This window comes from Oncorhynchus clarkii, chromosome 14 (assembly GCF_045791955.1).
Source record: "Oncorhynchus clarkii lewisi isolate Uvic-CL-2024 chromosome 14, UVic_Ocla_1.0, whole genome shotgun sequence".
Taxonomy (NCBI): domain Eukaryota; kingdom Metazoa; phylum Chordata; class Actinopteri; order Salmoniformes; family Salmonidae; genus Oncorhynchus; species Oncorhynchus clarkii.
The window spans coordinates 40,102,475-40,169,328 of record NC_092160.1 but is presented as its reverse complement, the minus strand read 5'-3'; the positions used below and the strand labels follow the sequence as shown (position 1 = coordinate 40,169,328).

General features: G+C 45.7%; 2 protein-coding genes across 6 annotated transcripts in view; one reads left to right on the top strand and one right to left on the bottom strand.

The window, feature by feature from the left end:
- The first annotated feature begins 6,833 nt into the window (after window positions 1-6,833).
- LOC139366595 (endoplasmic reticulum-golgi intermediate compartment 1) lies at window positions 6,834-63,115 on the top strand. Of its 5 annotated transcripts, none has more exons than XM_071104273.1 (12): window positions 6,847-6,983; window positions 17,395-17,456; window positions 26,618-26,690; window positions 31,586-31,680; window positions 37,330-37,454; window positions 40,709-40,813; window positions 42,343-42,403; window positions 42,628-42,728; window positions 59,174-59,296; window positions 60,632-61,992; window positions 62,084-62,294; window positions 62,474-63,115. In XM_071104273.1, the coding sequence occupies exons 1-10, from the start codon at window positions 6,964-6,966 to the stop codon at window positions 60,737-60,739; spliced, it is 873 nt and encodes a 290-aa protein (XP_070960374.1). In that variant the 5' UTR covers window positions 6,847-6,963; the 3' UTR covers window positions 60,740-61,992; window positions 62,084-62,294; window positions 62,474-63,115. The 5 variants fall into 5 exon arrangements, with proteins under 5 accessions (XP_070960372.1, XP_070960374.1, XP_070960378.1 ...); XM_071104277.1 differs by having other exon boundaries at window positions 60,632-61,863; window positions 61,954-62,222; window positions 62,474-63,113; XM_071104271.1 differs by lacking the exon at window positions 62,084-62,294 and having other exon boundaries at window positions 6,834-6,983; window positions 60,632-62,024; window positions 62,330-63,115.
- Window positions 63,116-65,663: 2,548 nt separating this feature from the next.
- LOC139366104 (vascular endothelial growth factor receptor 3-like) overlaps window positions 65,664-66,854 on the bottom strand; it is a 196,729-nt gene continuing 195,538 nt past the window's right edge. Inside the window, exon 30 of the mRNA XM_071103203.1 lies at window positions 65,664-65,875. Coding sequence (XP_070959304.1) covers window positions 65,692-65,875 — 184 coding nt within the window. The 3' untranslated portion in view covers window positions 65,664-65,691. The remainder of the gene's footprint in view (window positions 65,876-66,854) is intronic.

Genomic DNA, 66,854 nt, shown 5'->3' with positions numbered 1-66,854 from the left:
AAGACACAGCAAAAGGCCAATCAGACCAATCTCTCCTGGACGAGGTTTTAGCCTTGACATTCTCCTACAACAGGTTTACATTTAGCCGGAACAGAAACGTTATATTTGACAGATTAGCCTCCTTGGCTAATCTGAAGAAACATAAGAGCAAACCAAAATTAATAGATCGTGAAAAATGGTTTGATAATGATTGGAGAAATCTAAGAAAGTCATTGAGAAATACATCTCATCAAAAACAGAGAACCAGACAACAAAAATATACGCCTTCAATATGGGGAAACACTGAAGCAATACAAACACACCTTAAGAACAAAAAAGGAACAGCACATTAGAAATCAGCTGGATGGAATTGAGGAATCCATAGAATCAAACCACTTCTGGGAGAATTGGAATAAATTAAACAAACCTCATCATAAGGAATTAGCTATCCAGGATGGGGATATGTGGAGAAATCACTTTGCAAACCTCTACAGCAATATAACAAAGAACCCAGAACAAAAAGATATACAAGAAAAATGACAAATCCTTGAATCAGCAGTCAGACTATCAGAATCCTGTGGATACCCCAATTACAGAAGAAGAATTATGGGGAAAACTATACACTCTCCAACCCCAAAAGGCCTGTGGTGCTGATGGTATTTTAAATTAAATGATCAAATATACAGACCACATTTGGAAACAGTGGAGGCTCCTCAGAGGAGGAAGGGGAGGACCATCCTCTTCAGTGAATTTCATAAAGTGTTTAGCTGTAAAACATTTAAAAAGTTATCCTTTTTTAGATAAAACTATACTAAATATATTCACGTCACCAAATTTTTTTTTTAAATAAACAATTTGCAATGAAGGTTGACAGTAGCCTCAACAGCATTCTGTAGGGTAGCACCATGGTGCAGCTGGAAGACAGCTAGCTTCCGTTCTCCTCTGGGTACATTGACTTCAATACAAAATCTAGGAGGCTCATGGTTCTCACCCCCATCCATAGACTTACACAGTAATTATGACAACGTCCAGAGGATGTCCTCCAGCCTATCAGAGCTCTTGCAGCATGAACTGACATGTTGTCCACCCAATCAAAGGATCAGAGAATTGATCTAGTATTGAAAACATAAGCTACAGTTAGCTAGCACTGCAGTGTATAAAATGTGGTGAGTAGTTGACTCAAAAAGAGAGAAAGAAAATAGTTTAACAGTTTAGAACAAATTAATTTCTTCCAAAATGAAGGACAAGTAAGAGAGAAATAGAGAGATTTTGTCTTTAATTTTTTTACTTTCAGTTTCACTTACTTAGCTAGCAAATGTAGCTAGCTAGTTTAGCCTACTGAAACACCCTGCTCAAACAGAGCCATGCTACGTTAGCTAGCTGGCTATGACAGAGGGATGCTACGTTAGCTAGCTGGCTATGACAGAGGGATGCTACGTTAGCTAGCTGGCTATAACAGAGGGATGCTACGTTAGCTAGCTGGCTATAACAGAGGGATGCTACGTTAGCTAGCTGGCTATAACAGAGGGATGCTACGTTAGCTAGCTGGCTATGACAGAGGGATGCTACGTTAGCTAGCTGGGTATGACTATCCAAAACAATGCTGGAACTCTTACAAGTCAAGGTAACCTTTTGGTATTACTAAATGTAGATATTTTAACTTGCCATGTCAAAAAAGTATACTGAATTGAATTGTTTTGAGAGAGAGAGAGAGAGAGAGAGAGAGAGAGAGAGAGAGAGAGAGAGAGAGAGAGAGATGTAATGTAAGTAATTTAACTTGTCATGTCAATAAAGTATACTGAATTGAATTGAGAGAGAGAGGGAGAGAGAGATTACTCCACATACTGGAAATTATGAAAGCATGAATTGACAAAATAAAACTCTGTAATTTTAGTGCTTTTGCTTCCCATCATTATCAGCTGTCAGGAGGACTGTCCTCTCATCCAGGGAGGGAAGTAAAACCGGGGACGACACTGAGGCATTTCCTGTGACTGTTCAGCTCGCGTCCCAAATGGAACCCTATTCTCTCCATGGTGCACTACTTTTGACCAGAGACCTGTGGGCCCTAGTGCACTCTATAGGGACTTGGGTGCCATTTGGGACACATTCTCTGTTCAGCTGTCAGTACTGTCGTCCCTGTTCATTTACTGTCACCATCGCCCCGGGCAACAGCCAAGTGAGTGGGCGGGAAAACACAGGGCTTCTCCTCACCACAGAATCACAACACCACGGCTCGCATCCTAAATGGAACCCTATTCCCTATATATAGTGCACTAGAGCCCATAGGCCTCTGGTCAAAAGTAGTGCACTACATAGGGAACAGTGTGCCATTTAGGACGTAAACGTATAACAGTAAGTGGTTGTGGTCAAAAGATGTCTCTTTCTCAGGGTTTCTCACAGTCAGCTTTGAGGTGATCCCCTGAAGTTTTCCGTTAGTTTTGTTTTATAGACGTGAAGAGGCTTTGTTGTTGAATTTAACTTGACGTTTTTTTTAGATCATGAACGGGACCATTTCAATTAGATGTAGACTTACACACTCAGCAGTTCCTCTTTGGGTTTCCAGCGCTAGATATATAGGTAGTAATAGAGATATTATTATACACACATATCAATACAATACATTTCCTAGACTCATTCATGTGCAGCTTAGCTTAGTCATTTGCTAGTTTTTTATTTCCCACACAAAAGAGGACATTTCATATTCCCGGAAGAGGCTGTGAGTGAAGGGAAAACACAAGGCCTACCCTGCCAGGCTTGTCCTCACCACAGAACAACTTCATGACAGTAACGGGTTTGATGTTGTTCCTTTTCTCCCCGGAAGTTGTACTTTATGTTTTGGTTTTGTGGACATGACGCTTTTCATAATTCAACGGACTATTTTCCGATAATGAACAACAACACAACGATGTCGTAACAGTAGCTGGTTGGTTCCTCGGTTTGTTTCAGGGCAAGTCCAAGCTAGCTGAATTGCACTGAGACTCAGATCATTCACTTGAACATTCATGCCAAACAAAAACCATTGATTTTAAAAGTTGAACAAACCATACTCTGTGCACAAAGACTGATTTTTTAACAATTTTACAAAAAAAACACAATTAATGGAAGAACGGTGCAGATGCAAAGATTGGTAACAGAATTTCTGATAAATCTCCCTCAGTGTTTTATGTGACCACGTGTCAATGAAGATGGAAAGATGCCTGTCTGCAGAAAGAATGACAGCTATGACATGACACATTGACTTTGAAAAAATATATTTTGGTTACTGAACTACATTAAGTGAAGTGGATTTACACCCGGTAACGGAATTGCGGTAACAGAATTTCATCATGGGTCCCTGACCAGTACTACATAGAAATGTATAATGATGGATATGAATGTATTTCTCTTCGTGATGTACAGTTCAGTAGAGTTCAGTAGAGTAGAGTTCAGTAGAGTAGAGTTCAGTAGAGTAGAGTTCAGTAGAGTAGAGTTCAGTACAGCACAGTAGAGCTCAGTACAGTACAGTAGACTATAGCACAGTAGAGCTCAGTAGAGTTCAGTACACTACAGTAGAGCAGAGTTCAGTACACTACAGTAGACTATAGCACAGTAGAGCTCAGTAGAGTAGAGTTCAGTAGAGTAGAGCTCAGTACAGTAGACTATAGCACAGTAGAGCTCAGTAGAGTTCAGTACACTACAGTAGAGCAGAGTTCAGTACACTACAGTAGACTATAGCACAGTAGAGCTCAGTAGAGTAGAGTTCAGTACAGTACAGTAGAGTTCAGTACAGTACAGTAGAGTTCAGTACACTACAGTAGACTATAGCACAGTAGAGCTCAGTAGAGTACAGCACAGTAGAGCTCAGTAGAGTAGAGTTCAGTACAGTACAGTAGAGTTCAGTACAGTACAGTAGAGTTCAGTACACTACAGTAGACTATAGCACAGTACAGTACAGTAGAGCAGAGTTCAGTACACTACAGTAGAGTATAGCACAGTAGAGCTCAGTAGAGTTCAGTACACTACAGTAGAGCAGAGTTCAGTACACTACAGTAGAGTATAGCACAGTAGAGCTCAGTAGAGTAGAGTTCAGTACAGTACAGTAGAGCTCAGCACCGTAGAGTTCAGTAGAGTAGAGTTCATTAAAGTAGACTATAGTTCAGTACAGTAGAGTTCAGTACAGTACAGTACAGTAGAGTTCAGTACAGTATAGTAGAGTACAGTACAGTACAGTAGAGTATAGTAGAGTACAGTTCAGTACAGTAGAGTTCAGTACAGTACAGTACAGTACAGTATAGTAGAGTAGGCATCCCTACTGCCTCTGATCTGGTGGACTCACTAAACAGAGAACATCCCTGGTCAACCCTACTGCCTCTGATCTGGTGGACTCACTAAAAAGAGAACATCCTTGGTCAACCCTACTGCCTCTGATCTGGTGGACTCACTAAACAGAGAACATCCCCGGTCATCCCTACTGCCTCTGATCTGGTGGACTCACTAAACAGAGAACATCCCTGGTCATCCCTACTGCCTCTGATCTGGAGGACTCACTAAACAGAGAACATCCCCGGTCATCCCTACTGCCTCTGATCTGGTGGACTCACTAAACAGAGAACATCCCCGGTCATCCCTACTGCCTCTGATCTGGAGGACTCACTAAACAGAGAACATCCCCGGTCATCCCTACTGCCTCTGATCTGGGGGACTCACTAAACAGAGAACATCCCTGGTCATCCCTACTGCCTCTGATCTGGTGGACTCACTAAACACAAATGCTTTGTTTGTAAATTATTTGTGTTGGAGTGTTCCCTGGCTATCTGTCAATAATAATAAAATAAAAATATGCCGTCTGCTTTGCTTAATATCAGGAATTTGAAATGGTTTATACTTTTACTTTTGATACTTAAATATATTTAAAACCAAATACTTTTAGGTGTTTACTCAAGTAATATTTTACTGGGTGACTTTCACTTTTACTTGAGTCATTTTCTATTAAGGTATCTTTACTTTTATTCAAGTATGACAATTGAGTACTTTTTCTCTGCTGCCGGACAGCAAGCAGTACCGCACCAAGTCTCGGTCCAACGGGCTCCTTAACAGCTTCTAGCCCCAAGCCATAAGACTGCTGAATAATTAATCAAATGGCCACTGGACTATTTGCATTGACCCCCCCCCCCCCCCCCCTTTGTTTTTACACTGCTGCTACTTGCTGTTTATTATCTATGCATAGTCACTTTACCCCCACCTACATGTACACATTACCTCGACTAACCTGTACCCCCGCACACTGACTCTGTACCGGTACCCCCTGTATATAGTCTCATTATTGTTATTTTATTGTGTTACCTTATTTAATTTTTTACTATAGTTTATCTAGTAAATATTTTCTTAACTCTATTTTCTTAAAACTTGTTGGTTTTAAGGGCATGTAAGCATTTCACGATAAGGCGCATGTTGTAATCGGCACATGTGACAAATAAAAGCTGATTTGATCATGAGATAAATAAGTTGTGATCTTGACATAATGAGGGGGAAAAAATATGTATTAATTTGTCCTCTCTGGACTTAGTACAGACCTTCAACAGGCAGGCAAACATTTCAGTCCTTTGCTAGCTGTGTTCGAATACCCATACTAACATACTGTATACTACATACTCAATGAGTACATACTGCATAGTATAAACTATTAGTTAATTTTAGTATACTGTAAACAAACAGTATTCTTTCAGTTGAGCATACTAGTGCTTCGCCTGTCTACCAGAAGTTGGTGCTGTTGCTATGCAACCTAGACATTTTACGGTTTCAGGTGTGTTCATAAATTCAATCTGGAGCGCCGTAGTGCGCTCTGGGCTTTCGTAAATCCAGAGCGAGTTGTCAACTTGTCTGTTAGTAAATGAGGTGGACACTGGACACTGGCAGGAGGAGTAGTGTCTCAATGACAGTCAAGCACCCAGGTTAACTGGATAACGTTTGCTAGCAATTATTTCCAGACACAAATGAGAGAACACCTCACTCCCGACTATTTTCCTCGCCCCTAGCAGAGCTGGTTAGGCTGTTTACATTTTATCCAGAGTGTTGGTGACTGTAACTGTGCTGCTGGCAACAATTCAATTACACGTTGTGCCGACTTTACTGACACCGACCATATTCAACCAGTGTTGAGCATTTGTAAATTCATCAGTTATTCTGCACTCAGAGGAGTTCTCTGAAATCGGGAGACAGAATTAACAAAGTCCATTGAGAAAGCACAAGGACTATACCGTTTAGTTAAGAATGATGTAAATAATCAAGTAAATAAACGTTGGATAGTTATATTATAGTTCATATACTACCTGGCAAATTCTATGTATTAGTAACCAACTACCGTTAGGTACCTAACAGTAGCTAACATACCAGTACATACTGCTGTATGGATAGCGTAACTAACAAATTGTCAGCCAACATAAAGTGTAAGTAACTTTAAAGTCATTACTTTATTACATTGCTCAACATGTTCTTAACATTTCATAATTAGTTAAAGTAATGGATTTGTATCCGCTCTCGTCGGACTTCGACTGCATATTTTCCGCCATTTCCTTCAAATTTGCAAACCATGTGAAGCCACGTCAATTTCCTGAAGAAGTGCATTATGGGTCCTAACGTATGGAAATAGTGTCCTCTGCGTGTCAACTTCATATTTTGGAGATTTTAGTAAGACATCGGGGAACTTTTGGCATACTAACTACATCCATACTATGACCAATAATCATACTATATACCCAATCACGTTACAAATAGTGTGGTTTAGTATGAGTATTTTAACACAGCTCTACGGTCTGGTTTAATTTAAAAGAACGGAAGGAGTATCTTTCAACCAGGAAGTGAATTCAACCAATAGGATTTTGGCAAAGCGTCCTAAACTGACGTCACCCGGTAACGATGAACAACCGGTAGGATTGTAGAGAAATCTGTGTTGATTTTCCGTTAACTGAATTGTTTTAATATACTCATCTAAAACGTGCAAACATCATGGTTTTCGATGTGAGGAGGTGAGTAAAAGGATTTTGGTTCACAATTCTCAGGCTTAAATTACACTCGTTATATTTTTTAAATTGTCTTCTGTGTATATAGAGAATCCCCTGCTATCCTCTTGTTCTAAGTTTACTAGCCCAACAAGTTAACGGTATGATAGTTGCTACAACAGGTATTATTATATTATATCTGCGGGCAGCTGCAGTTTTATTGGGTCAGTAGATTGTCCAAAAAGTATACCCGTTTTGCCTGAAGAGATGCCCATTCAGACGAACTATTTAGCATCTAGGCTAACAGGCTATCATTCTGAAAAACACTAATAAAAGACACCTAAACTTTTAATTGTGAAATAAAACCTAATAGGCTATTATATTACACATACGTTAAATGATATGCTATTGTTGTCTTACATTGTATTATTTATGCAGTATGTTATTTATTTTGTAAATATCCAAATACTTTCTTCTCTCCTTTTGTTGGTCCATTTAATATCAGCCATTGTTTCTGTCATGACCTATGCTTTCACCTATATTATGATTCTACTTCGGTGCACGAAGGAGGGACGATGAGGACTCATCTGTAGGATGTAGAGTACTGGTTCATACTCTGTTGGACCTACAGCGCCAAGAGACTGCGGCCAAGTGCACGCCAATATACACGTTATACCAGGCTGGTCTCATAGACTAGACGTAACATAGTAAAAGTAAATCCGGGAAACTCAAATTAGTAAACTACACTACATGACCAAAAGTATGTAGACACCTGCTCGTCAATCACCTCATTCCAAAAGCATTGGCATTAATATGGAGTTGGTCCCCCCTTTGCTGCTATAACAGCCTCCACTCTTCTGGGAAGGCTTTCCACTAGATGTTGGAACATTGCTGCTATAACAGCCTCCACTCTTCTGGGAAGGCTTTCCACTAGATGTTGGAACATTGCTGCTATAACAGCCTCCACTCTTCTGGGAAGGCTTTCCACTAGATGTTGGAACATTGCTGCAGGGACTTGCTTCCATTCAGCCACAAGCAGTAGTGAGGTTGTGCGATTAGGCCTGGCAGCGTTCCAATTTATCCCAAAGGTGTTTGAAGGGGTTTAGCTCAGGCCAGTCAAGTTCTTCCACACCGATCTCAACAAACCATTTCTGTATGGACCTCGCACAGGGGCATTGTCATGCTGAAACAGGAAAGGGCCTTCCCCAAAATGTTGCCACAAAGTTGGAATCACAGAATCGTCTAGAATGTTATTGTATGCTGTAGCATTAAGATTTCCCTTCACTGGAACTAAGGGGCCTGAACCATGAAAAACAGCCCCAGACCATTATTCCTCCTCCACCAAACTTTACAGTTGGCACTATGCATTGGGGCAGGTAGTGTTCTCCTGGCATCCGCCAAACCCAGATTTGTCCGTGGGACTGCCAGATGGTGACACGTGATTCACCACTCCAGAGAACGCGTTTCCACTGCTCCAGAGTCCATTGGCAGCAAGCTTTACACCCCTCCAGAGAACGCGTTTCCACTGCTCCAGAGTCCATTGGCAGCGAGCTTTACACCCCTCCAGAGAACGCGTATCCACTGCTCCAGAATCCATTGGCAGCGAGCTTTACACAACTTTAGCATTTGACCAACTTTTTAACTACTTACTACTTTTTAGCTACCCCTAGCCTAGCTAACGTTAGCCACCTAGCTAGAATTCGTGAAGAATATCATACATTTTCCAATTCGTAACATATCATACAAAGTGTAATTCTTAACATATTATACGAAATAGATGGACATCCATAAATTAATACATACCATAAGAAACATTACATATAGTAAAAGTAGTGGTTCAGATTTATGTACAGAATAATAAGAAATGTTCTGAGACCAGGCTGGGTATACGGTTCCAAATCTCACAGCCATTGTTTGCACACTGCTTGTCATCAGGGCTGGGACTTGCCTGGCTGCCTGAGCTGTAAGAGCGGCTTCAAGTTGTGTAATGTTGAATCAAGATAATCATTCTACCCGACACAAGACCCTGGTAAGAGCATGTGTACTTTAGAACCTGCTATGTTGCGTCAAGACAGTCGCACCTTAAATACTGACCCACCTGTGAGACACCTCGTTATGGGAATGTCGCTGATACTGGTTTTGTCCAAAATGACACTCTATTCCCTACATAGTGCACTACTTTTGACCAGGGCCCTGTAGGGCAGTGGTTCCCTACTCCAGTACTACCAGCAGTACAGTTTGTTGTAGCCCTTGACAAACACACCTGATTCTACTTGTTAACTAATCATTTAGACCTTCAATGAGTTGAATCAGGTGAGTTTATCCAGGGCTACAACACACAAAGTGTACTGTTGTGCGTACTGTAGGACTGGAGCTGGGAACCACTGCTGTAGGGAATAGGGGGGCCATTTTAACTCCCAAACACAGGGGAAGATCAGAGTTTACTATGAGTTGACAATGATCTGAAGTCGAAAGACCTTTTTTGGTTTGTGAACATTTAACAATCTCATTTAGAATGTGTGGCCCCACTCCACATCCGGCTAGCTAGCTTCCCCATTCTACATCCTACTAGCTAGCTGCCCCATTCTACATCCTACTATCTAGCTGCCCCATTCTACATCCAACTAGCTAGCTGCCCCATTCTACATCCGGCTAGCTAGCTGTCCCATTCTACATCCAACTAGCTAGCTGCCCCATTCTACATCCTACTAGCTAGCTGCCCCATTCTACATCCAACTAGCTAGCTGCCCCATTCTACATCCGGCTAGCTAGCTGTCCCATTCTACATCCAACTAGCTAGCTGCCCCATTCTACATCCTACTATCTAGCTGCCCCATTCTACATCCTACTAGCTAGCTGCCCCATTCTACATCCTACTATCTAGCTGTCCCATTCTACATCCAACTAGCTAGCTGCCCCATTCTACATCCTACTATCTAGCTGCCCCATTCTACATCCTACTATCTAGCTGCCCCATTCTACATCCTACTAGCTAGCTGCCCCATTCTACATCCTACTATCTAGCTGCCCCATTCTACATCCTACTAGCTAGCTGCCCCATTCTACATCCGGCTAGCTAGCTGTCCCACTCCACATCCAACTAGCTAGCTGCCCCATTCTACATCCGGCTAGCTAGCTGTCCCACTCCACATCCAACTAGCTAGCTGTCCCACTCCACATCCAACTAGCTAGCTGTCCCACTCCACATCCAACTAGCTAGCTGTCCCACTCCACATCCAACTAGCTAGCTGTCCCACTCCACATCCAACTAGCTAGCTGTCCCACTCCACATCCAACTAGCTAGCTGCCCCACTCCACATCCAACTAGCTAGCTGCCCCACTCCACATCCAACTAGCTAGCTGTCCCACTCCACATCCAACTAGCTAGCTGTCCCACTCCACATCCAACTAGCTAGCTGCCCCACTCCACATCCAACTAGCTAGCTGTCCCAGAGAACTCCACATCCAACTAGCTAGCTGCCCCACTCCACATCCAACTAGTTAGCTGTCACAGAGAACTCCACATCCAACTAGCTAGCTGTCCCAGAGAACCCAACCAGGCCCCACTCCACATCCAACTAGCTAGCTGCCCCACTCCACATCCAACTAGCTAGCTGCCCCACTCCACATCCAACTAGCTAGCTGCCCCACTCCACATCCAACTAGCTAGCTGCCCCACTCCACATCCAACTAGCTAGCTGCCCCCTCCACATCCAACTAGCTAGCTGCCCCACTCCACATCCAACTAGCTAGCTGCCCCACTCCACATTCACCTAGCTAGTTGCCCCAGAGAACTCAACATGTCAAGACCATGTTTTACTCTACATCCAACTAGCTAGCTGCCCTAGAGAACTCAACATGTCAAGACCATGTTTCCTGGGTCCTCTAGTAGTCTAGGGCAGTGTTTCCTGGGTGCTGTAGTAGTCCTAGAGCAGTGTTTCCTGGTCCTGTAGTAGTCCTAGAGCAGTGTTTCCTGGGTCCTCTAGTAGTCTAGAGCAGTGTTTCCTGGTCCTGTAGTTGTCTAGAGCAGTGTTTCCTGGGTCCTCTAGTAGTCTAGAGCAGTGTTTCCTGGGTCCTCTAGTAGTCTAGAGCAGTGTTTCCTGGGTCCTGTAGTAGTCTAGAGCAGTGTTTCCTGGGTCCTCTAGTAGTCTAGAGCAGTGTTTCCTGGGTCCTCTAGTAGTCTAGAGCAGTGTTTCCTGGGTCCTCTAGTAGTCTAGAGCAGTGTTTCCTGGGTCCTCTAGTAGTCTAGAGCAGTGTTTCCTGGTCCTCTAGTAGTCTAGAGCAGTGTTTCCTGGGTCCTCTAGTAGTCTAGAGCAGTGTTTCCTGGGTCCTCTAGTAGTCTAGAGCAGTGTTTCCTGGTCCTGTAGTAGTCCTAGAGCAGTGTTTCCTGGTCCTGTAGTAGTCCTAGAGCAGTGTTTCCTGGGTCCTCTAGTAGTCCTAGAGCAGTGTTGCCTGGTCCTGTAGTAGTCCTAGAGCAGTGTTTCCTGGTCCTGTAGTAGTCCTAGAGCAGTGTTACTTGGGTCCTGTAGTAGTCCTAGAGCAGTGTCTCCTGGTCATGTAGTAGTCTAGAGCAGTGTTTCCTGGTCCTCTAGTAGTCCTAGAGCAGTGTTTCCTGGTCCTGTAGTAGTCATAGAGCAGTGTTTCCTGGTCCTGTAGTAGTCATAGAGCAGTGTTTCCTGGTCCTGTAGTAGTCCTAGAGCAGTGTTTCCTGGTCCTGTAGTAGTCCTAGAGCAGTGTCTCCTGTTCCTGTAGTAGTCTAGAGCAGTGTTTCCTGGGTCCTGTAGTAGTCCTAGAGCAGTGTTTCCTGGTCCTGTAGTAGTCCTAGAGCAGTGTTTCCTGGTCCTGTAGTAGTCCTAGAGCAGTGTTTCCTGGTCCTGTAGTAGTCCTAGAGCAGTGTTTCCTGGTCCTGTAGTAGTCTAGAGCAGTGTTTCCTGGGTCTTCTAGTAGTCTAGAGCAGTGTGTCCTGGTCCTGTAGTAGTCTAGAGCAGTGTTTCCTCGTCCTCTAGTCCTAGAGCAGTGTTTCCTGGTCCTGTAGTAGTCCTAGAGCAGTGTTTCCTGGGTCCTGTAGTAGTCCTAGAGCAGTGTTTCCTGGGTACTGTAGTAGTCCTAGAGCAGTGTCTCCTGGGTGCTGTAGTAGTCCTAGTCCTAGAGCAGTGTTTCCTGGTCCTGTAGTAGTCTAGAGCAGTGTCTCCTGGTCCTGTAGTAGTCCTATAGCAGTGTCTCCTGGTCCTGTAGTAGTCTAGAGCAGTGCTTCCTGGGTCCTGTAGTAGTCCTAGAGCAGTGTTTCCTGGGTCCTGTAGTAGTCCTAGAGCAGTGTCTCCTGGGTCCTGTAGTAGTCCTAGAGCAGTGTTTCCTGGATCCTGTAGTAGTCCTAGAGCAGTGTTTCCTGGGTCCTGTAGTAGTCCTAGAGCAGTGTCTCCTGGGTCCTTTAGTAGTCCTAGAGCAGTGTTTCCTGGTCCTGTAGTAGTCCTAGAGCAGTGTTTCCTGGTCCTGTAGTAGTCCTAGAGCAGTGTTTCCTGGGTCCTGTAGTAGTCCTAGAGCAGTGTTTCCTGGGTCCTGTAATAGTCCTAGAGCAGTGTCTCCTGGGTCCTGTAGTAGTCGTAGAGCAGTGTCTCCTGGGTCCTGTAGTAGTCCTAGAGCAGTGTCTCCTGGGTCCTGTAGTAGTCCTAGAGCAGTGTCTCCTGGGTCCTGTAGTAGTCCTAGAGCAGTGTCTCCTGGGTCCTGTAGTAGTCCTAGAGCAGTGTTTCCTGGTCCTGTAGTAGTCTAGAGCAGTGTTTCCTGGGTCCTGTAGTAGTCCTAGAGCAGTGTTTCCTGGGTCCTGTAGTAGTCCTAGAGCAGTGTTTCCTGGTCCTGTAGTAGTCTAGAGCACTGTTGCCTGGTCCTGTAGTAGTCCTAGAGCAGTGTTTCCTGGTCCTGTAGTAGTCCTAGAGCAGTGTTTCCTGGGTCCTGTAGTAGTCTAGACCAGTGTTTCCTGGGTCCTGTAGTAGTCCTAGAGCAGTGTTTCCTGGGTCCTGTAGTAGTCCTAGAGCAGTGTTTCCTGGGTCCTGTAGTAGTCCTAGAGCAGTGTTTCCTGGGTCCTGTAGTAGTCCTAGAGCAGTGTTTCCTGGGTCCTGTAGTAGTCCTAGAGCAGTGTTTCCTGGGTCCTGTAGTAGTCCTAGAGCAGTGTTTCCTGGGTCCTGTAGTAGTCCTAGAGCAGTGTTTCCTGGGTCTTGTAGTAGTCCTAGAGCAGTGTTTCCTGGGTCCTGTAGTAGTCCTAGAGCAGTGTTTCCTGGGTCCTGTAGTAGTCCTAGAGCAGTGTTTCCTGGTCCTGTAGTAGTCCTAGAGCAGTGGTTCCTGGGTCCTCTAGTAGCATAGAACACACTGTCTTGATGTGTTATTGACTTTAGTAGCAAATTAGCAACTATCAGATCTTCCTGTACAATGAGGCCAATGCTGACCCGACTAGACACATCTTCCTGAACAATGAGGCCAATGCTGACCCGACTAGACACATCTTCCTGAACAATGAGGCCAATGCTGACCCGACTAGACACATCTTCCTGAACAATGAGGCCAATGCTGAATGGTGTGAGATGGTGTGGGTGTGTGTGTTCAGATGTTTGGTGTGTCTTGTGTACTTTTCCATGTGGCTGTCTGTGTGTTGGGGGTTAATAGGTCATTGCTGGGGTCAGATTTCAGGAATGTGTGAGGCTGTCTGGGCCTGTTTGTCATGGCTGTGTTTCAGAGCTAACATTCCACTGCTCTTCAGTAATGCTGCAAAGTATTCTGGAAATATAAAATGTGCTGAAAATACCCCCCCCCCCCCCCCCCCCCCCCCCCCCCCCCCCCTCTCTCACCACCTCTCTCCTCTCCTCTCTCTCTGTCTCTCTCTCTCTTTCAAATAACTGTCAAATATCTCAAGCATAGGTTGGTCACTTTTTGTCTAAATTTGGTACTCAGAAGCTTGGTTAAACAGAATGCCACCGGTTGGCCTATAGGTGGCGCTGTTAAAAGCAGTCTCACTTAAATCCTCATATCCAAATTTAGAACCAGAAGTGGTGTTTAAATGACCAAATTCGGTTCATGTCTTTTAACCTAGTTTGATAAAAACTAAGGGATTGCTCAAAACATGGCTGAGTTATTGACAAATCAAAAATCTGATTTTTTTACGGCAGGTGGTATTGATATCTCTAAAAACAAGGGAACTATTAACAACTTTCTTTACATATGTAACACTCAAGCTCAAAATCATCTGCACACTTCGTCTCCTTATGAACCAACACCTCAGATTCATCCAGATGTAGTATTTAGAGGTTTTAATGGTTTTGAGAAAGAAAAACAAATTGGGGGAAAATGGGATCCTTCAAAGTAGCCACCCTTTGCACTCTTGGCATTCTCTCAACCAGCTTCATGGGGTAGTCACCTGGAATGTATTTCAATGAACCTAGAGGCTAGCGTCCCACCTCTCAACAGCCAGTGAAACTGCAGGGCGCCAAATTCAAAACAACAGAAGTACCATAATTAAAATTCCTCAAACATAGACGTATTTTACACCATTTTAAAGATAAAACTCACGGTAATCCAACCACAGTGTCCGATTTCAAAAACGCTTTTCGGCGAAAGCAGTGCATATCATTATGTTAGATCAGCAACTAGTCACAGAAAGCATTCAGTCATTTTCCAACCAAAGAGAGTACATGTATGTTTTGTTTGGTAAAGTAAATAATTATATCCCAAAATCTGATTTTACATTGGCGCGTTACGTTCAGTAGTTCCAAAACGTCCAGTGATTTTAGCAGAGAGCCACATCAATTTACAGAAATGCTCATAAAATGTTGATGAAAGTACAAGTATTATGCACGGAATTATAGATACACTTCTCCTTAATTAATGCAACCGCTGTGTCAGATTAAAAAAAAACTTTACAGAAAAAGCAATAATCTGAGTACAGTGCCCAGAGCCCAAATCAAGCCAAACAGATATCCGCCATGTTGGAGTTAACAGAATAGAATTATACATATTCACTTACCTTTGATCTTAATCAGAATGCACTCCCAGGAATCCCAGTTCCACAATAAATGTTTGTTTTGTTCGATAATGTCCATAATTCATGTCCGAATAGCTCCTTTTGTTCGCGCGTTCAGTCCAGTAATCCACATTCATGGCGCGCTTTCACTAGGAGCAGACGAAGTCAAAGTTCCGTTACATTTCGTAGCAACATGTCAAACGATGTTTTAGAATCAATCTTTAACCTCTTGGGGATAGTGAGACGCTAGCGTCTCAAGTGGCCAATAGCCTCGGGAAATGCATAGCGCCAAATTCAAATAAAACGCGATATAACTCAAACTTTCATTAAATCACACATGCAGGGTACTCAATTAAAGCTACACTCGTTGTGAATCCAGCCAACATGTCAGATTTTAAAAATGCTTTTCGGCGAAAGCATGAGAAGCTATTATCTGATAGCATGCACCCATCTGAACCAGTTGTAAACAAAATAACTAGCGTAGCAGGCGCTACACAAAACGCTGAAATAAAATATAAAACATGCATTACCTTTGACGAGCTTCTTTGTTGGCACTCCAATATGTCCCATAAACATCACAATTGGTCCTTTTTTTCCGATTTAATTCCGTCCATATATACCCAAAATGTCCATTTATAAAGCAGGTTTGATCCGGGAAAAAAAACAGCTTTCCAAAACACAACGTCACTATAAAACATTTCAAAAGTTGCCCATAAACTTTGCCAAAATATTTCAAACTACTTTTGTAATACAACTTTAGGTATTTTTAAACGTTAATAATCGATCAAATTGTAGACGGGGGAATTTTCCCTTGTGCGTAACTATCAACAGTGTAACGTTGTTCCAGGATGTGCCTCTTCTTCGTTTCACCAATGATTAACTTCAACCCAATTCCAAAGACTGGTGACATCCTGTGGAAGTCATAGGAACTGTAAAATGGTCACTATCAAATATCCCTTGGCAAAGACAACTGAGGGAACGATCAGAGGCAAAAAAAAATTATAAATCTGAACAGTTTTTCCTCTGTAGTATTTTCACATCCGGATGAAATGCACAAATTCAACTGCCTGCTACTCATCCCCAGAACATAAGATATGCATAGTATTAGTAGTAGATTTGGATAGAAAACACTGAAGTTTCTAAAACTGTTTGAATCATGTCTGTGAGTTTAACAGAACTTATTCAGCAGGCGAAACCCCCGAGGACAAACCATTCAGATTTTTGGGGTGGGGTCACTCTTTTCAATGGGTTTTCATTGGTAATCCAGATTTCTAAGGGACCTTCTTGTAGTTCATATTGCTTCCACTGGATGTCAACACTCTTTAGAAATTGGTTGAGGTTATTCCTTTGTGTAATGAAGAAGTACGGCCATCTTGAACGAGGGTCACTTGAAGTGTACTGTTAGAGGCGCGTGACCAGAAAGCATGCTTCAGTTTGTTTTCCTCCTGTATTGAACACAGATCATCGTCTTTAATTTTATTGATTATTTACGTAAAAAAATACCTAAAGTTGTATTACAAAAGTAGTTTGAAATGTTTTGGCAAAGTTTACAGGTAGCTTTTGAGATATTTTGTAGTCACGTTGAACAAGTTGAAAACAGTCTGTTTTTCTGGATCATACGCGCCAAATAAATTGACATTTTGGGTATATATCGACGGAATTAATCGAACAAAAGGACAATTTGTGAAGTTTATGGGACATATTCCAACAAAAGAAGCTCGTCAAAAGTAAGGCATGAATTATATTTTTATTTCTGCGTTTTGTCGCTCCTGCAGGGTTGAAATATTGTTTCTCTCTTTGTTTACTATGATGTTATCCTCAGATAATAGCATTGTTTGCTTTCGCCCAAAAGCCTTTTTGAAATCTGACATGTTGGCTGGATTCACAACAAGTGTAGCTTTAATTTGGTATCTTAAATGTGTGATTTAATGGAAGTTTGATTTTTATAGTAATTTATTTGAATTTGGCGTCCTGTATTTTCCCTGGCAATTGGCCAGGTGGGACGCTAGCGTCCCACATATCCCAGCGAGGTTAACAGGCATGCCTTGTTAATTTGAACAATTTATTTCCTTTTTATTGCGTTTGAGCCAATCAGTCGTGTTGTGACAAGGGTGTTATACAGAAGATTGCCCTATTTGGTAGTATTTATATATAAACTAAATAAGTCATGCTTTTTAAGAATGATTCCCTGCTACATTCCAAGATAACCAACCGACAGCTCAAGACTAAACTTCACTCGCGTCATCCTTGTGGTATTGAGATAATCACTGTAATGCTCTCAGTGATTGCACCTAAAGGACGATAGGTCCTACATGATAGAGTGCCTAAAGTTGCACCTAAAGTTGCTGATCTTGTGTCCTTTCTGTCATCTTGTAAACCCCGTTCATTGCTGGTTTTTGTTTTTCTAACCCCTCCCTCTTTCTCTTCCATTAGGTTGGATATCTACAGGAAAGTACCCAAAGACCTGACCCAGCCCACGTACACAGGAGCTGTGGGTGAGTAGCCCTCCACACACACACACACACACACTTATCATGGTTCAGTTAGTCTACTCACCTGTCAGAGTTCAGGTATGTGCAGTGGAAGTTTACATACACCTTAGCCAAATAGTTAGAGAATTAACTAACTAATTGAAAAAAAATCTAAATTCTCTAACTTTTTAATCACCAGAAACAGCTTTTGCCTGCAATCTAGCATCATCGAATTGGGCATAATGATTATGTCAAAAATATATATATATTTTTCTGCGTAGGTTATCTAGGCACACTTCCTGCCCATCACTGACAGCTAAAATCAAATCATACGCTGTAGGGCCCTCAACAATCGAGCTCATCGTGAGGGGCCGACCCTGGTTCAGAGGTCTAAGGCACTGCATCTCAGTGCTAGAGGCGTCACTACAGACCCCCTGTTTCCAATCTAGTTTGTATCACCACCGGCCGTGATTGGGAGTCCCATAGGGCGGCTAACAATTGGCCCAGCGTCGTCTGGGTTTGGCTCGGGGTAGGCCGTCATTGTAAATAATAATTTGTTCTTAACTGACTTGCCTGGTTAAACAAATGTTAAATAAAAAAAAATTAAAAAAATTGCCACATCCAAAATCCCCCCCCCCCCCCACCTTGCAAGAAAACCATTCTAGCTGCCCCCCCCCCCACCCTCGTGACAGCGAAGAGAGAAATGTTTAGTTTCCTGCAATTCTGCACAATTTAGAAAAAAAAGTGGAGGCAAATGTTTGCTGTTTTTAATATAACCGAAGATCAATGTGCCCCACCCCTGTGGGTGATTCCCACCATGCTTACTTCACTGCCCATACTGCACACACTAGATGTATCCTGCCCAGGCATCTCTAGGAAGAATGGGGGGGGATCATTTATTTTCCTGAATCATTTTAATTAAACGTTGGGCTTAAAATATAAATGTTTGTAATTGAACATCTGAAAACGTTAGAACAGGACACATCTGAGTGGGCACGTGCCCCTGAACTTCCTTATTAAACACATGACACCACTGGCTAGGATACCTGTCATTACTCAGGGGAAACACAACCGTGTGTAAGAGAATGTTAATGATTTCCTGTGCCCTGCCCCCTCAGCCCTCAGGCATTCTAGAACTGTCAGTCAGTCCTCTGGTATCCAGTGGAATCTTTTGTTTCTTTGTTCTGTCATGTTGTTGTCCTGTTTTGTCACCAGGCTGTCACCGTGTCAGGCGCCTGACAGTGATTATACACAGGGATTACTAGGAGATCAGCTATGTGGTTGTTTTGTTTCAGTTTCCTAATCATTACCAGCGTTGATTCATCATTGGCCCATCCCTGATGACATCAAGGGAGAATGTAAACACGGTTGACATTCAAATGTATTTATACAGCCCTTCTTATATCAGCCGATGTCACAAAGTGCTGTACAGAAACCCAGCCTAAAACCTCAAACAGCAAGCAATGCAGGTGTAGAAGCACGGTGGCTAGGAAAAACTCCCTAGAAAGGCCAGAACCTAGGAAGAAACCTAGAGCGGAACCAGGCTATGAGGGGTGGAGATTATAAACCTAGAGAGGAACCAGGTTATGAGGGGTGGCCAGTTCTCTTCTGGCTGTGTCGGGTGGAGATTATAACAGAACATGGCCACGATGTTCAAAAGTTCATAGATGACCAGCAGAGTCAAATAATAGTAATCACAGTAGTTGTCGAGGGTGCAACAGGTCAGCACCTCAGGAGTAAATGTCAGTTGGCTTTTCATAGCCGATCATTAAGAGTATCTCTACCGCTCCTGCTGTCTCTAGAGAGTTGAAAACAGCAGGTCTGGGACATGTAGCACGTCTGGTGAACAGGTCAGGGTTCCATAGCCGCAGGCAGAACAGTTGAAACTGGAGCAGCAGCACAGCCAAGTGGACTGGGGACGGCAAGGAGTCATGCCAGATAGTCCTGAGGCATTGTCCTAGGGCTCAGGTCCTCCGGGAGGGGAGGGAGAGAGAGAGAATTAGACAGAGCATACTTAATTCACACAGGACACCGGATAAGACAGAAGTACTCCAGATATAACAAACTGACCCTAGCTCCTCGACACAAACTACTGCAGCATAAATACTGGAGGCTGAGACAGAAGGGGTCTGGAGACACTGTGGCCCCATCCGATGACACCCCCGGACAGGGCCAAACAGGCAGGATATAACCCCACCCACTTTGCCGAAGCACAGCCCCCACAACACTAGAGGAATATCTTCAACCACCAACTTACCAACCTGAGACGAGGCCGAGTATAGCCCACAAAGATCTCCTGCCCTCTGACATCACCGGAGGCAGGTCACATTCTTATGATGTCATTGAGGCTGAGTGAGTCTCTCTCTCTCTCTAGTCTTTTCCAACTCTATTTTGACCACTACAGAATGTACTCAGAGGTGCACCCCTTGTCTCGCTGTGAAGACTAAAAGCAATTTAATTAGTGTAAAGAAATATGGCACAGATTCCATGTATTATACCAGATGGTAGGATACCATATTGATACCATAGTATTTCTAGTACTTACAGTAAGTAGCCATTTCTTTCATATCGATAAGGAATGGCTATGCTACATTGTTTTCCTCTGGTAGAACACAGTGAACTCCCTATAGCCCCACCCTCCTCCCTATATCTACAGACCCTCCTCTCCCCCCTCTACAGACCCTGGTCCGCTGGGCTGGGCTACCTGCCGCTGGGCTGGTACTCGGCGCTCTATTGTCTCTCCTACCACTCTGACATTGCAAATACATTTAAAACAGTATCATTCTTTTAAAACTCACCTCACTGTGATGAACAATTTGAATAAAGAAGTTCAACAACAGGATGAAACTGAGTGGAAAACATGGTCACAGCGATTTCTAAGGTGATGATTCATTCAAAACACTCTTTACCATATTAGAGCTGATGGATAGGTTTATGAGCCCAAGTCCCCGCCTCTCCCAAAAAACGAAATTAAAATACTGATTGTGCCATTGTACAGTATGTAGCTGAATAGCTTACCGCATAGGCTTCTTACACATGACAGAGGAACACGTGAATGAGATTAACAAAGTTGTGATGCTCCCGAGTGGCGCAGCGGTCTAAGGCACTGCATCTCAGTGTTTGAGGCGTCACTACAGACACCCTGGTTCGAATCCAGGCTGTATCACAATCGGCCGTGATTGGGAGTCCTATAGGGCGGCGCGCAATTGGCACAGCGTTGGCCGGGGTAGGGTTTGGCCGGGGTAGGCCGTCATTGTAAATAAGAATTTGTTCTTAACTGACTTGCCTGGTTAAATAAAGGTTACATTTTAAGAAAAGAAAGTGTACACGGAGCAGAGGGGGGAAGAACGGAGGAGGAAGAGCAGCATGTGAAACAGCAGGACCGGGACAAGGTAGCAGGTTTGTTGAAACAGCAGGACCGGGACAAGGTAGGAATTCTGTTGAAAAAGCAGGACCGGGACAAGGTAGCAGGTCTGTTGAAACAGCAGGACCGGGACAAGGTAGCATGTGTACTCAGAGCAGAGGGGGGAAGAACGGAGGAGGAAGAGCAGCATGTGTACTCAGAGCAGAGGGGGGAAGAATGGAGGAGGAAGAGCAGCATGTGTACTCAGAGCAGAGGGGGGAAGAACGGAGGAGGAAGAGCAGCATGTGTACTCAGAGCAGAGGGGGGAAGAACGGAGGAGGAAGAGCAGCATGTGTACACAGAGCAGAGGGGGGAAGAACGGAGGAGGAAGAGCAGCATGTGTACACAGAGCAGAGGGGGGAAGAACGGAGGAGGAAGAGCAGCATGTGTACTCAGAGCAGAGGGGGGAAGAACGGAGGAGGAAGAGCAGCATGTGTACTCAGAGCAGAGGGGGGGGGGGGAAGAACGGAGGAGGAAGAGCAGCATGTGTACTCAGAGCAGAGGGGGGAAGAACGGAGGAGGAAGAGCAGCATGTGTACTCAGAGCAGAGGGGGGAAGAACGGAGGAGGAAGAGCAGCATGTGTACTCAGAGCAGAGGGGGGAAGAACGGAGGAGGAAGAGCAGCATGTGTACTCAGAGCAGAGGGGGGAAGAACGGAGGAGGAAGAGCAGCATGTGTACTCAGAGCAGAGGGGGGAAGAACGGAGGAGGAGCAGCAGCATGTGTACTCAGAGCAGAGGGGGGAAGAACGGAGGTGGAAGAGCAGCATGTGTACACAGAGCAGAGGGGGGGGGGGGGACGGAGGAGGAAGAGCAGCATGTGTACACAGAGCAGAGGGGGGGGGGGGAAGAACGGAGGAGGAAGAGCAGCATGTGTACTCAGAGCAGAGGGGGGAAGAACGGAGAAGGAAGAGCAGCATGTGTACTCAGAGCAGAGGGGGGAAGAACGGAGGAGGAGCAGCAGCATGTGTACTCAGAGCAGAGGGGGGAAGAACGGAGGAGGAAGAGCAGCATGTGTACTCAGAGCAGAGGGGGGAAGAACGGAAGCACAGGGACAAAATGGCAGCTACAGATATCTGATAGAAAACACTTAGTAGTGACATACATTTAGTAGTGAATTACATTCAGTAGTGAATTACATTCAGTAGTGAATTACATTTAGTAGTGAATTACATTTAGTAGTGAATTACATTCAGTAGTGAATTACATTCAGTAGTGAATTACATTTAGTAGTGAATTACATTTAGTAGTGAATTTAGTAGTGACTTCCGGCGCCGACAGAGATGGCCGCCTCGCTTTGCGTTCCTAGGAAACTATGCAGTTTTTTGTTTTTTTACGTGTTATTTCTTACATTAGTACCCCAGGTCATCTTAGGTTTCATTACATACAGTCGAGAAGAACTACTGAATATAAGATCAGCATCAACTCACCATCAGTACGACCAAGAATATGTTTTTCGCGACGCGGATCCTGTGTTCTGCCTTACAAACAGGACAACGGAGTGGATCCTATGCAGCGACCCAAAAAAACGACTCCGAAAGAGAGGGAAACGAGGCGGTCTTCTGGTCAGACTCCGGAGACGGGCACAGCGCACACCACTCCCTAGCATTCTTCTTGCCAATGTCCAGTCTCTTGACAACAAGGTTGATGAAATCCGAGCAAGGGTAGCATTCCAGAGGGACATCAGAGACTGTAACGTTCTTTGCTTCACGGAAACGTGGCTTACTGGAGAGACGCAATCCGAAGCGGTGCAGCCAACAGGTTTCTCCACGCATCGCGCAGACAGGAAAAAACATCTTTCTGGTAAAAAGAGGGGCGGGGGCGTATGCCTTATGACTAACGTGACATGGTGCGATGAAAGAAACATACAGGAACTCAAATCCTTCTGTTCACCTGATTTAGAATTCCTCACAATCAAATGTAGACCGCATTATCTACCAAGAGAATTCTCTTCGATTATAATCACAGCCGTATATATCCCCCCCCAAGCAGACACATCGATGGCTCTGAACGAACTTTATTTAACTCTCTGCAAACTGGAAACAATTTATCCGGAGGCTGCATTCATTGTAGCTGGGGATTTTAACAAGGCTAATCTGAAAACAAGACTCCCCAAATTTTATCAGCATATCGATTGCGCAACCAGGGGAGGAAAGACCTTGGACCATTGTTACTCTAACTTCCGCGACGCATATAAGGCCCTGCCCCGCCCCCCTTTCGGAAAAGCTGACCACGACTCCATTTTGTTGATCCCTGCCTACAGACAGAAACTAAAACAAGAGGCTCCCACGCTGAGGTCTGTCCAACGCTGGTCCGACCAAGCTGACTCCACACTCCAAGACTGCTTCCATCACGTGGACTGGGAGATGTTTCGTATTGCGTCAGATAACAACATTGACGAATACGCTGATTCGGTGTGCGAGTTCATTAGAACGTGCGTTGAAGATGTCGTTCCCATAGCAACGATTAAAACATTCCCTAACCAGAAACCGTGGATTGATGGCAGCATTCGTGTGAAACTGAAAGCGCAAACCACTGCTTTTAATCAGGGCAAGGTGTCTGGTAACATGACCGAATACAAACAGTGCAGCTATTCCCTCCGCAAGGCTATCAAACAAGCTAAGCGCCAGTACAGAGACAAAGTAGAATCTCAATTCAACGGCTCAGACACAAGAGGCATGTGGCAGGGTCTACAGTCAATCACGGACTACAGGAAGAAACCCAGCCCAGTCACGGACCAGGATGTCTTGCTCCCAGGCAGACTAAATAACTTTTTTGCCCGCTTTGAGGACAATACAGTGCCACTGACACGGCCTGCAACGAAAACATGCGGTCTCTCCTTCACTGCAGCCGAGGTGAGTAAGACATTTAAACGTGTTAACCCTCGCAAGGCTGCAGGCCCAGATGGCATCCCCAGCCGCGCCCTCAGAGCATGCGCAGACCAGCTGGCCGGTGTGTTTACGGACATATTCAATCAATCCCTATACCAGTCTGCTGTTCCCACATGCTTCAAGAGGGCCACCATTGTTCCTGTTCCCAAGAAAGCTAAGGTAACTGAGCTAAATGACTACCGCCCCGTAGCACTCACATCCGTCATCATGAAGTGCTTTGAGAGACTAGTCAAGGACCATATCACCTCCACCCTACCTGACACCCTAGACCCACTCCAATTTGCTTACCGCCCAAATAGGTCCACAGACGATGCAATCTCAACCACACTGCACACTGCCCTAACCCATCTGGACAAGAGGAATACCTATGTGAGAATGCTGTTCATCGACTACAGCTCGGCATTCAACACCATAGTACCCTCCAAGCTCGTCATCAAGCTCGAGACCCTGGGTCTCGACCCCGCCCTGTGCAACTGGGTACTGGACTTCCTGACGGGCCGCCCCCAGGTGGTGAGGGTAGGCAACAACATCTCCTCCCCGCTGATCCTCAACACTGGGGCCCCACAAGGTTGCGTTCTGAGCCCTCTCCTGTACTCCCTGTTCACCCACGACTGCGTGGCCACGCACGCCTCCAACTCAATCATCAAGTTTGCGGACGACACAACAGTGGTAGGCTTGATTACCAACAACGATGAGACGGCCTACAGGGAGGAGGTGAGGGCCCTCGGAGTGTGGTGTCAGGAAAACAACCTCACACTCAACGTCAACAAAACTAAGGAGATGATTGTGGACTTCAGGAAACAGCAGAGGGAACACCCCCCTATCCACATCGATGGAACAGTAGTGGAGAGGGTAGCAAGTTTTAAGTTCCTCGGCATACACATCACAGACAAACTGAATTGGTCCACTCACACAGACAGCATCGTGAAGAAGGCGCAGCAGCGCCTCTTCAACCTCAGGAGGCTGAAGAAATTCGGCTTGTCACCAAAAGCACTCACAAACTTCTACAGATGCACAATCGAGAGCATCCTGGCGGGCTGTATCACCGCCTGGTATGGCAACTGCACCGCCCTCAACCGTAAGGCTCTCCAGAGGGTAGTGAGGTCTGCACAACGCATCACCGGGGGCAAACTACCTGCCCTCCAGGACACCTACACCACCCGATGCCACAGGAAGGCCATAAAGATCATCAAGGACATCAACCACCCGAGCCACTGCCTGTTCACCCCGCTATCATCCAGAAGGCGAGGTCAGTACAGGTGCATCAAAGCTGGGACCGAGAGACTGAAAAACAGCTTCTATCTCAAGGCCATCAGACTGTTAAACAGCCACCACTAACACTGAGTGGCTGCTGCCAACACACTGACACTGACTCAACTCCAGCCACTTTAATAATGGGAATTGATGGGAAATGATGTAAATATATCACTAGCCACTTTAAACAATGCTACCTTATATAAATGTTACTTACCCTACATTATTCATCTCATACGCATACGTATATACTGTACTCTATATCATCGACGGTATCCTTATGTAATACATGTATCACTAGCCACTTTATACTATACTATGCCACTTTGTTTACATACTCATCTCATTTGTACATACTGTACCCGATACCATCTACTGTATCTTGCCTATGCTGCTCTGTACCATCACTCATTCATATATCCTTATGTACATATTCTTTATCCCCTTACACTGTGTACAAGACAGTAGTTTTGGAATTGTTAGTTAGATTACTTGTTATTACTGCATTGTCGGAACTAGAAGCACAAGCATTTCGCTACACTCGCATTAACATCTGCTAACCATGTGTATGTGACAAATAAAATTTGATTTGATTTGATTTGAATTACATTTAGTAGTGAATTACATTCAGTAGTGAATTACATTTAGTAGTGAATTACATTTAGTAGTGAATTACATTTAGTAGTGAATTACATTCAGTAGTGAATTACATTCAGTAGTGAATTACATTTAGTAGTGAATTACATTCAGTAGTGAATTACATTCAGTAGTGAATTACATTTAGTAGTGAATTACATTTAGTAGTGAATTACATTTAGTAGTGAATTACATTCAGTAGTGAATTACATTTAGTAGTGAATTACATTCAGTAGTGAATTACATTCAGTAGTGAATTACATTTAGTAGTGAATTACATTCAGTAGTGAATTACATTTAGTAGTGAATTACATTCAAGTGTAACGTCATCACCTCTTGTGTGCCGTACAACAGAGACTCACCAGTAGATACAGAACTCCTGACTGACTCAACTGTTCTGGGGAACTACGGTGAGCCTCATAGTGTCAGATAATGTGGCCGGTGAGAGAGAGAACGTGATCTCCTTTATCTCCTAACAGGTTGACTGCAGGTTTTTACCTAAAGTAGCTATAAATATTCAGATGGGTTAAAAAAAACAACAACCCATAAATCATTTGACTGTATTAACAAAACCATCCTGTGGCTTTATCCAAGTTCCCCAGTATACGGTATACCATCCAAGCGTAGTAATGGACTGGGCCAAGGCTAGAAACTACTGCTCATTAGTAATGGACTGGGCCAAGGCTAGAAACTACTGCTCATTAGTAATGGACTGGGCCAAGGCTAGAAACTACTGCTCATTAGTAATGGACTGGGCCAAGGCTAGAAACTACTGCTCATTAGTAATGGACTGGGCCAAGGCTAGAAACTACTGCTCATTGGAGGGTTATTCTCTAGTAGATTACAGAAGTTCTAGAAGTTTTAGGCTGATGGACTGCAGCCCATAGTGGGGTGGGTCTCAGCCCAAAATCCTTTATTTGGTTTAATAGCAGTGTGTATCGCTCAATAAACAAATCTAACTGTGGACCCCCCTCCCTCCCTCCCTCTCCTCTCTCCCCTCCAGTGTCCATTATCTGCTGTGTCTTCATGTTGTTCCTGTTCCTCTCTGAGCTGAAGGGATTCATAGCCACTGAAATGTAAGTACGTACACACATCTCCTCTACCTCCACTGACACATTAAATACTAAAAGTACCCGATGAGCACATGATTTCCTGGTTTAATACTCATAGACATTCAGTGGAAGTTAATTAAACTTTATATTGTTCTGGCTCTTGGTCTTCATCTGAGGTTTTCCCTAAAACACACAGAAATACCCCCCACATCCAGACGTATGAATAGGCGTCATTCATAGCCAATCAACTGTAAGTGCAGTACAGCACCATATCTCCTGTCTTATCCACAGGTCTAGGGTCAGGTTACCTTCACTCCGTGTCGTCTGAGATACCGGCCACACACTCGTCTCCACTCAACTCTTCATTAATTTTATTTTTTTTTAAAGTGTTTTATTTCACCTTTATTTAACCAGGTAGACCAGATCACCTTTATTTAAACAGGTAGACCAGATCACCTCTATTTAACCAGGTAGACCAGATCACCTTTATTTAACCAGGTAGACCAGATCACCTTTATTTAACCAGGTAGACCAGATCACCTTTATTTAACCAGGTAGACCAGATCACCTTTTATTTAACCAGGTAGACCAGATCACCTTTATTTAACCAGGTAGACCAGATCACCTTTATTTAACCAGGTAGACCAGATTACCTTTATTTAACCAGGTAGACCAGATCACCTTTATTTAACCAGGTAGACCAGATCACCTTTATTTAACCAGGTAGACCAGATCACCTTTATTTAACCAGGTAGACCAGATCACCTTTATTTAACCAGGTAGACCAGATCACCTTTATTTAACCGGGTAGACGCCAGATCACCTTTATTTAACCGGGTAGACCAGATCACCTTTATTTAACCGGGTAGACCAGATCACCTTTATTTAACCGGGTAGACCAGATCACCTTTATTTAACCGGGTAGACTAGATCACCTTTATTTAACCGGGTAGACCAGATCACCTTTATTTAACCGGGTAGACCAGATCACCTTTATTTAACCGGGTAGACCAGATCACCTTTATTTAACCGGGTAGACCAGATCACCTTTATTTAACCGGGTAGACGCCAGATCACCTTTATTTAACCGGGTAGACGCCAGATCACCTTTATTTAACCGGGTAGACGCCAGATCACCTTTATTTAACCGGGTAGACGCCAGATCACCTTTATTTAACCGGGTAGACCAGATCACCTTTATTTAACCGGGTAGACCAGATCACCTTTATTTAACCGGGTAGACCAGATCACCTTTATTTAACCGGGTAGACCAGATCACCTTTATTTAACCGGGTAGACCAGATCACCTTTATTTAACCGGGTAGACCAGATCACCTTTATTTAACCGGGTAGACCAGATCACCTTTATTTAACCGGGTAGACCAGATCACCTTTATTTAACCGGGTAGACCAGATCACCTTTATTTAACCGGGTAGACCAGATCACCTTTATTTAACCGGGTAGACCAGATCACCTTTATTTAACCGGGTAGACCAGATCACCTTTATTTAACCGGGTAGACCAGATCACCTTTATTTAACCGGGTGGACCAGATCACCTTTATTTAACCGGGTAGACGCCAGATCACCTTTATTTAACCGGGTAGACCAGATCACCTTTATTTAACCGGGTGGACCAGATCACCTTTATTTAACCAGGTAGACCAGATCACCTTTATTTAACCAGGTAGACCAGTAAATGAGAACTTGTTCTCAACAACTGCGACCTGGTCAAGATAAAGCAAAGCAGTGTGACATAGACAACACATGGAATAAACAAAGTAAGAAGGTAAAAAGGCAATAAATAGGCCGAAGTGGCGAAGTAATTACAATTTAGCATTTAAACGCTGGAGTGATAGATGTCCAGAAGATGAATGTGCAAGTAGAGATACTGGGGTGCAAAGGAGCAAACATTTTTTAGAACAATATGGGGATGAGGTAGAGAGATGGGCTGTTTACAGATGAGCTATGTACAGGTGCAGTGATCTGTGAGCTGCTCAGACAGCTGGTGCTTAAAGTTAGTGAGGGAGATGTGAAGTCCATGGTGAAGTTGTACTTGGTTTTCCTAACCCTTTTACTATTACGTTGACGCCAACATATCTGATCCAAATCAATTAGCTGGGGACTTCATCTCCCCTCCTATATCTGTATTTGGATCTCCGTCAGCTGGTGCCATGACGACATCTAGTTAACAGCTGATCTTCCTGGGGTCCATACACACAACAAAAATACATTATAGACATAAGAGTTTTACCCTTTACAATGTTGATTAGGGACATCATCTGTCCTTACAATGCTAGACTAATCTGTGTTGGTTCGGGACCATCTATCCTTACAATGCTAGACTAATCTGTGTTGGTTCGGGACCATCTATCCTTACAATGCTAGACTAATCTGTGTTGGTTCGGGACCATCTATCCTTACAATGCTAGGCTAATCTGTGTTGGTTCGGGACCATCTATCCTTACAATGCTAGACTAATCTGTGTTGGTTCGGGACCATCTATCCTTACAATGCTCGACTAATCTGTGTTGGTTCGGGACCATCTATCCACTCCCTCTGGGCTTCACGCGTGACATGTAAAAAATGCCCAAAATCTAATTATTTCCTTTTCTTTTAAAGACGTAACAAAGACAGAAACATAACGAGTGTTGATCAAGAATGAGGATGTCTTTCATTCTGATGCTTTGTGACGCGTCTGGTGCCGTAACTAACATGGAGACATCTCTCTGATGGGATATTATGCTGTGTGCATGAGGCAGCTTGAGATTGGGGGAGGAAGGGGTGTACAGCTTCTCCTGTGCTGGGCTGTGGGAGAGGTGGAGGGCAGGGGGAGGAGAGAAAGGAAATTAGATGACAAAGATGCACCAATGTACTTTTATCTTAATTAGCAGGAAGATGAACATTGTGGGTACATTGTGACAGCTGGGGGTGAATCAGGACATTGTGACAGCTGGGGGTGAATCAGGACATTGTGACAGCTGGGGGTGAATCAGGACATTGTGACAGCTGGGGGTGAATCAGGACATTGTGACAGCTGGGGGTGAATCAGGACATTGTGACAGCTGGGGGTGAATCAGGACATTGTGGCAGCTGGAGGTGAATCAGAACATTGTGACAGCTGGGGGTGAATCAGGACATTGTGACAGCTGGGGGTGAATCAGAACATTGTTTGTACATTGTGACATCTGGGGGTGAATCAGGACATTGTGAAAGCTGGGGGTGAATCAGAACATTGTGGGTACATTGTGACAGCTGGGGGTGAATCAGAACATTGTGGGTACATTGTGACAGCTGGAGGTGAATCAGAACATTGTGGGTACATTGTGGCAGCTGGAGGTGAATCAGGACATTGTGACAGCTGGGGGTGAATCAGAACATTGTGGGTACATTGTGACAGCTGGGGGTGAATCAGAACATTGTGGGTACATTGTGACAGCTGGAGGTGAATCAGAACATTGTGGGTACATTGTGGCAGCTGGAGGTGAATCAGGACATTGTGACAGCTGGGGGTGAATCAGGAAATTGTGACAGCTGGGGGTGAATCAGGACATTGTGACAGCTGGGGGTGAATCAGGACATTGTGACAGCTGGGGGTGAATCAGAACATTGTGGGTACATTGTGACAGCTGGGGGTGAATCAGAACATTGTGGGTACATTGTGACAGCTGGAGGTGAATCAGAACATTGTGGGTACATTGTGGCAGCTGGAGGTGAATCAGGACATTGTGACAGCTGGGGGTGAATCAGGAAATTGTGACAGCTGGGGGTGAATCAGAACATTGTGGGTACATTGTGGCAGCTGGGGGTGAAATCAGGACATTGTGACAGCTGGGGGTGAATCAGGACATTGTGACAGCTTGGGGTGAATCAGAACATTGTGACAGCTGGGGGTGAATCAGAACATTGTGTCAGCTGGGGGTGAATCAGGACATTGTGACAGCTGGGGGTGAATCAGGACATTGTGACAGCTGGGGGTGAATCAGAACATTGTGGGTACATTGTGGCAGCTGGGGGTGAATCAGAACATTGTGGGTACATTGTGGCAGCTGGGGGTGAATCAGAACATTGTGGGTACATTGTGGCAGCTGGAGGTGCATCAGGACATTGTGACAGCTGGGGGTGAATCAGAACATTGTGGGTACATTGTGACAGCTGGGGGTGAATCAGAACATTGTGGGTACATTGTGACAGCTGGGGGTGAATCAGGACATTGTGGGTACATTGTGGCAGCTGGGGGTGAATCAGGACATTGTGGGTACATTGTGGCAGCTGGGGGTGAATTAGGACATTGTGGCAGCTGGGGGTGAATTAGGACATTGTGGCAGCTGGGGGTGAATCAGGACATTGTGGGTACATTGTGGCAGCTGGGGGTGAATTAGGACATTGTGGCAGCTGGGGGTGAATCAGGACATTGTGGGTACATTGTGACAGCTGGGGGTGAATCAGAACATTGTGGGTACATTGTGGCAGCTGGGGGTGAATCAGAACATTGTGGGTACATTGTGACAGCTGGGGGTGAATCAGAACATTGTGTGTACATTGTGACAGCTGGGGGTGAATCAGAACATTGTGGGTACATTGTGACAGCTGGGGGTGAATCAGAACATTGTGGGTACATTGTGACAGCTGGGGGTGAATCAGAACATTGAAAGGGATCTCTATCTGTACTCTAATGAAGATGGTTCATATCTCCCACTTTGTGGGTTCTTTGAAAGATGCTCCTTGTTCTATAACTTGAATGCTTGTTTAAATTATCCACATGTGTATCTAACCTGTCTGTCTCTCTCTCTTTCTCTCTGTCTGTCCCTTTGTCTGTATCTCTCTCTCTCTTTCTCTCTGTCCCTTTGTCTCTCTCTCTCTCTCTCTTGCTCTCTCTCTCTCTCTCCATTTCTGCCTCTCTCTCTGTCTCCCCCCAGTGTTAACGAGCTGTATGTGGATGACCCTGATAAGAACAGTGGTGGGAAGATTGATGTGAGTTTGAACATCAGTTTGCCAAACTTACACTGTGATTGTGAGTATATTATGCATTCATTCATATCCACTGTTATGTACTGTATTACTGTCTGAATGTACTAACTGTATATAGGACCTGTCGTATGACCCTGGCGGGGCAGCAGGTAAATGGGGCGTGGGACCACCCATGTGTTTTCATCTAAATTCCTAGTCAAATTGCAACATTTTGTTCCAAATCAGGCCTCTAATTTCTGCCCATGTTGTGCAGCCTTACGTGGAGGTGTGGGAAGGATCTGAAATGAGATCAACGTCTGGTGGAAGTTTGATTTGAATAGTATAAAACCACCAGCATGGAGACATCCCCATGAATGTGTTGCCACCCTGAGGTCACGCACAACGAACAAAAAAATACTAACTTGGATGAAATGTTGGAATCTTGGAAATAGAATGATTCTATAGTTAGAATGTACTAGTGGGCACTTTTGAATACAGTGTTGTTTGACATGACAACGAATGAAAAAGCCAGGGAGGCGTTCATAAAATTAGGAGTTAGAATACCAATAGAATCTCTATGGAGGCCTTATTGTGACAGGGTAGGAACCAAAGTGTTGATCAGTGTTTTTCCAGGGGACACTATAATCTTTCGCTACATTAAATGTTTTCTCTTGCTTCAGGTAGCGATCATGCTTGGCCTATTTCTCTCGGATGTGGTAGATGGTGATTTAGGTCTACACCAGCGCTGGCATCAGGCTATATAAAGGTGTCCGCATATATACACTACCGTTCAAAAGTTTGTGGTCTATTAGAAACGTCCTCGTTTTTAAAAGAAAAGCACCCCCCCAATCTCAAAACAACAGAGAACATTGATATGGACCAAAGCTTTTGATGGGAAATCAGACATGACTAGGAGACCGTCTCTGGAGGGACAATGACCAGGAGACCGTCTCTGGAGGGACAATGACCAGGAGATCGTCTCTGGAGGGACAATGACCAGGAGATCGTCTCTGGAGGGACAATGACCAGGAGACTGTCTCTGGAGGGACAATGACCAGGAGACCGTCTCTGGAGGGACAATGACCAGGAGACCGTCTCTGGAGGGACAATGACCAGGAGACCAGGAGACTGTCTCTGGAGGGACAATGACCGGGAGAATGTCTCTGGAGGGACAATGACCGGGAGACTGTCTCTGGAGGGACAATGACCGGGAGACTGTCTCTGGAGGGACAATGACCGGGAGACTGTCTCTGGAGGGACAATGACCGGGAGACTGTCTCTGGAGGGACAATGACCGGGAGACCTTCTCTGGAGGGACAATGACCGGGAGACCGTCTCTGGAGGGACAATGACCGGGAGACCGTCTCTGGAGGGACAATGACCGGGAGACCGTCTCTGGAGGGACAATGACCGGGAGACCGTCTCTGGAGGGACAATGACCGGGAGACTGTCTCATCACGCAGCCAGTACGGAGACGCGGCCAGTACGGAGACGCGGCCAGTACGGAGACGCGGCCATCACGTGGCCAGTACGGAGACGTGGCCATCACGCGGCCAGTACGGAGACGCGGCCAGTACGGAGACGCGGCCAGTACGGAGACGTGGCCATCACGTGGCCAGTACGGAGACGTGGCCAGTACGGAGACGTGGCCAGTACGTGGCCAGTACGGAGACGCGGCCAGTACGGAGACGCGGCCAGTACGGAGACGTCAATACTACCTCACTGTATTAAATGAACAGTGTGTTTCCCCTCTCACATTTCTCCATGACGTAATATGTTCTTCATCTTGAGTCATGACTCACAGAGTAACATTTAGTTATTTTATCAATTTCAGTTCCACGATGAAATATGTCAGTTTCAACCCACTCGGAGAGAGAGAGAGATAATGTCTATATGTTTACTCACTATGACATATTTCTTCAGTTTCACGGCTCTTCCAGGGTCCCTCCTCCCTCCCTGGAATGACCCTTTACAGACACTTTAACAAGCAAAGCCTTGATCTTTGACTTGATGCAATAACACATGATGAATATAATTCCCCTCACCGTTTTCCTCTGAGGGGCCTTACGAAAGGAATTGTTTAGAGTCTAAAAAAAGAGAACCATGGCATGACACTGTCTTCCTTCTATAAATGTGTATTCAATATGTATCCCCTCCTCTCCGTTTTGTAACGTTGTGTAATATTAAGACTGAAGTAGAATTAAATGACTGTTCTCCTCCAGGCTTCTGGCCATGTGTCTCTCTCTAAATTACGTCATTCTCTACTTACTTAAATGTGTATTGAAAAGGCTGACTTGTCCTCCAGCCCTGACCAACATTTACATATAAAAGGAGATATGAAGGATTCAGATCATTCTCTCTAGCCTTCTTTTAAATGTGTATTTATATATCTGAAATGGAGAGGGTTATCTTTTCTCCAGGCTTCTAGCTTACCAACATCTATACCCACTATCTATATCTATCTATCTATACCCACTATCTATATATATCTATACCCACTATCTATACCCACTATCTATACCCACTATCTATATCTATCTATACCCACTATCTATACCCACTATCTATACCCACTATCTATATCTATCTATATCTATCTATATCTATACCCACCCTGCCTTTGACCATACGTTGTTGGAGCTGATGAGTCTAAACTTGTCGTCTCAATTACCAGAAGTGGAAGGTGGCTCTGCATGTGGATAGACATTTCTCTCTCTGTCTCTCGGTCTGTCTCCCTCTCTGTCTCTCGTTCTTTCTTCCTCTCTGTCTCTCGGTCTGTCTCCCTCAATTTTATTTAAGGGCTTTATTGACATGGGAAACATACATTAATATTGCCAAAGCAAGGAGATAATAAACAAAAGTGAAATAAACAATATAAATGAACAGTAAACATTACACTCACAAAAGCTTCAAAGGAATAGAGACATTTCTAATGTCATATTATGACTATATACATATAGTGTTGTAACGATGTGCAAATAGTTAAAGTACAAAAGGGATTTTTTTTTTTTGCCTAATAGATGTGGGAGTTTATCAAGATTGGATTTGTTTTAGAATTCTTTGTGGGTTTGCATAATCTCTCGGAAATAGACTACATAGACAAAAGTATGTGGACAACCCTTCAAATGAGTGGATTAAGATATTTCAGCCACACACCGGTGTATAAAAATCGAGCACACCGCCATGCAATCTCCATAGACAAACATTGACAGTAGAAAGGCCTTACTGAAGAAGTCCGTGACATTCAATGTGGCACCTGGTCATAGGATGCCACCTTTCCAACAAGTCAGTTTGTCAAATTTCAAATTTCTGACCTGCTAGAGCTGCCCCCAGTCAACTATAAGGGCTGTTATGGTGAAGTGGAAACATCTAGGAGCAACAACATCTCAGCCATAAAGTGGTAGGCCACACAAGCTCACAGAACGGGACCACCGAGTGCTGAAGCACATTGCACGTAAAAATCATCAGGACCCAGCAAACTGCCTCTGGAAGCATTGTCAGCACAATAACTGTTTGTCGGGAGCTTCATGAAATGTGTTTTCATCGCACAAGTCTAAGATCACCATGCGTCGGCTGGAGTGATGAATCACGCTTCACCATCTGGCAGTCGGATGGACGAATCTGGGTTTGGAGGATGCCAGGAGAACATTACCTGCCCCAATGCATAGTGCCAACTGTAAAGTTTGGTGGAGGAGGAAAAATGGTCTGGGGCTGTTTTTCATGGTTCAGGCCCCTTAGTTCCAGTGAAGGGAAATCTTAATGCTACAGCACACAATGACATTCTAGACGATTCTGTGCTTCCAACTTTGTGGCATCAGTTTGGGGAAGGCCCTTTCCTGTTTCAGCATGACAATGCCCCCGTGCACAAAGCGAGGTCCATACAAAGATGGTTTGTCGAGATTGGTGTGGAAGAACTTGACTGACCTGCAGAGCCTTGACCTCAACACCATCAAACACCTTTGGGATGAATTGGAACGCCGACTGCGAGCCAGGCCGAATCGTCCAACCTCCTTAATACTCGTGGCTGAATGGAAGCAAGTCCCCACAGCAATGTTCCAACATCTAGTGGAAAACCTTCCCAGAAGAGTGGAGGCTGTTATAGCAGCTATGTTCCAACATCTAGTGGAAAGCCTTCCCAGAAGAGTGGAGGCTGTTATAGCAGCAATGTTCCAACATCGTGACGGCTGCGTGGTCCCATGGTGTTTATACTTAGTACTATTGTTTGTACAGATGAACGTGGTACCTTCAGGGATTTGGAAATTCCTCCCAAGGATGAACCAGACTTGTGGAGGTCTACAATTTTTTTTCTGAGATCTTGGCTGATTTCTTTTAATTTTCCCATGATGTCAAGCAAAGAGGCACTGAGTTTAAAATACAGTTTGAAATACATCCACAGGTACACCTCCAATTGACTCAAATTATGTCAATTAACCTATCAGAAGCTTCAAAAGCCATGACATCATTTTGTGGAATTTTCCAAGCTGTTTAAAGGCACAGTCAACTTAGTGTATGTAAACTTTCTGACCCACTGGAATTGTGATACAGTGAATTATAAGTGGAATAATCTGTCTAAATTATATATTGTTGGAAAAATTACTTGTGTCATGCACAAAGTAGATGTCCTAACCGACTTGCCAAAACTAGTTTGTCAACAAGAAATGTGTGGAGTGGTTGAAAAACAAGTTTTAATGACTCCAACCTAAGTGGATGTAAACTTCTGACTTCAACTGAATGAAGCATTTTTCTGTTATTATTTTGTTATTAATTTCTAGACTGATATAAAATGTTCCTGTTTTGACTAATTTAATAGAGTGAGTTAGGTCTGCTCTACACCAAATTAGCATATCTCCTGAGTCTCTTCCCTGTTTCACACCTGGTAGTGTGGTGGATGGGACTACCAGCTCTCTGTAACCTAGAGGGCAACCAGTGGGTCCATCTCCTCTATACCACCCACCTGGTAGTGTAGTGGATGGGACTACCATCTCTCTGTAACCTAGAGGGTAACCAGTGGGTCCATCTCCTTGTTTCTTGTAGGATGACCATTTCTGTATTTCTGTAAGTCTGGGTTCCTGCTCTTTAGGCCAAAGGCAGATGACCTCTGACCTTGTATATTCCAGGATGAGATAGTAAAAGCTTTGTGTTCCATAGTGTCTAGTGTTGTTTAGTGTCTAGTGTTGTTTAGTGTCTAGTGTTGTTTAGTGTCTAGTGTTGTTTAGTGTCTAGTGTTGTTTAGTGTCTAGTGTTGTTTAGTGTCTAGTGCTGTTTAGTGTCTAGTGTTGTTTAGTGTCTAGTGTTGTTTAGTGTCTAGTGTTGTTTAGTGTCTAGTGTTGTTTAGTGTCTAGTGCTGTTTAGTGTCTAGTGTTGTTTTTGTTTGGTTTAGGCCCAGACCATCACAGTAGGTGTGAGCAGAGCATGTTGAGCATCTGATACATACCTCGTAGGTCGCAGGTTGGGGCCTGGTGGGGTGTAAAAGTGGGGGTTAGGCCTGTTGCTTCTCTCTCTCTGTCTCTGTGTGTGTGGGTCCTTCACCTGATAGAGGGTGTCCTTAAATAGGGTCCTGTCTGCCTATGTGCCAGGAGAGATCAGACCTAGCAGGACTGAGAAGGAGAAAGAGAGGTAGTGTTGCTATGTACTGTACTGTGACTAGGCCGGTACCCAACAGAAATGATCTGACCACCGTTGTCCTCTCTCGCTCTTTCTCCCTCCCCCCCAGTGGTGGGTCTTGATATCCAGGATGAGATGGGTCGTCATGAGGTGGGGCACATAGATAACTCCATGAAGGTTCCTCTCAACCACGGACATGGCTGTCGCTTCGAGGGAGAGTTCACTATTAACAAAGTAACCTCTGACCCCCACTACACAGACCTCTGACCCCCAGTACACAGACCTCTGACCCCCAGTACACAGACCTCTGACCCCCAGTACACAGACCTCTGACCCCCAGTACACAGACCTCTGACCCCCACTACACAGACCCCTGACCCCCACTACACAGACCCCTGACCCCCACTACACAGACCTCTGACCCCCACTACACAGACCTCTGACCCCCACTACACAGACCTCTGACCCCCACTACACAGACCTCTGACCCCCACTACACAGACCTCTGACCCCCACTACACAGACCTCTGACCCCCACTACACAGACCTCTGACCCCCACTACACAGACCTCTGACCCCCACTACACAGACCTCTGACCCCCACTACACAGACCTCTGACCCCCACTACACAGACCCCTGACCCCCACTACACAGACCCCTGACCCCCACTACACAGACCCCTGACCCCCACTACACAGACCTCTGACCCCCACTACACAGACCCCTGACCCCCACTACACAGACCCCTGACCCCCACTACACAGACCCCTGACCCCCACTACACAGACCTCTGACCCCCACTACACAGACCTCTGACCCCCACTACACAGACCCCTGACCCCCACTACACAGACCCCTGACCCCCACTACACAGACCCCTGACCCCCACTACACAGACCTCTGACCCCCACTACACAGACCTCTGACCCCCACTACACAGACCCCTGACCCCCACTACACAGACCCCTGACCCCCACTACACAGACCCCTGACCCCCACTACACAGACCTCTGACCCCCACTACACAGACCTCTGACCCCCACTACACAGACCTCTGACCCCCACTACACAGACCCCTGACCCCCACTACACAGACCCCTGACCCCCACTACACAGACCCCTGACCCCCACTACACAGACCTCTGACCCCCACTACACAGACCTCTGACCCCCACTACACAGACCTCTGACCCCCACTACACAGACCTCTGACCCCCACTACACAGACCTCTGACCCCCTCTACACAGACCTCTGACCCCCTCTACACAGACCTCTGACCCCCACTACACAGACCTCTGACCCCCTCTACACAGACCTCTGACCCCCTCTACACAGACCTCTGACCCCCACTACACAGACCTCTGACCCCCACTACACAGACCTCTGACCCCCACTACACAGACCTCTGACCCCACTACACAGACCTCTGACCCCCACTACACAGACCTCTGACCCCCACTACACAGACCTCTGACCCCCACTACACAGACCCCTGACCCCCACTACACAGACCCCTGACCCCCACTACACAGACCTCTGACCCCCACTACACAGACCTCTGACCCCCACTACACAGACCTCTGACCCCCACTACACAGACCCCTGACCCCCACTACACAGACCCCTGACCCCCACTACACAGACCTCTGACCCCCACTACACAGACCTCTGACCCCCACTACACAGACCCCTGACCCCCACTACACAGACCTCTGACCCCCACTACACAGACCTCTGACCCCCACTACACAGACCTCTGACCCCCACTACACAGACCTCTGACCCCTACTACACAGACCTCTGACCCCCTCTACACAGACCTCTGACCCCCTCTACACAGACCTCTGACCCCCACTACACAGACCTCTGACCCCCTCTACACAGACCTCTGACCCCCACTACACAGACCTCTGACCCCCACTATGTGTGGTGATATTGTCTCTGTGTGGTGATATTGTCTCTGTGTGGTGATATTGTCTCTGTGTGGTGATATTGTCTCTGTGTGGTGATATTGTCTCTGTGTGGTGATATTGTCTCTGTGTGGTGATATTGTCTCTGTGTGGTGATATTGTCTCTGTGTGGTGATATTGTCTCTGTGTGGTGATATTGTGTGTGGTGATATTGTCTCTGTGTGGTGATATTGTCTCCGTGTGGTGATATTGTCTCCGTGTGGTGATATTGTCTCCGTGTGGTGATATTGTCTCCGTGTGGTGATATTGTCTCTGTGTGGTGATATTGTCTCCGTGTGGTGATATTGTCTCTGTTTGTCTCTGCCTCTCTGTATGGTGATATTGTCTCTGTGTGGTGATATTGTCTCTGTGTGGTGATATTGTCTCTGTTTGTCTCTGCCTCTCTTTATGGTGATATTGTCTCTGTGTGGTGATATTGTCTCTGTGTGGTGATATTGTCTCTGTGTGGTGATATTGTCTCTGTGTGGTGATATTGTCTCTGTGTGGTGATATTGTCTCTGTGTGGTGATATTGTCTCTGTGTGGTGATATTGTCTCTGTGTGGTGATATTGTCTCTGTGTGGTGATATTGTCTCTGTGTGGTGATATTGTCTCCGTGTGGTGATATTGTCTCCGTGTGGTGATATTGTCTCCGTGTGGTGATATTGTCTCCGTGTGGTGATATTGTCTCCGTGTGGTGATATTGTCTCCGTGTGGTGATATTGTCTCCGTGTGGTGATATTGTCTCCGTGTGGTGATATTGTCTCTGTGTGGTGATATTGTCTCCGTGTGGTGATATTGTCTCTGTTTGTCTCTGCCTCTCTGTATGGTGATATTGTCTCTGTGTGGTGATATTGTCTCCGTGTGGTGATATTGTCTCTGTTTGTCTCTGCCTCTCTGTATGGTGATATTGTCTCTGTGTGGTGATATTGTCTCTGTGTGGTGATATTGTCTCTGTGTGGTGATATTGTCTCTGTATGGTGATATTGTCTCTGTGTGGTGATATTGTCTCTGTGTGGTGATATTGTCTCTGTGTGGTGATATTGTCTCTGTGTGGTGATATTGTCTCTGTGTGGTGATATTGTCTCTGTGTGGTGATATTGTCTCTGTGTGGTGATATTGTCTCCGTGTGGTGATATTGTCTCTGTGTGGTGATATTGTCTCTGTGTGGTGATATTGTCTCTGTGTGGTGATATTGTCTCCGTGTGGTGATATTGTCTCTGTGTGGTGATATTGTCTCTGTGTGGTGATATTGTCTCTGTGTGGTGATATTGTCTCTGTGTGGTGATATTGTCTCTGTGTGGTGATATTGTCTCTGTGTGGTGATATTGTCTCCGTGTGGTGATATTGTCTCCGTGTGGTGATATTGTCTCTGTGTGGTGATATTGTCTCTGTGTGGTGATATTGTCTCTGTGTGGTGATATTGTCTCTGTGTGGTGATATTGTCTCTGTGTGGTGATATTGTCTCTGTGTGGTGATATTGTCTCTGTATGGTGATATTGTCTCTGTATGGTAATATCTGTGTGGCCTCTCTCTAGGTACCAGGTAACTTCCACGTGTCGACCCATAGCGCCACAGCCCAGCCCCAGAGCCCTGACATGACACACGTCATACACAAACTGGCTTTCGGGGAGAAACTACAGGTCAGGACACTTCTATAGACACCCTCTCTATCTGAAACTACAGGTCAGGACACTTCTATAGACACCCTCTCTATCTGAAACTACAGGTCAGGACACTTCTATAGACACCCTCTCTATCTGAAACTACAGGTCAGGACACATCTATAGACACCCTCTCTATCTGAAACTACAGGTCAGGACACTTCTATAGACACCCTCTCTATCTGAAACTACAGGTCAGGACACATCTATAGACACCCTCTCTATCTGAAACTACAGGTCAGGACACTTCTATAGACACCCTCTCTATCTGAAACTACAGGTCAGGACACATCTATAGACACCCTCTCTATCTTATCCAACTTCATCCTGCGTACTGACACGTTGTGCACATGGGTAAGATAAGTACGTAAGATCCTCCTAAATACCTCTCTGTCTGTGTCTGTCTTGGGTCTGTCTCGGCTCCTGTCTGTCTGTATCGACTCCTGTCTGTATCGGCTCCGGTCTGTCTGTCTGTCTGTCTCGGCACCTGTCTGTCTGTCTCGGCTCCTATCTGTCTGTCTGTCTGTCTCGGCTCCTGTCTGTCTGTCTGTCTCGGCTCCTGTCTGTCTGTCTGTCTCGGCTCCTGTCTGTCTGTCTGTCTCGGCTCCTGTCTGTCTGTCTGTCTGTCTCTGCTCCTGTCTGTCTGTCTGTCTCGGCTCCTGTCTGTCTGTCTGTCTCGGCTCCTGTCTGTCTGTCTGTCTGTCTCGTCTCTGTCTGTCTCGTCTCCTGTCTGTCTGTCTGTCTCGTCTCGTCTCTGTCTGTCTCGTCTCTGTCTGTCTCGGCTCCTGTCTGTCTGTCTGTCTCGTCTCTGTCTGTCTGTCTCGTCTCGTCTCTGTCTGTCTGTCTCGGCTCCTGTCTGTCTGTCTGTCTCGTCTCTGTCTGTCTGTCTCGTCTCCTGTCTGTCTCGTCTCCTGTCTGTCTCGTCTCTGTCTCGTCTCTGTCTCGTCTCCTGTCTGTCTCGTCTCTGTCTGTCTGTCTCGGCTCCTGTCTGTATGTCTGTCTCGGCGTTTGTCTGTCTGTCTGTCTCGGCTCCTGTCTGTATGTCTGTCTCGGCGTTTGTCTGTCTGTCTGTCTCGGCTCCTGTCTGTCTGTCTGTCTTGGTTCTGTCTGTCTTGGCTCCTGTCTGTCTGTCTCGTCTCTGTCTGTCTCGTCTCCTGTCTGTCTCGTCTCGTCTCTGTCTGTCTCGTCTCTGTCTGTCTCGGCTCCTGTCTGTCTCGTCTCGTCTCTGTCTGTCTCGTCTCTGTCTGTCTGTCTCGTCTCGTCTCTGTCTGTCTGTCTCGTCTCTGTCTGTCTGTCTCGTCTCCTGTCTGTCTCGTCTCCTGTCTGTCTCGTCTCCTGTCTGTCTCGTCTCTGTCTCGTCTCTGTCTCGTCTCGTCTCCTGTCTGTCTCGTCTCTGTCTGTCTGTCTCGTCTCTGTCTGTCTCGTCTCTGTCTGTCTGTCTGTCTGTCTGTCTGTCTGTCTCGGCTCCTGTCTCGTCTCCTGTCTGTCTCGTCTCTGTCTCGCTACAGGTGCAGAATGTCCAAGGAGCCTTTAATGCGTTGGGAGGAGCTGACAGGCTGGTCTCCAACCGTACGTAGAGATCTGTTTATCTCTGTCTGTTGCCTGTGTATGAGAGGTGTGTGTGAGAGAGACCCCTACAGAGCAGAAGGACTAAGACATGGAAACGTTCCTCTCATGGGAATCCAAAAGGGTTACTATGGTTACTAGAACAACGCCTATTCTAGCAGTCTCTCATTAAAAATAACTATACTATTTTATTCCTGTTATAAAAGTTAACTTGTGTTCCCTTGCAGCTCTGGCATCTCATGACTACATCCTAAAGATTGTCCCAACAGTCTATGAAGACCTGAGTGGAAAACAGAGGTTCTCCTACCAGTACACAGTAGCCAACAAGGTATGGACTAGAACCCTACCAGTACACAGTAGCCAACGAGGTATGGACTAGAACCCTACCAGTACACAGTAGCCAACGAGGTATGGACTAGAACCCTACCAGAATACTGTAGTCAGCAAGGTATGGACTAGAACCCTACCAGAATACTGTAGTCAACAAGGTATGGACTAGAACCCTACTAGTACACAGTAGCCAACAAGGTATGGACTAGAACCTACCAGAATACTGTAGCCAACAAGGTATGGACTAGAACCCTACCAGTACACAGTAGCCAACAAGGTATGGACTAGAACCCTACCAGTACACAGTAGCCAACGAGGTATGGACTAGAACCCTACCAGAATACTGTAGTCAACGAGGTATGGACTAGAACCCTACCAGAATACTGTAGTCAACAAGGTATGGACTAGAACCCTACCAGTACACAGTAGCCAACGAGGTATGGACTAGAACCCTACCAGAATACTGTAGTCAACAAGGTATGGACTAGAACCCTACCAGTACACAGTAGCCAACGAGGTATGGACTAGAACCCTACCAGAATACTGTAGTCAACAAGGTATGGACTAGAACCCTACCAGAATACTGTAGTCAACAAGGTATGGACTAGAACCCTACCAGTACACATTAGCCAACAAGGTATGGACTAGAACCCTACCAGAATACTGTAGCCAACAAGGTATGGACTAGAACCCTACCAGTACACAGTAGCCAACGAGGTATGGACTAGAACCCTACCAGTACACAGTAGCCAACGAGGTATGGACTAGAACCCTACCAGTACACAGTAGCCAACGAGGTATGGACTAGAACCCTACCAGAATACTGTAGTCAACGAGGTATGGACTAGAACCCTACCAGAATACTGTAGTCAACAAGGTATGGACTAGAACCCTACCAGAATACTGTAGTCAACAAGGCATGGACTAGAACCCTACCAGAATACTGTAGTCAACAAGGTATTGACTAGAACCCTACCAGAATACTGTAGTCAACGAGGTATGGACTAGAACCCTACCAGAATACTATAGTCAACGAGGTATTTACTAGAACCCTACCAGAATACTGTAGTCAACGAGGTATGGACTAGAACCCTACCAGAATACTGTAGTCAACAAGGTATGGACTAGAACCCTACCAGAATACTGTAGTCAACGAGGTATGGACTAGAACCCTACCAGAATACTGTAGTCAACAAGGTATGGACTAGAACCCTACCAGAATACTGTAGTCACCAACGCATGGACTAGAACCCTACCAGAATACTGTAGTCAACAAGGTATGGACTAGAACCCTACCAGTACACAGTAGCCAACGAGGTATGGACTAGAACCCTACCAGAATACTGTAGTCAACGAGGTATGGACTAGAACCCTACCAGAATACTGTAGTCAACAAGGTATGGACTAGAACCCTACCAGAATACTGTAGTCAACAAGGCATGGACTAGAACCCTACCAGAATACTGTAGTCAACAAGGTATTGACTAGAACCCTACCAGAATACTGTAGCCAACAAGGTATGGACTAGAACCCTACCAGAATACTGTAGTCAACGAGGTATGGACTAGAACCCTGCCAGAATACTGTAGTCAATGAGGTATGGACTAGAACCCTACCCCTGCCAGTATACTGTAGTCAACAAGGTATGGACTAGAACCCTACCACAATACTGTAGTAAACAAGGTATGGACTAGAACCCTGCCAGAATACTATAGTCAACAAGGTATGGACTAGAACCCTACCAGAATACTGTAGTCAACGAGGTATGGACTAGAACCCTGACAGAATACTGTAGTCAACGAGGTATGGACTAGATCCCTACCCCTGCCAGAATACTGTAGTCAACAAGGTATGTACTAGAACCCTACCCCTGCCAGTATACTGTAGTCAACGAGGTATGGACTAGAACCCTACCCCTGCCATTATACTGTAGTCAACAAGGTATGGACTAGAACCCTACCCCTGCCAGTATACTGTAGTCAACAAGGTATGGACTATAACCGTACCCCAGCCAGTATACTGTAGTCAACAAGGTATGGACTAGAACCCTACCAGAATACTGTAGTCAACGAGGTATGGACTAGAACCCTACCAGTACACATTAGCCAACAAGGTATGGACTAGAACCCTACCAGAATACTGTAGCCAACAAGGTATGGACTAGAACCCTACCAGTACACAGTAGCCAACGAGGTATGGACTAGAACCCTACCAGTACACAGTAGCCAACGAGGTATGGACTAGAACCCTACCAGTACACAGTAGCCAACAAGGTATGGACTAGAACCCTACCAGAATACTGTAGTCAACGAGGTATGGACTAGAACCCTACCAGAATACTGTAGTCAACAAGGTATGGACTAGAACCCTACCAGAATACTGTAGTCAACAAGGCATGGACTAGAACCCTACCAGAATACTGTAGTCAACACGGTATTGACTAGAACCCTACCAGAATACTGTAGCCAACAAGGTATGGACTAGAACACTACCAGAATACTGTAGTCAACGAGGTATGGACTAGAACCCTACCAGAATACTGTAGTCAACGAGGTATGGACTAGAACCCTACCCCTGCCAGTATACTGTAGTCAACAAGGTATGGACTAGAACCCTACCACAATACTGTAGTAAACAAGGTATGGACTAGAACCCTACCAGAATACTATAGTCAACAAGGTATGGACTAGAACCCTACCAGAATACTGTAGTCAACGAGGTATGGACTAGAACCCTGACAGAATACTGTAGTCAACGAGGTATGGACTAGATCCCTACCCCTGCCAGAATACTGTAGTCAACAAGGTATGGACTAGAACCCTACCAGAATACTGTAGTCAACAAGGTATGAACTAGAACCCTACCAGAATACTGTAGTAAACAAGTTATGGACTAGAACTCTATCTGAATACTGTAGTCAACAAGGTATGAACTAGAACCCTACCAGAATACTGTAGTCAACAAGGTATGGACTAGAACCCTACCAGAATACTGTAGTCAACAAGGTATGGACTAGAACTCTACCAGAATACTTTAGTCAACAAGGTATGGACTAGAACCATGCCCCTACCGGTATACTGTAGTCAACAAGGTATGGACTAGAACCCTACCAGAATACTGTAGTCAACATGGTATGGACTAGAACCCTACCCCTGCCAGAATACTGTAGTCAACGAGGTATGGACTAGAACCCTACCCCTGCCAGAATACTGTAGTCAACGAGGTATGGACTAGAACCCTACCAGAATACTGTAGTAAACAAGGTATGGACTAAAACCCTACCAGAATACTATAGTCAACAAGGTATGGACTAGAACCCTACCAGAATACTGTAGTCAACATGGTATGGACTAGAACCCTACCCCTGCCAGAATACTGTAGTCAACTAGGTATGGACTAGAACCCTACCCCTGCCAGTATACTGTAGTCAACGAGGTATGGACTAGAACCCTACCCCTGCCAGTATACTGCAGTCAACAAGGTATGGACTAGAACTCTACCCGAATACTGTAGTCAACAAGGCATGGACTAGAACCCTACCAGTATACTGTAGTCAACAAGGTATGGACTAGAACCCTACCAGAATACTGTAGTCAACAAGGTATGGACTATAACCCTGCCAGAATACTGTAGTCAACAAGGTATGGACTAGAACCCTACCAGAATACTGTAGTCAACAAGGTATGGACTATAACCCTGCCAGAATACTGTAGTCAACAAGGTATGGACTAGAACCCTACCAGTATACTGTAGTCAACGAGGTATGGACTATAACCCTACCAGAATACTGTAGTCAACAAGGTATGGACTAGAACTCTACCAGAATACTGTAGTCAACAAGGTATGGACTAGAACCCTGCCAGAATACTGTAGTCAACAAGGTATAGACTAGAACTCTGCCCCTACCAGTATACTGTAGTCAACAAGGTATGGACTATAACCCTAACAGAATACTGTATTCAACAAGGTATGGACTAGAACCCTACCCCTGTCCGAAAACTGTAGTCAACGATGTATGGACTAGAACCCTACCCCTGCCAGTATACTGTAGCCAACAAGGTATGGACTAGAACCCTACCCCTGCCAGAATACTGTAGTCAACGAGGTATGGACTAGAACCCTACCCCTGCCAGTATACTGTAGTCAACAAGGTATGGATAATAGTGGTGGCGGGTCAGCTGTTTGTTCACCTGCCCGTAATTGCTAATAACCCATCCACAACCTCACAACTATACCTGTCTATTCGGAAAGTATTCAGACCCCTTGACTTCCGTTGCAGCCTTATTTTTAAATTATTAAATAGTTTACACAAAATTCCCCGTAATGACAAACAAAAACAGGTTTTTAGGAATTCAATTAATTGGACATGATTTGGAAAGGAACACACTTGGATAAGGTCCCACTGTTGACAGTGCATGGTCAGAGCAAAAACCAAGCCATGAGGTCAGAGGAATTGTCCGTAGATCTCAGAGACAGGATTGTGTCGAGGCACAGATCTGGGGAAGGGTTCCAAAACATTTATGCAGCATTGAAGTTCCCCAAGAACACAGTGACCTCCATCATTCTTAAAGGGAAGAAGTTTGGAGCAACCCAGACTCTTCCTAGAACTGTCCGATCGGCAAAACTGAGCAATCGGGAGAGAAGGGCCTTGGTCAGAGAGGTGACCAAGAACCGGATGGTCACTCTGACAGAGCACCTGAGTTCCTCTGTGGAAATAGGAGAACCTTCCAGAAGGACATTCTTCTCTGCAGCACTCCACCAAACAGGCCAGACGGAAGCCACTCATCAGTAAAAGGCACATGACAGCCCGTTTGGCGTTTTCCAAAAGGCATCTAAAGACTCTGACCATGAGAAACAAGATTCTCTGGTCTGATGTATCCAAGATTGAACTCTTTGGCCTGAAAGCCAAGTGTCACATCTGGAGGAAATCTGGCACCATCCCTATGGTGAAGCATGGTGGTGGCAGCATCATGCTGTGGGGGTGTTTTTCAGCGGCAGGGACTGGGAGACTAGTCAGGATCAAGGGAAAGATTAACAGAGCAAAGTAGAGAGAGATCCTTGATGAAAACCTGCTCCGGAGCGCACAGGACCTCAGACTGGGGCGAAGGTTCACCTTCCAGCAGGACAACAGCCCTAATCACACAGCTAAGACAACGCAGGAGTGGCTTTGGGACAAGTCTCTGAATATCCTTGAGTGTCCCAGCCAGAGCCCGGACTTGAACCCCATCGAACATCTCTGGAGAGACCTGAATATAGCTGTGCAGCGACGCTCCCCATCCAACCTGACAGAGCTTGAGAGGATCTGCAGAGAAGAATGGGAGAAACTCCCCAAATACAGGTGTGCAAAGGTTGTAGCGTCGTACCCAAGAAGACTTGAGGCTGTAATCGCTGCTAAAGGTGCTTCAACAAAGTACTGAGTAAAGGGTCTGAATACTTATGTAAATGCGATATTTCTAAAATCCTGTTTTTGCTTTGTCATTATGGGGTATTGTGTGTAGACTGACATAAGGCTGTGTAGTGTGTAGAATAAGGCCGTGTAGTGTGTAGAATAAGGCCGTGTAGAATAAGGCAGTGTAGAATAAGGCTGTGTAGTGTGTAGAATAAGGCTGTGTAGTGTGTAGAATAAGGCCGTGTAGTGTGTAGAATAAGGCTGTAATGTAACAATGTGGAAAAAGGGGTCTGAATACTTCCCGAATGCAGTGTAAAACATTTTAGCAGACATGTCATTTGAGGGTGGTGAACATTCCATAGAACGGGCGAGTCAGGCCTCCCGTTTGGGCAGCGGTCGAAGGCACGTCATCGCAGTGTTGCTGCGACATCAGTCTGGTGTTCGATCCCCGGCTGTGTCACAAATGGCCAGGACCCGGAGTCCCATAGGACGGCGCGCCATTGGGCAAGGGAAGGGTTTGGCCGTAGGGGGTCTTTACTTGGCTCATGGCGCTCTGGCGGGCCGGGTACCTGCAAGCTGACTTGGGCGTCAGCTGAACAGTGTTTCCTCCGACACGTTGGTGCGGCTGGTTATGCGAGCAGTTGTTAAGATGCAGCGTGGCTTGGAGGGTCATATTTCTGAGGACTCATGGCTCTCGACCTTCACCTCTCCCGAGCCCCTTGGGGAGTTGCGGCGATGAGACAGCTATTCTGGATATTTCAGAATGAATCAAGGCAGGGATTATCGGAGAAATATAGATAGTAATATTCAAGTTACAGATTACATGCTCACATTCAAATCATAGAAAAGAAAGCTGGATACTGGATACTCTTATGCATATCCTATCTGGAACCAACGGTCTTCAGGGAAGTCTCCATCCTGTCTGGAGCCAACGGTCTTCAGGGAAGTCTCCATCCTGTCTGGAACCAACGGGATGTCTCCATCCCGTCTGGAGCCAACGGGAAGTCTCCATTCCGTCTGGAGCCAACGGGAAGTCTCCATCCCGTCTGGAGCCAACGGGAAGTCTCCATCCCGTCTGGAGCCAACGGGAAGTCTCCATCCCGTCTGGAGCCAACGGGAAGTCTCCATGGTGTAGAGTCCAGAGCAAAGCAGTCAGAAGTCCAGTATCTCAAGATCCCCGCGGGCGGTAGTCCTTTGTCGTTATACAAGGAGTGGTGTTCACACATTTAGTTTATAGTCCTGGACAGGAAGAGGTAAGGCCTCCCATCAGGAGAGCTGTGATTGGCTCAGGTGAGGGAATAGGTCCTGGGTCAGCCCCCATTCACCTGCACCAAATTTCAGAGTGGGTGCCAGACTTGGTGAGGCCTACAAGCCACAGTTTCTCGCTGTGAAGTTTGGAGGAGGATCAGCGATGATCTGGGGGTGCTTCAGCACGGCTGGAATCGGGCAGATATGTCTTTGTGAAGGACGCATGAATCAAGCCACGTACAAGGTTGTCCTGGAAGAAAACTTGCTTCCTTCTGCTCTGACAATGTTCCCCAACTCTGAGGATTGGTTTCCCCAGCAGGACAATGCTCCATGCGACACAGCCAGGTCATTCAAGGTGTGGATGGAGGACCACCAGATCAAGACCCTGTCATGACCAGCCCAATCTCCAGACCTGAACCCCATTGAAAACCTCTGGAATGTGATCAAGAGGAAGATGGATGGTCATAAACCATCAAAACAAAGCCGAGCTGCTTGGATTTTTGTGCCAGGAGAGGCATAATAAAAATGAAGAAAAACCCTTGAATTAGTTCAAACTTTTGACTGACTCTGTATGTGAGAATACTGTTCATTGACTACAGCTCAACACCATGGTGCCCACAAAGCTCATCGATTTAAGCTATGGACCCTGGGACTAAACACCTCCCTCTGCAACTGGATCCTGGACTTCCTGACGGGTCGCCCCCAGGTGCTAAGGGTAGGCAACGACACGTCTGCCAAGCTGATCCTCAACACTGGGGCCTCTCAGGGGTGTGTACTTAGTCCCCTCCTGTACTCCCTGTTCACCCACGACTGTGTGGCCAAACACGACTCCAACACCATCATTAAGTTTGCTGATGACACAACTGGGGTAGGCCTGATCACCGACAATGATGAGACAGCCTATAGGGAGAAAGTCAGAGACCTGGCAGTGTGATTCCAGGAAAACAACCTCTCCTCAATGTGAGCAAGACAAAGGAGCTGATTGTGGACTACAGGAAAAGGAGGATTGAGTACGCCCCCATTCTCATAGACGGGCTGCATTGGAGCAGGTTGAGAGCTTCAAGTTCCTCGGCGTCCACGTCACCCACAAACTAACATGGTCCAAACACACTAAGACATTTGTGAAGAGGGCACGACAACACCTTTTCCACCCCAGGAGACAAAAGATTTCACATGGGTCCCCAGATCCTCAAAAGCTTCTACAGCTGCACCATCGAGAGCATCCTGACCGGCAAATGCTCGGTATGGCAAATGCTCGCCATTTGTCACAACAGAGGGTAGTTCGTACGGACCAGTACATCACTGGGGCCAAGCTTCCTGCCATCTGGGACCTCTATACCAGGCGCTGTCAGAGGGCCCTAAAAAGTGTCATACTCCAGTCACCCAAGTCATAGACTGCTTTCTCTGCTACCGCACAGCAAGCGGTACCGGAGCACCAAGTCTAGGACCAAAAGGCTTCTAAACAGCTTCTACCTCCAAGCCATATGAGCTGAACAGTTAATCAAATGGCCACTGGACTATTTACATTGACCCCCCCCCCCCCCCCCCCCCCCCCATCCCTTTTTTGTTTTTACACACAAAGTCACTTTACCCCTACCTACCTGTACAATTACCTCGACTAACCTGTACCCCTGCACACTGACTCTGTACCGGTACACCCTGTACACATACTACTTCCGGCGCACACATAGTACTTCCGGCGCACACATACTACTTCCGGCGCCGACAGAGATGGCCGCCTCGCTTCGCGTTCCTAGGAAACTATGCAGTTTTTTGTTTTTTTACGTGTTATTTCTTACATTAGTACCCCAGGTCATCTTAGGTTTCATTACATACAGTCGAGAAGAACTACTGAATATAAGATCAGCATCAACTCACCATCAGTACGACCAAGAATATGTTTTTCGCGACGCGGATCCTGTGTTCTGCCTTACAAACAGGACAACGGAGTGGATCCTATGCAGCGACCCAAAAAAACGACTCCGAAAGAGAGGGAAACGAGGCGGTCTTCTGGTCAGACTCCGGAGACGGGCACAGCGCGCACCACTCCCTAGCATTCTTCTTGCCAATGTCCAGTCTCTTGACAACAAGGTTGATGAAATCCGAGCAAGGGTAGCATTCCAGAGGGACATCAGAGACTGTAACGTTCTTTGCTTCACGGAAACGTGGCTTACTGGAGAGACGCAATCCGAAGCGGTGCAGCCAACAGGTTTCTCCACGCATCGCGCAGACAGGAAAAAACATCTTTCTGGTAAAAAGAGGGGCGGGGGCGTATGCCTTATGACTAACGTGACATGGTGCGATGAAAGAAACATACAGGAACTCAAATCCTTCTGTTCACCTGATTTAGAATTCCTCACAATCAAATGTAGACCGCATTATCTACCAAGAGAATTCTCTTCGATTATAATCACAGCCGTATATATCCCCCCCCAAGCAGACACATCGATGGCTCTGAACGAACTTTATTTAACTCTCTGCAAACTGGAAACAATTTATCCGGAGGCTGCATTCATTGTAGCTGGGGATTTTAACAAGGCTAATCTGAAAACAAGACTCCCCAAATTTTATCAGCATATCGATTGCGCAACCAGGGGAGGAAAGACCTTGGATCATTGTTACTCTAACTTCCGCGACGCATATAAGGCCCTGCCCCGCCCCCCTTTCGGAAAAGCTGACCACGACTCCATTTTGTTGATCCCTGCCTACAGACAGAAACTAAAACAAGAGGCTCCCACGCTGAGGTCTGTCCAACGCTGGTCCGACCAAGCTGACTCCACACTCCAAGACTGCTTCCATCACGTGGACTGGGAGATGTTTCGTATTGCGTCAGATAACAACATTGACGAATACGCTGATTCGGTGTGCGAGTTCATTAGAACGTGCGTTGAAGATGTCGTTCCCATAGCAACGATTAAAACATTCCCTAACCAGAAACCGTGGATTGATGGCAGCATTCGTGTGAAACTGAAAGCGCGAACCACTGCTTTTAATCAGGGCAAGGTGTCTGGTAACATGACCGAATACAAACAGTGCAGCTATTCCCTCCGCAAGGCTATCAAACAAGCTAAGCGCCAGTACAGAGACAAAGTAGAATCTCAATTCAACGGCTCAGACACAAGAGGCATGTGGCAGGGTCTACAGTCAATCACGGACTACAGGAAGAAACCCAGCCCAGTCACGGACCAGGATGTCTTGCTCCCAGGCAGACTAAATAACTTTTTTGCCCGCTTTGAGGACAATACAGTGCCACTGACACGGCCTGCAACGAAAACATGCGGTCTCTCCTTCACTGCAGCCGAGGTGAGTAAGACATTTAAACGTGTTAACCCTCGCAAGGCTGCAGGCCCAGATGGCATCCCCAGCCGCGCCCTCAGAGCATGCGCAGACCAGCTGGCCGGTGTGTTTACGGACATATTCAATCAATCCCTATACCAGTCTGCTGTTCCCACATGCTTCAAGAGGGCCACCATTGTTCCTGTTCCCAAGAAAGCTAAGGTAACTGAGCTAAATGACTACCGCCCCGTAGCACTCACATCCGTCATCATGAAGTGCTTTGAGAGACTAGTCAAGGACCATATCACCTCCACCCTACCTGACACCCTAGACCCACTCCAATTTGCTTACCGCCCAAATAGGTCCACAGACGATGCAATCTCAACCACACTGCACACTGCCCTAACCCATCTGGACAAGAGGAATACCTATGTGAGAATGCTGTTCATCGACTACAGCTCGGCATTCAACACCATAGTACCCTCCAAGCTCGTCATCAAGCTCGAGACCCTGGGTCTCGACCCCGCCCTGTGCAACTGGGTACTGGACTTCCTGACGGGCCGCCCCCAGGTGGTGAGGGTAGGCAACAACATCTCCTCCCCGCTGATCCTCAACACTGGGGCCCCACAAGGTTGCGTTCTGAGCCCTCTCCTGTACTCCCTGTTCACCCACGACTGCGTGGCCACGCACGCCTCCAACTCAATCATCAAGTTTGCGGACGACACAACAGTGGTAGGCTTGATTACCAACAACGATGAGACGGCCTACAGGGAGGAGGTGAGGGCCCTCGGAGTGTGGTGTCAGGAAAACAACCTCACACTCAACGTCAACAAAACTAAGGAGATGATTGTGGACTTCAGGAAACAGCAGAGGGAACACCCCCCTATCCACATCGATGGAACAGTAGTGGAGAGGGTAGCAAGTTTTAAGTTCCTCGGCATACACATCACAGACAAACTGAATTGGTCCACTCACACAGACAGCATCGTGAAGAAGGCGCAGCAGCGCCTCTTCAACCTCAGGAGGCTGAAGAAATTCGGCTTGTCACCAAAAGCACTCACAAACTTCTACAGATGCACAATCGAGAGCATCCTGGCGGGCTGTATCACCGCCTGGTATGGCAACTGCACCGCCCTCAACCGTAAGGCTCTCCAGAGGGTAGTGAGGTCTGCACAACGCATCACCGGGGGCAAACTACCTGCCCTCCAGGACACCTACACCACCCGATGTCACAGGAAGGCCATAAAGATCATCAAGGACATCAACCACCCGAGCCACTGCCTGTTCACCCCGCTATCATCCAGAAGGCGAGGTCAGTACAGGTGCATCAAAGCTGGGACCGAGAGACTGAAAAACAGCTTCTATCTCAAGGCCATCAGACTGTTAAACAGCCACCACTAACACTGAGTGGCTGCTGCCAACACACTGACACTGACTCAACTCCAGCCACTTTAATAATGGGAATTGATGGGAAATGATGTAAATATATCACTAGCCACTTTAAAAAATGCTACCTTATATAAATGTTACTTACCCTACATTATTCATCTCATACGCATACGTATATACTGTACTCTATATCATCGACGGTATCCTTATGTAATACATGTATCACTAGCCACTTTATACTATACTATGCCACTTTGTTTACATACTCATCTCATTTGTACATACTGTACCCGATACCATCTACTGTATCTTGCCTATGCTGCTCTGTACCATCACTCATTCATATATCCTTATGTACATATTCTTTATCCCCTTACACTGTGTACAAGACAGTAGTTTTGGAATTGTTAGTTAGATTACTTGTTATTACTGCATTGTCGGAACTAGAAGCACAAGCATTTCGCTACACTCGCATTAACATCTGCTAACCATGTGTATGTGACAAATAAAATTTGATTTGATTTGATTTGATTTGTATATAGCCTCCACACTGACTCTGTACCGGTACCCCCTGTATATAGCCTCCACATTGACTCTGTACCGGTACCCTCTGTATATAGCCTCCACATTGACTCTGTACCGGTACCCCCTGTATATAGCCTCCACATTGACTCTGTACCGGTACCCCCTGTATATAGCCTCCACACTGACTCTGTACCGGTACCCCCTGTATATAGCCTCCACATTGACTCTGTACCGGTACCCTCTGTATATAGCCTCCACATTGACTCTGTACCGGTACCCCCTGTATATAGCCTCCACATTGACTCTGTACCGGTATCCCCTGTATATAGCCTTCACATTGACTCTGTACCGGTATCCCCTGTATATAGCCTTCACATTGACTCTGTACCGGTATCCCCTGTATATAGCCTCCACATTGACTCTGTACCGGTATCCCCTGTATATAGCCTTCACATTGACTCTGTACCGGTACCCGCTGTATATAGTCTCCACATTGACTCTGTACCGGTACCCCCTGTATATAGCCTTCACATTGACTCTGTACCGTAACACCCTGTATATAGCCTCCACATTGACTCTGTACCGGTACCCCTGTATATAGCCTCCACATTGACTCTGTACTGGTGACCCCTGTATATAGCCTCCACATTGACTCTGTACCGGTACCCCTGTATATAGCCTCTATATTGACTCTGTACCGGTACCCCCTGTATAAGGTCTTGTAAGTAAATTAAACTGTAAGGTCTACTACACCTGTTGTATTCAGCATTTCACTGTAAGGTCTACTACACCTGTTGTATTCGGCATTTCACTGTGAGGTCTACTACACCTGTTGTATTCAGCATTTCACTGGTCTACTACACCTGTTGTATTCAGCATTTCACTGTGAGGTCTACTACACCTGTTGTATTCAGCATTTCACTGTGAGGTCTACTACACCTGTTGTATTCAGCATTTCACTGTGAGGTCTACTACACCTGTTTTATTCATCATTTCACTGTGAGGTCTACTACACCTGTTGTTTTCGGCATTTCACTGGTCTACTACACCTGTTGTATTCAGCATTTCACTGGTCTACTACACCTGTTGTATTCAGCATTTCACTGGTCTACTACACCTGTTGTATTCAGCATTTCACTGGTCTACTACACCTGTTGTATTCAGCATTTCACTGGTCTACTACACCTGTTGTATTCAGCATTTCACTGGTCTACTACACCTGTTGTATTCAGCATTTCACTGGTCTACTACACCTGTTGTATTCAGCATTTCACTGGTCTACTACACCTGTTGTATTCAGCATTTCACTGGTCTACTACACCTGTTGTATTCAGCATTTCACTGTAAGGTCTACTACACCTGTTGTATTCGGCATTTCACTGTGAGGTCTACTACACCTGTTGTATTCAGCATTTCACTGGTCTACTACACCTGTTGTATTCAGCATTTCACTGTGAGGTCTACTACACCTGTTGTATTCATCATTTCACTGTGAGGTCTACTACACCTGTTGTATTCAGCATTTCACTGTGAGGTCTACTACACCTGTTTTATTCATCATTTCACTGTGAGGTCTACTACACCTGTTGTTTTCGGCATTTCACTGGTCTACTACACCTGTTGTATTCAGCATTTCACTGGTCTACTACACCTGTTGTATTCAGCATTTCACTGGTCTACTACACCTGTTGTATTCAGCATTTCACTGGTCTACTACACCTGTTGTATTCAGCATTTCACTGGTCTACTACACCTGTTGTATTCAGCATTTCACTGGTCTACTACACCTGTTGTAATCAGCATTTCACTGGTCTACTACACCTGTTGTATTCAGCATTTCACTGGTCTACTACACCTGTTGTATTCGGCATTTCACTGTGAGGTCTACTACACCTGCTGTATTCAGCATTTCACTGTAAGGTCTACTACACCTGTTGTATTCGGCATTTCACTGTGAGGTCTACTACACCTGTTGTATTCAGCATTTCACTGGTCTACTACACCTGTTGTATTCGGCATTTCACTGTGAGGTCTACTACACCTGCTGTATTCAGCATTTCACTGTAAGGTCTACTACACCTGTTGTATTCGGCATTTCACTGTGAGGTCTACTACACCTGTTTTATTCATCATTTCACTGTGAGGTCTACTACACCTGTTTTATTCATCATTTCACTGTGAGGTCTACTACACCTGTTGTATTCGGCATTTCACTGTGAGGTCTACTACACCTGTTGTATTCAGCATTTTACTGGTCTACTACACCTGTTGTATTCAGCATTTCACTGGTCTACTACACCTGTTGTATTCAGCATTTCACTGTAAGGTCTACTACACCTGTTGTGTTCAGCATTTCACTGTGAGGTCTACTACACCTGTTGTATTCAGCATTTCACTGTGAGGTCTACTACACCTGTTGTATTCAGCATTTCACTGTAAGGTCTACTACACCTGTTGTATTCAGCATTTCACTGTAAGGTCTCCTACACCTGTTGTATTCAGCATTTCACTGTGAGGTCTACTACACCTGTTGTATTCAGCATTTCACTGGTCTACTACACCTGTTGTATTCAGCATTTCACTGGTCTACTACACCTGCTGTATTCAGCATTTCACTGTAAGGTCTACTACACCTGTTGTATTCAGCATTTCACTGTGAGGTCTACTACACCTGTTGTATTCGGCATTTCACTGTGAGGTCTACTACACCTGTTGTATTCAGCATTTCACTGTGAGGTCTACTCCACCTGTTGTATTCAGCATTTCACTGTGAGGTCTACTACACCTGTTGTATTCAGCATTTCACTGTGAGGTCTACCACACCTGTTGTATTCGGCATTTCACTGTGAGGTCTACTACACCTGTTGTATTCAGCATTTCACTGTGAGGTCTACTACACCTGTTGTATTCAGCATTTCACTGTGAGGTCTACTACACCTGTTGTATTCAGTATTTCACTGTAAGGTCTACTACACCTGTTGTATTCAGCATTTCACTGTGAGGTCTACTACACCTGTTGTATTCAGCATTTCACTGTGAGGTCTACTACACCTGTTGTATTCAGCATTTCACTGTGAGGTCTACTACACCTGTTGTATTCAGCATTTCACTGTGAGGTCTACTACACCTGTTGTGTTCAGCATTTCACTGTGAGGTCTACTACACCTTTTGTATTCAGCATTTCACTGTGATTTCTACTACACCTGTTGTATTCAGCATTTCACTGTAAGGTCTACTACACCTGTTGTGTTCAGCATTTCACTGTGAGGTCTACTACACCTGTTGTATTCAGCATTTCACTGTGAGGTCTACTACACCTGTTGTATTCAGCATTTCACTGTAAAGTCTACTACACCTGTTGTGTTCAGCATTTCACTGTAAGGTCTACTACACCTGTGGTATTCAGCATTTCACTGTAAGGTCTACTACACCTGTTGTGTTCAGCATTTCACTGTAAGGTCTACCTACACCTGTTGTATTCAGCATTTCACTGTCAGGTCTACTACACCTGTTGTATTCAGCATTTCACTGTAAGGTCTACTACACCTGTTGTATTCAGCATTTCACTGTAAGGTCTACTACACCTGTTGTATTCAGCATTTCACTGTGAGGTCTACTACACCTGTTGTGTTCAGCATGTCACTGTAAGGTCTACTACACCTGTTGTATTCAGCATTTCACTAAGGTCTACTACACCTGTGGTATTCAGCATTTCACTGTAAGGTCTACTACACCTGTTGTGTTCAGCATGTCACTGTAAGGTCTACCTACACCTGTGGTATTCAGCATTTCACTGTAAGGTCTACTACACCTGTTGTATTCAGCATTTCACTGTAAGGTCTACCTACACCTGTTGTATTCAGCATTTCACTGTAAGGTCTACTACACCTGTTGTATTCAGCATTTCACTGTAAGGTCTACTACACCTGTGGTATTCAGCATTTCACTGTAAGGTCTACTACACCTGATGTATTCAGCATTTCACTGTAAGGTCTACCTACACCTGTTGTATTCAGCATTTCACTGTAAGGTCTACTACACCTGTTGTATTCAGCATTTCACTGTGAGGTCTACTACACCTGTTGTGTTCAGCATTTCACTGTAAGGTCTACCTACACCTGTGGTATTCGGCTTACGTGGGAAATAAAAAATGTTGTCTGGACTTTTCAAGAGGGACATTAGTCAAAAACAACAATCGTTTGAAAAGTAACATTAAAGATTAAAACGCCATGTTATGCAACTAGTATGTTGCAACATTATTTAACAGTATTTTCTCTCTGTCCCGCCCCTGCAGCAGTACACAGCCAATAATATGACATATTATAATGTTATGTCTCTTTGTCCCGCCCCTGCAGCAGTACACAGCCAATAATATGACATATTATAATGTTATGTCTCTTTGTCCCGCCCCTGCAGCAGTACACAGCCAATAATAACATGACATATTATAAACATATGTTATGTCTCTTTGTCCCGCACCCTGCAGCAGTACACAGCCAATAATAACATGACATATTATAAACATATCTTATGTCTCTTTGTCCCGCCCCTGCAGCAGTACACAGCCAATAATATGACATATTATAATGTTATGTCTCTTTGTCCCGCCCCTACAGGAGTACGTAGCCTATAGCCACACAGGAAGGATTATCCCAGCTATCTGGTACCGCTATGACCTCAGTCCAATCACAGTCAAGTACACAGAGAAGAGACAACCCCTCTACCGGTTCATAACTACGGTAAGTTACCCTAACCGCTAACCCCTCTACCGGTTCATAACTACGGTATGTTACCCTAACCCCTAACCCCTAACCCTAGCCTCAACCACAACCCTAGCCTCAACCACAACCACAACCCTAACCCTAGCTTCAACTACAACCTAACCCTAGCCTCAACTACAACCCTAACCCTAGCTTCAACTACAACCCTAACCCTAGCCTCAACTACAACCCTAACCCTAGCCTCAACTACAACCCTAACCCTAGCCTCAACTACAACCCTAACCCTAGCCTCGACTACAACTCTAACCCTAGCCTCAACTACAACCCTAACCCTAGCCTCAACTACAACCCTAACCCTAGCCTCAACTACAACCCTAACCCTAGCTTCAACTACAACCCTAACCTCAACCACAACCCTAGCCTCAACCCTAACCCTAGCCTCAACTACAAGCCTAAGCCTAGCCTCAACTACAACCCTAGACTCAACTCTAACCCTAACCTCAACTACAACTCTAACCCTAGCCTCAACTACAACCCTAGCCTCAACTACAACCCTAGCCTCAACTACAACCCTAACCCTAGCCTCAACTACAACCCTAACCCTCAACCACAACCCTAACCCTCAACCACAACCCTAGATTCAACTACAACCCTAGATTCAACTACAACCCTAGCCTCAACTACAACCCTAGCCTCAACTACAACCCTAGCCTCAACTACAACCCTAGCCTCAACCACAACCCTAACCTCAACCACAACCCTAACCTCAACCACAACCCTAGCCTCAACCACAACCCTAGCCCTAGCCTCAACCACAACCCTAGCCTCAACCACAACCCTAGCATCATCCACAACCCTAACCCTAGCTTCAACTACAATCGTAGCTTCAACTACAACCCTAACCCTAGCTTCAACTACAACCCTAACCCTAGCTTCAACTACAACCCTAATCCTAGCCTCAACTACAACCCTAACCCTAGCCTCAACTACAACCCTAACCCTAGCTTCAACTACAACCCTAACCCTAGCCTCAACCACAACCCTAGCCCTAGCCTCAACCACAACCCTAGCCTCAACCACAACCCTAGCATCATCCACAACCCTAACCCTAGCTTCAACTACAATCGTAGCTTCAACTACAACCCTAACCCTAGCTTCAACTACAACCCTAACCCTAGCTTCAACTACAACCCTAATCCTAGCCTCAACTACAACCCTAGCCCTAGCTTCAACTACAACCCTAACCCTAGCCTCAACTACAACCCTAGCCCTAGCCTCAACTACAACCCTAGCCTCATGTCTACATCCTGATTCATCCTAACCCCTGACCTGCCCCCCCCCTCTCCCCTCCAGATCTGTGCTATCATCGGGGGGACGTTCACGGTAGCAGGCATCATAGACTCCTGTATATTCACAGCCTCCGAGGCCTGGAAGAAGATCCAGATAGGAAAGATGTCCTGAGGACATATCACTACGCTGTCCCGAGGACGCATCACTACGTGTCACTACGCCCTCATAAAACGTATTTCTAACATCCAGAAGGGTGTATCTCAATAGTCTACAGGCTTCCTCTCCTTCACCTGCTAGAATAATAATATATACCATTTAGCTGACGGTTGTTTCCTAAGTGACTTAGTCATGTTACACATTTTTCTTTATGGGTGGCCCCAGCGGGAATCGATCCCACCATCCTGTCGTTACAAGTGCCATGCTCTACCAACTGAGCCTTTACATTCCTTCATCTGTCAGAGCAGAGGAAGGAAAGGAGACGAGGCGAGGAAGCGACTCCAGACTATTGAGATGCAGCCAGAGACGGGCAGTATATTTCCCCAGATGACAACAGGATGGATGGTTAACTGATTGATTTCAAATGGCACCATTTACCCTTTATAGTGCACTTCTTTTGGAGCCTCATAAATAGTGCACTTCTTTTGGAGCCTCATAAATAGTGCACTTCTTTTGGAGCCTCATAAATAGTGCACTTCTTTTGGGGCCTCAAATACTGCACTTCTTTTGGAGCCTCATAAATAGTGCACTTCTTTAGGAGCCTCATAAATAGTGCACTTCTTTTGGAGCCTCATAAATAGTGCACTTCTTTTGGAGCCTCATAAATAGTGCACTTCTTTTGGAGCCTCATAAATAGTGCACTTCTTTTGGAGCCTCATAAATAGTGCACTATGAATTCAATAGGGTGGTAAAATGTAGTAATTTGTCATCCAATTTTTTCTCATGTTACTTTCAAATGTTTTTTTTTTTTACATAATATGTTGTACTTTGTGACATGAAGTGAATATATTAACTGTCTTTTTCAGGTGTCAAATACCACATTGTAACATACTGTATTTATGATTGTATTGTGGAATGAATCACACTGTCACATCAAGCCATTGGAAATATAATGAATCAATTGTGCCTTAGGTTTTTTTTAAAGCCCATGTCATACAGTATGTCTCTCAAATCAAGAGTTTTCAGCTTTCTGGGTCGTTTGGTTTCTCATTTCAATGTCTGAACCAGGCTTTTCTTATTGTCATTTCATAATGCTGCATCTATTACGGTATTGACTGAATAATGGACCAACTCTAGAAGTAGTCTTGGTTCTAGAGCTGGTCTTGGTTCTAGAGCTGGTCTTGGTTCTAGAGCTAGTCTTGGTTCTAGAGCTAGTCTTGGTTCTAGAGCTAGTCTTGGTTCTAGAGCTAGTCTTGGTTCTAGAGCTGGTCTTGGTTGTAGAACTAGTCTTGGTTCTAGAGCTGGTCTTGGTTCTAGAGCTGGTCTTGGTTCTAGAGCTGGTCTTGGTTCTAGAGCTAGTCTTGGTTCTAGAGCTAGTCTTGGTTCTAGAGCTAGTCTTGGTTCTAGAGCTAGTCTTGGTTCTAGAGCTGGTCTTGGTTGTAGAACTGGCCATGGTTCTAGAACTGGTCTTGGTTGTAGAACTAGTCATGGTTCTAGAGCTGGTCTTGGTTGTAGAACTGGCCTTGGTTCTAGAGCTGGTCTTGGTTGTAGAACTAGTCATGGTTCTAGAGCTGGTCTTGTTTGTAGAACTGGCCTTGGTTCTAGAGCTGGTCTTGGTTCTAGAGCTGGTCTTGGTTGTAGAACTGGCCATGGTTCTAGAACTGGTCATGGTTCTAGAGCTGGTCTTGGTTGTAGAACTGGCCTTGGTTCTAGAGCTGGTCTTGGTTGTAGAACTAGTCATGGTTCTAGAGCTGGTCATGGTTGTAGAACTACAACGTGGTCAATGTTTCCTGCCCTGCCCCGCCCCCTCTCCTTTTTTTATAGAGTTTCCTGAATCCATTGTGACTGACCGTACTATCTGTTCAGTGTCCTTGTGTCAAATCCATTTGTTATGAAGTTGTTTTTGGTTTGATCTACTTTCTGAAAATGTTCAAAGGATTTGTACGTCTTTATGTTTTTGCCAAAAAATAATAGTATTTTCTTAGTTCCTTCTAATGTTTTTCTGAATGTAAACGTGTGTATTCTTTTGATTTGTAATAGAAAACAATCGGTATTATCCGTTTGACGTTGTTACAGGGTTTCTGTGGGAAGGGAGGGAACTGTTTAGTTATAAGGGCTATATCCCAAATGTCACCCTATTGCCAATGTAGTGCATGACTTTTAGACCAGGGCCCATAGGGCGCTCATCAAATGTAGTGCACTACACAGGGAATAGGGTGCCGTCAAGATGTTCTTTATCAATGGTCTCATCACTGCCATGACAACTAAGATGAAAGCCATTGATAAATAGAAGTCTTTAAAACTGGTATTACTCGCCTAGGTCAGACATTTTCCTGTCATGAAAGAAGCAGATGATGTGTGCAACAACCAGTAAAATTACTTTAGCAACCAGAGTGTTCCAGTTCCTACTTCCTCATGACAACCAACCACCTCTGACCTCATCCACGGTGTTCCAGTTCCTACTTCCTCATGACAACCAACCACCTCTGACCTCATCCGCGGTGTTCCAGTTCCTACTTCCTCATGACAACCAACCACCTCTGACCTCAACCACGGTGTTCTAGTTCCTACTTCCTCATGACAACCAACCACCTCTGACCTCAGACTAGTCAATCTCCTTTCTTCAGAGACAATGATTTTGTGATGATCCCGTTACTTGCTGTCCTCCCTCAATCGGCCTGGAACATTCCAAGCAAAACGACATGAAAATATGTTGCAGAAAACTGTCTTTTTTATTTAGTAGATTGTAAAAAAAAAAATGGTATGTTGTAATTTGTTGGATTTGCTACATTTCTGTGGGAACGTTCCACCCGTTGAATTTAAGGTCATTGTAATTCTGTAGTTCCACTCTGCTGAGCGTCTGGTTAGGAGAGAGAGCGTCTGGTCGGGTGAGAGAGCGTCTGGTCAGGAGAGAGAGCGTCTGGTCAGGTGAGAGAGCGTCTGGTCAGGAGAGAGAGCGTCTGGTCGGGTGAGAGAGCGTCTGGTCAGGAGAGAGAGCGTCTGGTCAGGAGAGAGAGCGTCTGGTCAGGTGAGAGAGCGTCTGGTCAGGAGAGAGAGCGTCTGGTCAGGAGAGAGAGCGTCTGGTCAGGTGACACTCCTTTTTTTCTCTCCTTCACTTTATTTACATCTCCTCTGCTCCCTCGTCCCTCCTTCAGTCAGGTTGATATACGCTCCCCCACCTTGTCTGTCCCAAATGGATCTACTGTTACCCACAGCCCTAAAGGCCCTGGTCTAAAGTACTGCTTTCAGTATGGAGCCATTTGGGATGCACACTAGACAAGCCAGTAGACTGAGACCAATCTAGAGTTCTAGACCTGTCAGAACCAGTCGTGTCATCTGGAGGAGAGCCATATTAAGTCGTGTCATCTGGAGGAGAGCCATATTAAGTCGTGTCATCTGGAGGAGAGCCATGTCATCTGGAGGAGAGCCATATTAAGTTGTGTCATCTGGAGGAGAGCCATATTAAGTTGTGTCATCTGGAGGAGAGCCATGTTATCTGGAGGAGAGCCATATTAAGTTGTGTCATCTGGAGGAGAGCCATATTAAGTCGTGTCATCTGGAGGAGAGCCATGTTATCTGGAGGAGAGCCATATTAAGTCCTGTCTCTGAACACTCCTCCCCCTCACTCTACAGTGACCTCATCATGAGATGATGTACTACAGATCAGACTAACATCATATATATGACGTTTGGACACTTCCCATATCGCTATTATTATTATTAGCAAAATAACAGACCTGAGACATGACTAAAGAAGATATATTTCTTTATTTTCATTTATTTTTTTTATTTTTTTTACAAATAATCAAAAGCTTACTCTGTATAAAGATACACCTGATCTGTGGTTGATATATAATACTTTGGTTTTGACATACTACTGCCACCCAGTGGTTGGTTAGAGAACTGCAGGTACTGACGGCTCAGTCCAGTATGGGCCGGTGTGGCCATGGAGAGGGGAAGGAGTGACAGCAAGGAAGAGAGGGAAGGAGATGGGATTGAGTATACTACAATATAATCCCAACCCTTGTGGCTAGCAAGACTGGAATCTGAACTATTGGAACCCACTGTAGTCAATCACAGGTTGGAGGAGGGGCTAACCCACTAGTCAATCACAGGTTGGAGGAGGAGGGGCTAACCCACTAGTCAATCACAGGTTGGAGCAGGAGGGGCTAACCCACTAGTCAATCACAGGTTGGAGGAGGAGGGGCTAACCCACTAGTCAATCACAGGTTGGAGCAGGAGGGGCTAAACCACTGTAGTCAACCACAGGTTGGAGGAGGAGGGGCTAACCCACTGTAGTCAATCACAGGTTGGAGGAGGGGCTAGCCCACTGTAGTCAATCACAGGTTGGAGGAGGAGGGGCTAACCCACTGTAGTCAATCACAGGTTGGAGGAGGAGGGGCTAACCCACTAGTCAATCACAGGTTGGAGCAGGAGGGGCTAACCCACTAGTCAATCACAGGTTGGAGGAGGAGGGGCTAACCCACTAGTCAATCACAGGTTGGAGGAGGGGCTAGCCCACTGTAGTCAATCACAGGTTGGAGGAGGAGGGGCTAACCCACTGTAGTCAATCACAGGTTGGAGCAGGAGGGGCTAACCCACTGTAGTCAATCACAGGTTGGAGGAGGAGGGGCTAACCCACTGTCGTCAATCACAGGTTGGGGGAGGAGGGGCTTACCCACTGTAGCCAATCACAGGTTGGGGGAGGAGGGGCTAACCCACTGTAGTCAATCACAGGTTGGAGCAGGAGGGGCTAACCCACTGTCGTCAATCACAGGTTGGGGGAGGAGGGGCTTACCCACTGTAGCCAATCACAGGTTGGGGGAGGAGGGGCTTGCCCACTGTAGCCAATCACAGGTTGGAGGAGGGGTTAGCCCACTGTGATAGTGACATTACAGGAGGGGCTAACCCACTGTAGCCAATCACTGGTTGGAGGAGGAAGGGCTACCCACTCTGTGATGATGACATCACAGGTTGGAGGATGCGAGGCAGCGTGTATCATCAGGGGAGGAGAAGAAGTCCAGGACCCTGCCCTCCTCTGACAGCTGACCATACTCGTTGTTGTAAAAGGTCTGGCCAGAGAGTTGGGAGAGGAAGGCTGGTCGGTGTCTGGAACCGCTGGACTCTACCACCACCAGACGCTCTGTACTCCTACTGGGGAAGGAGGGGAGGGGAGAGAAGAGAGGGAAGGAGGTAGGGGAGAGGGGAGGAGGTGGGAGAGGGGAGGAGGTAGGAGAGGAGGGGAGGGGAGGTGGGAAAGGAGGGGAGGGGAGGTGGGAAAGGAGGGGAGGTGGGAAAGGAGGGGAGGGGAGGTGGGAAAGGAGGGGAGGGGAGGTAGGAGGAGAGAGGGGGGGAGGTGGGAGAAGAGGGAATGTGAGGGGAGAGAGGAGAGGAGGGGAGGGGAGAGAGGAGGGGAGGTGGGGAGGGGAGAGAGGAGGCAAGGTGGGAGAGGAGGGAAGGAGAGGGGAGGGGAGGTGGGAAAAGAGAGGAGGGGGAGGGAAGAGAGGAGGGGAGGTAGATAAGGAGAGGGGACAGCTGTTAGGACAATATGCTGTTGTTATTTTTTGACACCAGTTTTTTTTTTAAACATTTTCAAAAAACAGACAACCCACACAGACGCCTTGTCATATTAATGATGCTATTGGTTAAGGGCATGACGCTATTGGTTAAGGGCATGACGCTATTGGTTAAGGGCATGACGCTATTGGTTAAGGGCATGACGCTATTGGTTAAGGGCATGACGCTATTGGTTAAGGGCATGATGCTATTGGTTAAGGGCATGATGCTATTGGTTAAGGGCATGATGCTATTGGTTAAGGGCATGACGCTATTGGTTAAGGGCATGACGCTATTGGTTAAGGGCATGACGCTATTGGTTAAGGGCATGATGCTATTGGTTAAGGGCATGATGCTATTGGTTAAGGGCATGATGTTATTGGTTAAGGGCATGATGTTATTGGTTAAGGGCATGACGCTATTGGTTAAGGGCATGATGCTATTGGTTAAGGGCATGATGCTATTGGTTAAGGGCATGACGCTATTGGTTAAGGGCATGATGTTATTGGTTAAGGGCATGACGCTATTGGTTAGACTTTATTGGTTAAGGGCATGACGCTATTGGTTAGACTTT

Excerpts from the sequence above, each read along its gene's own strand:
- LOC139366595 (XM_071104271.1), top strand. The coding sequence starts at position 6,964 with ATGGTTTTCGATGTGAGGAG. Across the intron at positions 17,457-26,617 it reads CACGTACACAGGAGCTGTGG|TGTCCATTATCTGCTGTGTC; the intron begins GTGAGTAGCCCT and ends TCTCCCCTCCAG. Across the intron at positions 37,455-40,708 it reads GAGAGTTCACTATTAACAAA|GTACCAGGTAACTTCCACGT; the intron begins GTAACCTCTGAC and ends GCCTCTCTCTAG.